This window comes from Megalopta genalis, unplaced genomic scaffold (genome assembly GCF_051020955.1).
Source record: "Megalopta genalis isolate 19385.01 unplaced genomic scaffold, iyMegGena1_principal scaffold0039, whole genome shotgun sequence".
NCBI classification, from domain to species: Eukaryota; Metazoa; Arthropoda; class Insecta; order Hymenoptera; family Halictidae; genus Megalopta; species Megalopta genalis.
The window spans coordinates 1,478,517-1,549,791 of NW_027476108.1; the positions used below are offsets into that span (position 1 = coordinate 1,478,517).

Consider the following 71,275-nt stretch of genomic DNA (forward strand, 5'->3'; position numbering starts at 1 on the left):
TAAAACATTTGTTTCGCATGGATTCGACAAACAGCCTTCTATTTCACATTGATTTGAAGCTAAATCACGAGTTTCGCATGGATTTGAAGCTAACTCGTTTGTTTCGCATGGATTTGAAGCTAACTCGTTTGTTTCGCATGCATTTGAAGCTAAATCATTTATATCGCAAGTATTTGAAGGTAAATCATTTGTTTCGCGCAGATTTGAAGCTGAGCCTTCTACTTCGCTTTGATTTGAAGCTAAATCATGTGTTTCGCATGGATTTGAAACTAACTTGTTTGTTTCGCCTGCACTTGAAGCTATATCACTTATATCGCAAGTATATGAAGCTAAATAGTTGGTGTTGCATGGATTTGATGCTAAGCCTACTACTTCGCATTGATTTGGAGCTAAATCATGTGTTTCGCATTGATTTGAAGCTAAATCATGTGTTTCGCATGGTTTTTAAGCTAACTCGTTTGATTCGCATGCAGTTGAAGCTAAATTATCTTTATCACAAGTATCTGAATCTAAACCATCTGTTTCGCATGGTTTCGAAGATAAGCCTTCTACTTCGCTCTGATTTGAAGCTAAATCATGTGATTCGCATGGATTTGAAGGGTACTCATTTGTTTCGCATGCAGCTGAAGCTAAATCATGTATACCACAAGTATTTGAAGCTAAAACATTTGTTTCTCATGCATGCGAAGCTAAGCCTACCACCTCGCATTGTTTTGAAACTAAATCATGTATTTCGCATGGATTTGAATCTAACTCGATTGTTTCGCGTGCATTTGAAGCTATATCACATATATCGCAATTATCTGAAGATAAATCATTTGTTTCTCATGTATTTGAAGCTAAGCCTTCTACTTCGCATTTATTTGAAGCTAAATCATGTGTTTCGCATGGATTTGAACCTCACTCGTTTTTTTGGCATGCAGTTGAAGCTAAATCATATACATCACAAGTATTAGAAGCTAAACCATTTGTTACGCATGGATTTGAAGATAAGCCTTTTACTTCACATTGATTTGAAGCTAAACCATTCGTTTCTCATGGATTTAATGCTAAACCTTCTACTTGGCATTGATTTGAATCTAAATCATGTGTTTCGCTTGGATTTGAAGCTAACTCGTTTGTTTCGCATGCGTTTGAAGCCACATTACTTATATTCGCAAATATTTGAAACTAAATAATTCGTTTCGCATGGATTTGAAGCTAACACGTTTGTTTCGCATGGATTCGAAGATCAGTCTTCTACTTCGCATTGATTTGAAGCTAAATTATGTGTTTCTCATGGAATTGAAGCTAACTCGTTTCTATCGCATGGATTTAAAGCTAATTCGTTTGTTTCGCATGCTATTCAAGCTAAATCTAGTATATCACAAGTATTTGAAGCTAAACTATTTGTTTCGCATGGATTCGAAAATCAGCCTTCTATTTCGCATTGATTTGAAGCTAAATCATGAGTTTCGCATGGATTTGAAGCTAACTCGTTTGTTTCGCATGGATTTGAATCTAAGCCTTATACTTCGTATTGATTTGAAGCTAAATCATGTGTTACGCATGGATTTGATGCTAATTCGTTTGTTTAGCATGCAGTTGAAGCTAAATCATGTATATCAGAAGTAATTGGAGCTAAACCATTTGTTTCGCATTGGTTTGAAACTAAGCCTTCTACTTCGTATTGATTTGAACCTAAATCATTTGTTACGCATGGATTTGATGCTAACTCGTTTGTTTCGCATGCAGTTAAAGATATATCGCTTATACTCGAAAGTATTTGTAACTAAATCATTTGTTTCGCATGGATTTGAAGCAAAGCCTTCTACATCGGATTGATTTGAAGCTAAATCATGAGGTACGCTTGGATTTGAAGCTCACGCTTTTGTTTCTCCTGCATTTGAAGCTATATCACTTATATCGCAAGTATTTGAAGCTAAATCATATGTGTCGCATGGATATGATGCTACGTCTTCTACTTCGCAATGATTTGAAGGAAAGTCATGTGTTACGCTTGGATTTGATGCTCTCTCGATTGTTTCGCATGCAGTTGAATTTAAATCACTTTTATCACAGCTATCTGAATCTAAACCATCTGTTTCGCATGGTTTCGAAGATAAGCCTACTACTTCGCATTGATTTGAAGCTAAATCATGTGATTCGCATGGATTTGAAGCTAAGCCTTCTACTTCGCATTCATTTGAAACTAAATCATGTGTTTCGCTTGGATTTGAAGTTAAGGCGTTTGTTTCGCATGCAGTTGAAGCTAAATCATGTATACGACAAGTATTTGAAGCTAAACCAATCGTTTCGCATGGATTTGAAGCTAAGCCATCTACTTCGCATTGATTTGAAGCTAAATCATGTGTTTCGCTGGGATTTGAAGCTAAATCATGTGTTTCGCATGGATTTGAAGCTAACTCGTTTGTTTAGCCTGCATTTGACGATATATCATGTATATCACAAGTATCTGAATCTAAACCATCTGTTTCGCAAGAATGTGAAGCTATGAACCTAAACCATTTGTTTTGCATGAATATTAAGCTAAACCATGTGTTTCGAACGTATTTGAAGCTGAATTATGTGTTTCGCTTGGATTTAAAGCTAATTCGTTTGTTTCGCATGCAATTGAAGCTAAATCATGTAAATCATAAGTATTTGAAGCTAAACCATGTGTTTCGCATGGATTTGAAGCTAACTCGTTTCTTCGTCTGCATTTGAAGGTAAATCATGTATATCACAAGTATCTGAAGTTAAACCATTTGTTTCGCATGGACTTGAAGCTAAGCCTTCTACTTCGCATTGATTTGAAGCTAAATCATGTGTTACGCTTGGATTTGAAGCTAACTCGCTTGTTTCGCCTGCATTTGAATCTATATCAGTTATATCGCTAGTATATGAAGCTAAATCATTTGTATCGCATGGATTTGATGCTAAGCCTTCTACTTCGCATTGATTTGAAGCTAAATCTTGTGTTTCTCTTGGATTTGAAGCTAACTCGTTTGTTTCGCATACAGCTGGAGCCAAGTCATGTATATCACAAGTATTTGAAGCTAAACCATTTGATTCGCATGGATTTGAATCTAAGCCTTCCACTTCGCCTTAATTTGGAGAAAAATCATGTGTTTCGCATGGATTTGATGCTAACTCGTTTGTTTCGCATGCAGTTGAAGCTAAATCATGTATAAACAAGTATTTGAAGCTAAACCATTTGTATCGCAAGGATTTGAATCTAAGCCTCCTACTTCGCATGAATTTGAATCTAAAACATGTGTTTCGCTTGGATTTGAAGCAAACTTGTTTGTTTCGCATGCAATTTAAGCTAAATCATGTATATCACAAGTATTTGAAGCTATATCATTCGTTTCGCATGGATTTGAAGCTAAGCCTTCTACTTCGCATGAATTTGAATCTAAATCATGTGATTCGCTTGGATTTGAAGCTAACTCGATTGTTTCGCAATGCAGTTGATGCTAAATCATGTATAAAACAAGTATTTTAAGCTAAACCATTTGATTCGCATGGATTTGAAACTAAGCCTTCTACTTCGTACTGATTTGAAGCTAAATCACGTGTTTCGCTTGGTTTTGAAGCCTACTCGTTTGTTTCGCCTGCATTTGAAGCAAATTCATGTATATCACAAGTATTTGAAGCTGAACCATTTGTTTTGCATGAATATTAAGCAAAACCATGTGTTTCGAACGTATTTGAAGCTGAATTATGTGTTTCGCTTGGATTTGAAGCTAATTCGTTTGTTTCGCATGCATTTGAAGGTATATCACTTATATCGCAATTATCTGAAGATAAATCATTTGTTTCTCATGTATTTGAAGTTAAGGCTTCCACTGCGCATTTATTTGAAACTAAATCATGTGTTTCGCTTGAATTTGAAGTTAAACCATGTGTTTCGCATTGATTTGAAGCTAACTCGTTTCCTTGCCTGCATTTGAAGATAAATCATGTGTATCACAAGTATTTGAAGCTAAACCATTTGTTTCGCATGGATTCGAAGATAAGACTTCTACTTCGCATTGATTTGAAGCCACATCGTGTGCTTCGAATGGAGTTGAAGCTAACTCGTTTGTTTCCCCTGCTTTTGAAGCTAAATCATGTATATCACAAGTATTTGAAGCTGAACCATTTGTTTCGCATGGATTCGAAGATAAGCCTTCTACTTCGCATTGATTTGAAGATAAATCATGTGATTCGCATGGATTTGAAGCTAACTCGATAGTTTCGCCTGCATTTGAAGCTACGACTTCTACTCTGCATGAAATTGAAGCTAAATCATGTGTTTCGCTTGGATTTGAAGCTAACTCGTTTGTTTCGCATGCACTTGAAGCTAAATCATGTGTGTTGGGGCGTCACAGCGTCGTCAATAATAGCGATGAATTATGACGCTATAGATTTGTGGACTGTATAAAATAAAGAACCGGATTCTGCCTGCTATTTTGTATTTAGCCCCTGACTACAGTACACCCTTGGTCAGGATGTCTTGTTGCTACGACTTCTATCCGAACTCTAGTCTCTATCAGAGAATACCCTCGCTCGCAGCAGACCACCATCCCTCCAACGCACCCACATCACTCGCCGATTGGTCCTGCCCGATTTTGGCAATAGCCAATCAGCTGGTCCGTCTCAAAGCAGACGGCCGCAGGGCCCCGGCAAGGACAGGAAAGCTCCTCCAGGCATGACCGTCATAAAACAATGTCAGGCTGACCCTTCGGAACCTTTCCTGCTTTATGACTAGTCCCGGCCATCAGGACCGAAACGATTTCTCAAAAAACCTGGGCTCGAAAAACAGCCGGTTATGCACGTCCGTCTCATAAAGACATTAGTGCTGTGCACTAACATACCGACCACCTTGAACGGTTACGTTCGAAATTACTAAATTGATAGTGCACCGCTCAATTTACATTTGAAGAGGGCTGGTCTAGTTTGTCGTTGTAACGATTTATTGACAATACTACTGTCCTAACTTAACTCTAGTTACACTAATACGCATGTATACATAATGGGAATAAGTATTCACAAATTTCTGAGTGATTACAAGTTCTAACGGTGTTTGGGTGTATTATCTTATTCCGGGTCATCAATGGGAAGTGGGGACAATTTTTTAATGGCCCGCTGGTAGGTCCCCTGGGCCGTCTTGACAGTCGCGACTCTCACTATTTTGTCCCGGCCTGGACAAATGTCAATGATCCGTCCTAGTTTCCAGGTTAACGGAGGTGTGTTGTCTTCCCGGATGATCACCAATGTACCCTTCTTGTGCTGGGTGTCATTCGGGATATGCCATTTGTTTCTGGTGTGCAGCGTCTGTAAATATTCATTACTCCACCGATTCCAGAAGTGTTGTTTCACTCGCTGGATGTGTTGCCATGACGAAAGTTTGTTAACGGGTGTGTCTCGCAAATCGTACTCAGGGAGTTGCATTAACGAATCACCTATTAGGAAGTGACTGGGTGATAAAGCAGTAATATCGTTCGGATCTGAGGAGAGGGGAGTTAGGGGACAGGAATTCAATATGGCTTCTACTTCGATAATATAGGTGTTCAGTTGCTCGAATGTGAACAGCTCGTTTCCTATAGTTTTGTACAGATGTCCTTTAAAAGACTTTACGGCGGCCTCCCATAATCCACCAAAGTGTGGAGTCCGAGGCGGAGAGAAGTGCCAATTAATTCCCTGGTCCGATAAAAAACGATTAATTTTACTATTGTGCTCGTTGGAGCTGAGAAATCTTTGAACTTCTGTAATTTCGTTTTTGGCGCCGACGAAATTAGTGCCGTTGTCGGAGTAAATGTTCGTGGCCTTTCCTCTTCTGGCATAGAATCGCTTGAATGCTCCTAAGCAAGATTCAGTGGTAAGGTCCGATGTAAGTTCTAGATGAACGGCCTTGGTCACGAAGCATACAAAAATCGCTACATACGTCTTGATTTTGCAACGATTACTAACCTTTTTTTCCTTTATAAAAAATGGACCACAATGATCCACGCCTACGTTTTGAAACGGTCGTGCCCTGGTGACTCTGTTCTTGGGTAAGTCGCCCATTATATATACTGGGACCTTTGGTTTTACTCTAAAACACCTTATACATTTGTGTATGACGATCTTTATGGCTCTCATTCCATCTATTGGCCAATAAATTTGTCGGACCGCATTAAGAGTTGCCTGTGTGCCTGCGTGCCAGTGACGTAGGTGCTCGCTTTCAATTATCAAATTTGTAATATGGTGCCTATGGGGTAATATCAATGGGTGTTTTTGACAGTAACTTAATGGGGCATGTCTTAGCCGACCTCCTACTCGTAGAAGCTTATCCTGATCGAGGAATGGATTTAAATTTAATATTCTGCTCCCTTTGGGCATAGCTGTTTTTCGTTCCAAACAGTTTATTTCTATCGGAAATGCCTCTAACTGGGCTTGTTTAATGATAACTAAATGCGCCTTGCGAATTTCTGTAGTTGATAAATTTCCCGTAAGTCTGTTTTTCGATCTACAATTGTGAATGAATCGTAGTGTGTAAGCTACAATTCTATTAAGTCGCGCAATGGAAGAGTATCGCGTTAACAGGTCATTCGTCCCTTCTCGTGCAAGGAACGTTATTGTGGTTTTTCGCTCGAGAATTTCTCTTTGCGGAATGTCCAATTGTGGCCAAAAGCATTCGTCTAGGGAGAGCCACGCAGGATCGTTTAGCCATACCTTATTATTCATAAATGTGGATGCCAATTGTCCGCGAGAAATATAATCTGCTGGATTATCACGTCCTGATACGTGCATCCAGTTACGTGGGTCCGAGTCTGTTTGAATTTCGCTGACTCTATTGGCTACAAAGGTTTTCAGCAAATGTGGAGCTGTCCTAATCCACTGCAACACAATAATTGAATCTGACCAAAACCTAATCGCGTCAAAAGTTATATTGGTCAACGCCTTCGCTACCTCCTTATTCAATCGCGTTAATAACCTAGCCGCGCAAAGCTCTAACCGCGGTAATGATAGGATTTTAAGAGGGGCTACTTTGGATTTTGCGCATAATAGAGAGACCCGTACCCTACCTGAGTGGTCTAGGGTACGAATGTATATGCAAGCGCCGTAGGCCCTTTCACTAGCATCGCAGTAGCCGTGGAGTTGTATTTCTCGTGAGGTTTCTAACATTACCCTCCGAGGGCACGAAAAATTGTCTAATTGAGCCAGTTCATTTCTGGTTTCTAACCACACCTTGGCTATATCCTGCGGAATTGGTTGATCCCAAGTGACTTTCGACTTCCAAATGTCTTGCATAATTATTTTTGCCCGTATAATCACGGGACCGAGAAGTCCAAGGGGGTCGAATAATTGCGCTATTTGAGATAAAACTATTCGCTTAGTGAGTCTAGTTTCGCTAAAGGAGTTTACCGCGTAAGTTACGGAATCACTGGATGGATTCCAGAAAACTCCCAGAGTTTTCTTTGTCTGACTGAGATCTAAGCATATCGCTTGTCGATCGTCATGGTCCTTTAAATCGCTAATCAACTTATGGTTATTTGAGGCCCATTGACGTAGATGGAAGCCCCCATTTCTAGCTAAATCAATCAACTCATTGCGTAAGTTGATTGCTTCATTGAAGGTAGATGCGCCGGTGAGCAAATCATCGACATAGAAATCTTCTTTAAAGGTTCGCGACGCATTCGGAAATCTGATCTGTTCATCTTCGGCTAGTTGCTGTAGACATCGTACCGCTAAAAAAGGAGCCGAAGCGGTTCCATACGTGACCTGTATTTAATTGGAACGTTTTGATTGACTCTTCCTTCGAATCGCGCCATAATATTTTTTGAAATTTCGCATCATCGGGATGCATTTTAATCTGCCTAAACATTTTTTCTATGTCTGCTGTCAGGACGAACATGTGAAAGCGAAATCGTAGTAAAATTGCCCATAAGTTATCTTGAATGGTGGGACCGACCAAAAGTGCGTCATTTAAGGATACGCCCGATGAGGATTTAGCCGAGGCATCGAAAACTACCCTGACCTTAGTAGTGAAGCTGCACTCCTTTATTACCGCGTGGTGCGGTAAGTAAAACTCCTTGCCATCTCGTGCATCACTGACTTCTGTCATGTGGCCTAATGCTAGATATTCTGACAGGAATTGTTTGTAATGTATAAGAAGATCAGGGTCTTTGCAGAATTTGCGTTCGAGTGAATAAAATCTCTTGAATATCGTTAAATGGCAAGCGCACGATATAGCGTCCATGTACATCGCGAACTGTATTTTCAACGAAGTGATTTTCACATGCCTGTTCTTCGCTAGATAAATTTTTGCGCTCTGCTATTTCTTCTATCTCCCAAAACTTTGTTAGCGCATTGTCTAAGGAGGATGCGTGCAGTGATCTTGAGGGTTTTCCCTTTGCTACTTGTTCTTGTTTGGTTGTAGCTCCCGTGACTATCCAACCTACTAATGTTTCTTGAATGATAATATTTTGTGCACAAAGTTTGATTCGTCCCAAACATAAAAGTGTGAAAAACAGTTGATTCCCGAGAATTGCATCTATTGGGCCCGGAATATTGAACTCAGGATCAGCTAACGTTATTTCGGTCGGAATATCAATTTCGGTACGTTTTACCTGGCGCGAAGGTAGCATTCCAGTGATGGAAGGAAGCGTCACTAAAGTTACCGTATCATTAAATTGGGTGGTGCGTGATTTAATTACGGCATTGACCAGATATTTGACGCGGGTCTCGACATTGGCAATTCCACCTACCGAAGAATCTATTTCCCGTTTTCTCAATTGTAACTTATCGGCCATTCTTTCGGTTATGAAATTTGTTTGTGAACCGCTGTCTAACAGCACACGACAATCGTGTTCACTCTTATCGCGAGTTACAAAGGTAACGATCGCTGTCCCTAATAATACTTCGTTGCGACTATTAACGGCAAAGGATCTCAAAGTTTGTGGCATGGATGATGGGGAGGTGGGTCTCTCAATCTCTGATTGACTATTAGTTTCCCTTTCCGCAATATGTAGAAGAGTATGATGTTTTTTACCACACTTTTTGCAGTTAGTGTATCTACAATAGGCGACTGTGTGGCCGCTCCGCAAGCAATTGATGCATAATTTTCCCCTTTTGATGATGTCTAAGCGATCTCCAGGGGTTACTTCTAAAAGTTTCGGACAGCTTGAAACAAAATGTTCTCCTTTGCAAATTTTGCACGCAATTCGCGAATTGGTGGTTACGAAAGTTTGCCCTAAATGGCGTTGTTTTTCGCGTGAACGCGTTACTATTTGGGTTTGCTGATTCGGGCGAGCAAAGCTATTGTCCCGTTCGTCTCCGCGCGCATGTTTATTTATAAATTCGACTAGCTGTCCAAATTGCGGCAACTCGTGATTTTCTAACGTGCGATCCCAAGCTCTGCGAGTATTCCTATCTAACTTGTTACTGATTAGATAAACTAAAAATGTGCTCCAATGTTGCGCAGTCTGTCCGGGGAATCTACCTTAACGTCTTGTAATTCCAACAAAGACTTTAAATGTGCATACACAATTTGCCGACGTTTGTTGCAACGCTTTTGTAATAATTCCCAAGCAACTATATAATTCTCCTCTGATGCAGTCAACGAGGTGATCACCGACGCTATTTCTCCACGTAAGGCGTTTTTAAGTAAGTGGAATTTCTGTACGGCCGGTAGATCTTCGTTCTGGTGGACCAGCGAATCAAATGTATCGCGAAAGCTGTTCCATTCTAATGGGTTGCCGTCGAATGGCCTAATTTGAATTTGTGGCAGTAAAGAGCTAGCTTGTGTCACCTTTATAGTATTTGGAGATTCTGTTGAATTCCTAATTGCGAGATTGGGTCTATGCGTGTTTCTCAATGAATTTTTGCGTAAATTTATTGAATTCATGATGGTAGCGTGATGCTTCTCAAAGGCGTCTCTCTCCGCGTCATGATTTGAGGAAACATCTTCGCCTTCTATCTCAAATTGTGTGTCCTCATACGCACTAAGAAGCTGATCTAATCTAGTGGTGAGGGTTTCGAGCGAGTTGAGCGTTGAACCTTCCGCAGTTTCAACGCGCGCTCCTAAACGCGTTACTTGCGACTTAATGGTAGCACGCTTCCTTTTCAAGTTTTTCAAAACTTGTGATTCACTACTTTCAGATGCCATTTTAATGGAAGTAGAATACGACAGGAAGGAAATTGGGAGTGGAAGATGATTCGTTTACTCACTCAATGATGATTTCAGGTTTCGTAGAAAGGAGCCTTGGTGTTGCTGTTCCGTCAACGAGGATGTCCGTGTCTGAACGGCAGCTTCGTGGTCTCCAAAATATCCAAAAGGCGTAGGTTGTGACGTTCTTGATGAAATCTCAACGATGATTTGAGATTTCCTAGAAACGAGCCTTGTTAGCGTAGTTGACTAATCGTAGACTTCTTGACCATGCGAGAGTTGTATCCTTCGGAGAGTCCCACTGTTCCGTCAACGAGGATGTCCGTGTCTGAACGGCAGCTTCGTGGTCTCCAAAATATCCAAGAGGCGTAGCTTGTAACGTGCTTGATGAAATCTTCCTCAAAGATCACCAGTTGAAAACAGAGGCCGAATACCAGCTTGAGAAAACCCAAGGACTAAAGTTTCGATCCGCAACTATCCGGCTCGAAGGACCAAATGTTGGGGCGTCATAGCGTCGTCAATAATAGCGACGAATTATGACGCTATAGATTTGTGGACTGTATAAAATAAAGAACCGGATTCTGCCTGCTATTTTGTATTTAGCCCCTGACTACAGTACACCCTTGGTCAGGATGTCTTGTTGCTACGACTTCTATCCGAACTCTAGTCTCTATCAGAGAATACCCTCGCTCGCAGCAGACCATCCCTCCAACGCACCCACATCACTCGCCGATTGGTCCTGCCCGATTTTGGCAATAGCCAATCAGCTGGTCCGTCTCAAAGCAGACGGCCGCAGGGCCCCGGCAAGGACAGGAAAGCTCCTCCAGGCATGACCGTCATAAAACAATGTCAGGCTGACCCTTCGGAACCTTTCCTGCTTTATGACTAGTCCCGGCCATCGGGACCGAAACGATTTCTCAAAAAACCTGGGCTCAAAAAACAGCCGGTTATGCACGTCCGTCTCATAAAGACATTAGAGCTGTGCACTAACAATTTGTATCAGAAGTATTTGAAGATAACCATTCGTTTCGCATTGATGTGAAGCTAAGCCTTCTACTTCGCATTGATTTGAAACTAAATCATGTATTTAGCATGGATTTGAATCTAACTCGATTGTTTCGCGTGCATTTGAAGCTATATCACATATATCGCAATTATCTGAAGATAAATGATTTGTTTCTCTTGTATTTGTAGCTAAGCCTACTACTTCGCATTGATTTGAAGATACATCATGAGTTTCGCATGGATTTGAACCTCTCTCGTTTTTTTGGTATGCAGTTGAAGCTAAATCATGTATATCACAAGTATTTGAAGCAAAACCATTTGTTACGCATGGATTTGAAGATAAGCCTTTTACTTCGCATTGATTTGAAGCTAAACCATGTGTTTCGCATGGATTTGAAGCTAACTCGTTTGCTTCACATGCAGTCGAAGCTAAATCATATAAATCACAAGTATTTGAAGCTAAACCATTTGTATCGCAAGGATTTGAATCTAAACCATGTGATTCGCAAGAATTTGAAGCTAAATCATGTGTTCCGCTTGGATTTGAAGCTAACTCATATGTTACGCATGCAGTTGAAGCTAAATCATGTATATCACAAGTATTTGAAGCTAAACTATTTGTTTCGCATCGATTAGAAACCTAAGCCTTCTACTTCGTATTGATTTGAAGCTAAATCATGTGTTACGCATGGATTTGATGCTAACTCGTTTGTTTCGCATGCAGTTGAAGCTAAATCATGTATAAAAAAGTATTTGAAGCTAAACCATTAGTTTCGCATGGGTTTGAAGCTTATCTTTCTACATCGCATGAATTTGAACTAAATCAGGTGTTTCGCTTGGATTTCAAGCTAACTCGTTTGTTTCGCCTGCATTTGAAGGTATATCACTTATATCGCAATTATCTGAAGATAAATCATTTGTTTCGCATGTATTTGAAGTTAAGGATTCCACTGCACATTTATTTGAAGCTAAATCATGTGTTTCGCTTGAATTTGAAGTTAACTCGTTTGTTTCTCATGCAGTTGAAGTTAAATCACGTATATCACAAGTAGTTGAAGCTAAACCATGTGTTTCGCATGAATTTGAAGTTAAACCATGTGTTTCGCATTGATTTGAAGCTAACTCGTTTTTTTCGCCTGCAGTTGAAGATAAATCATGTGTATCACAAGTATTTGAAGCTAAACCATTTGTTTCGCATGGATTTGAAGCTAAACCATGTGATTCGCAAGAATTTGAAGCTAAATCATGTGTTCCGCTTGGATTTGAAGCTAACTCATTTGTTACGCATGCAGTTGAAGCTAAATCATGTATATCACAAGTATTTGAAGCTAAACCATTTGTTTCGCATCGATTTGAACCTAAGCCTTCTACTTCGTATTGATTTGAAGATAAATCATGTGTTACGCATGGATTTGATGCTAACTCGTTTGTTTCGCATGCAGTTGAAGCTAAATCATGTATAAACAAGTATTTGAAGCTAAACCATTCGCTTCGCAAGGATTTGAAGCAAAGCCTTCAACTTCGCATTGATTTGAAGATAAATCATGTGTTTCGCATGGATTTGAAGCTAACACGTTTGTGTCGCATGCAGTTGAAGCTAAAACATGTACATCACAAGTATCTGAATCTAATCCAACTGTTTCGCAAGAATATGAAGGTATGAAGCTAATCCATGTGTTTCGCATGAATTTGAAACTAAATCATGCGTTTCGCATGGATTTGAAGCTGTATCACTTATATCGCAATTATCTGAAGATGAATCATTTGTTTTTCGTGTGTTTGAAGCTAAGCCTTCTACTTCGCATTGATTCGAAGCTAAATCATGTGAATCGCATGGATTTGAAGCTAACTCGTTTGTTTCGCATGCAGTTGAAGCTAAATCATGTATATCGCAAGTATGTGAAGCTAAACCATTTGTTTCGGATGGATATGAAGATAAGTTTTCTACTTCGCATTCATTTAAATCTAAATCGTGTGTATGGCATGGATTTGAAGCTAACACGTTTGTTTCGCATGCATTTGAAGCTAAATCATGTATATCACAAGTATTTGAAGCTAAGCCATTTGTTTCGGATTGATTTGAAGCTAAGCCTTCTACTTCGCATTGATTTGATGCTAAATCATATGTTTCGCATGGATTTGAAGATAAGTCTTCTACTTCGCATTCATTTAAATCTAAATCGTGTGTATGGCATGGATTTGAAGCTAACTCGTTTGTTTCGCATGCATTTGAAGCTAAATCATGTATATCACAAGTATTTGAAGCTAAGCCATTTGTTTCGGATTGATTTGAAGCTAAGCCTTCTACTTCGCATTGATTTGATGCTAAATCATATGTTTCGCATGGATTTGAAACTAACTCGTTTGTTTCGTCTTCATTTGAAGCTGATTCATTTATATCGCAAGTATTTGAAGCTAAACAATTTGTTTCGCATGGATTTGAAGATAAGCCTCCTAATTCGCATTAATTTGAAGCTAACTCGATTGATTCGACTGCATTTGAAGCTACATCACTTATATCGCAATTATCTGAAGATAAATCATTTGTTTCTCATGTATTTGAAGCTAAGCCGTCTATTTCGCATTTATTTGAAGCTAAATCATATGTCTAGCATGGATTTGAAGCTAACTCGTTTTTTTCGCCTGTATTTGAAGATAAATCATGTATATCACAAGTATTTGAAGCTAAACCATTCGCTTCGCATGGATTTGAAGCAAAGCCTTCAACTCCGCATTGATTTGAAGATAAATCCTGTGTTTCGCTTGGATTTGAAGCTAACTCTTTTGTTTCGCCTGCATTCGAAGATAAGTCATGTATAGCACAAGTATTTGAAGCTAAACCATTTATTTCGCATGGATTTGAAGATAAGCCTCCTACTTCGCATTGATTTGAAGCTAACTCGATTGTTTCACCTGCATTTGAAGCTACATCACTTATATCGCAATTATCTGAAGATAAATCATTTGTTTCTCATGTATTTGAAGCTAAGCCTTCTACTTCGCATTGATTTGCAGCTAAATCATGTGTTTCGCTTGGTTTTGAAGCTAACTCGTTTGTTTCGCCTGCATTTGAAGCTATATCACATATATCGCAAGAATTTGAATCTAAATCATTTGTGTCGCATGGATTTGAAGCTATGCCATCTACTTCGCATTGGTTTGATTCTAAATCATGTGTTTCGCATGGATTTGAAGCTATCTCTATTGTTTCGCCTGCATTTGAAGATAAATCATGTATATCACAAGTATTTGAAGCTAAACCGTTTGATTCGCACGGATTTAAAGCTATGCCTTCAAGTTCGCATTCACTTGAAGCTAAATCATGTGTTTCGCATGGATTTCAAGATAACTCTTTCGTTTCGCATGAAGTTGAACCTAAATCATGTATATCACAAGTATTTGATGCTAAACCATTTGTTTCGCATTGATATGAAGCTAAGGCTTATACTTCGCATTGATTTGAAGCTAAATCATATGTCTAGCATGGATTTGAAGCTAACTCGTTTTTTTCGCCTGTATTTGAAGATAAATCATGTATATCACAAGTATTTGAACTTAAACCATTCGCTTCGCATGAATTTGAAGCAAAGCCTTCAACTCCGCATTGATTTGAAGTTAAATCATGTGTTTCTCTTGGATTTGAAGCTAACTTGTTTGTTTCGCAAGCAGTTGAAGCTAAATCATGTATATCACAAGTATTTGAAGATAAACCATTTGTTTCACATTTATTTGATGATAAGCCTTCTACGTCGCATTGATCTGAAGCTAAGCCTTCTATTTCGCATTGATTCGAAGCTAAATCATGTGAATCGCATGGATTTGGACCTCACTCGTTTTTTTGGCATGCACTTGAAGCTAAATCATGTATATCATAAGTATTTGAAGCTAAACCATTTGTTTCGCATGGATTTGAAGATAAGGCTTTTACTTCGCATCGATTTGAAGCTAAACTATTTGTTTCGCATGGATTTGATGCTAAACCTTCTACTTGGCATTGATTTGAATCTAAATCATGTGTTTCGTATGGATTTGAAGCTAACTCGTTTGCTTCACATGCAGTCGAAGGTAAATTATATATATCACAAGTATTTGAAGCTACACCATTTGTATCTCAAGGATTTGAAGCTAAACCATGTGATTCGCAAGAATTTGAAGCTAAATCATGTGTTTCGCTTGGATTTGAAGCTAAATCGTTTGTTTCGCATGCAGTTGAAGCTAAATCATGTATATCACAAGTATTTGAAGATAAACCATTTGTTTCGCATGGATTTGAAGCTAAGCCGTCAACTTCGCATTGATTTGAATCTAAATCAAGTGATTCGCTTGGATTTGATGCTAAATCGTTTGTTTCGCATGCAGTTGAAGCTAAATCATGTATATCACAAGTATTTCAAGCTAAACCATTTGATTCGCATGGATTAGAAACTATGCCTTCTATTTCACATTGATTTGAAACTGAATCATGTGTTTCGCTTGAATTTGAAGTTAACACGTCTGTTTCGCATGCAGTTGAAGTTAAATCATGTATATCGTAGGTATTTGAAGCTAAACCATTTGATTGGCATGGATTAGAAACTATGCCTTCTACTTCGCACTGACTTAAAGCTAGATCATGTGTTTCGCTTGGATTTGAAGCTAACTCATTTGTATCCCATGCAGTTGAAGCTAAATCATGTATATCACAAGTATTCGAAGCTAAACCAATAGATTCGCATGGATTGGAAACTAATCCTTCTACTTCGCATTCATTTGAAGCTAAACCATTTGTTTCGCGTTGATTTGAATCTAAGCCTTCTACTTTGAAGCTTATTTTGAAGATAACTCGTTTATTGGCATGCAGTTGTATCTAAATCATGTATATCGTAGGTATTTGAAGCTGAACCATTTGTTTCGCATGGATTCGAAGATAAGCCTTCTACTTCGCATTGATTTGAAGATAAATCATGTGATTCGCATGGATTTGAAGCTAACTCGATAGTTTCGCCTGCATTTGAAGCTACGACTTCTACTCTGCATGAAATTGAAGCTAAATCATGTGTTTCGCTTGGATTTGAAGCTAACTCGTTTGTTTCGCATGCACTTGAAGCTAAATCATGTGTGTTGGGGCGTCACAGCGTCGTCAATAATAGCGATGAATTATGACGCTATAGATTTGTGGACTGTATAAAATAAAGAACCGGATTCTGCCTGCTATTTTGTATTTAGCCCCTGACTACAGTACACCCTTGGTCAGGATGTCTTGTTGCTACGACTTCTATCCGAACTCTAGTCTCTATCAGAGAATACCCTCGCTCGCAGCAGACCACCATCCCTCCAACGCACCCACATCACTCGCCGATTGGTCCTGCCCGATTTTGGCAATAGCCAATCAGCTGGTCCGTCTCAAAGCAGACGGCCGCAGGGCCCCGGCAAGGACAGGAAAGCTCCTCCAGGCATGACCGTCATAAAACAATGTCAGGCTGACCCTTCGGAACCTTTCCTGCTTTATGACTAGTCCCGGCCATCAGGACCGAAACGATTTCTCAAAAAACCTGGGCTCGAAAAACAGCCGGTTATGCACGTCCGTCTCATAAAGACATTAGTGCTGTGCACTAACATACCGACCACCTTGAACGGTTACGTTCGAAATTACTAAATTGATAGTGCACCGCTCAATTTACATTTGAAGAGGGCTGGTCTAGTTTGTCGTTGTAACGATTTATTGACAATACTACTGTCCTAACTTAACTCTAGTTACACTAATACGCATGTATACATAATGGGAATAAGTATTCACAAATTTCTGAGTGATTACAAGTTCTAACGGTGTTTGGGTGTATTATCTTATTCCGGGTCATCAATGGGAAGTGGGGACAATTTTTTAATGGCCCGCTGGTAGGTCCCCTGGGCCGTCTTGACAGTCGCGACTCTCACTATTTTGTCCCGGCCTGGACAAATGTCAATGATCCGTCCTAGTTTCCAGGTTAACGGAGGTGTGTTGTCTTCCCGGATGATCACCAATGTACCCTTCTTGTGCTGGGTGTCATTCGGGATATGCCATTTGTTTCTGGTGTGCAGCGTCTGTAAATATTCATTACTCCACCGATTCCAGAAGTGTTGTTTCACTCGCTGGATGTGTTGCCATGACGAAAGTTTGTTAACGGGTGTGTCTCGCAAATCGTACTCAGGGAGTTGCATTAACGAATCACCTATTAGGAAGTGACTGGGTGATAAAGCAGTAATATCGTTCGGATCTGAGGAGAGGGGAGTTAGGGGACAGGAATTCAATATGGCTTCTACTTCGATAATATAGGTGTTCAGTTGCTCGAATGTGAACAGCTCGTTTCCTATAGTTTTGTACAGATGTCCTTTAAAAGACTTTACGGCGGCCTCCCATAATCCACCAAAGTGTGGAGTCCGAGGCGGAGAGAAGTGCCAATTAATTCCCTGGTCCGATAAAAAACGATTAATTTTACTATTGTGCTCGTTGGAGCTGAGAAATCTTTGAACTTCTGTAATTTCGTTTTTGGCGCCGACGAAATTAGTGCCGTTGTCGGAGTAAATGTTCGTGGCCTTTCCTCTTCTGGCATAGAATCGCTTGAATGCTCCTAAGCAAGATTCAGTGGTAAGGTCCGATGTAAGTTCTAGATGAACGGCCTTGGTCACGAAGCATACAAAAATCGCTACATACGTCTTGATTTTGCAACGATTACTAACCTTTTTTTCCTTTATAAAAAATGGACCACAATGATCCACGCCTACGTTTTGAAACGGTCGTGCCCTGGTGACTCTGTTCTTGGGTAAGTCGCCCATTATATATACTGGGACCTTTGGTTTTACTCTAAAACACCTTATACATTTGTGTATGACGATCTTTATGGCTCTCATTCCATCTATTGGCCAATAAATTTGTCGGACCGCATTAAGAGTTGCCTGTGTGCCTGCGTGCCAGTGACGTAGGTGCTCGCTTTCAATTATCAAATTTGTAATATGGTGCCTATGGGGTAATATCAATGGGTGTTTTTGACAGTAACTTAATGGGGCATGTCTTAGCCGACCTCCTACTCGTAGAAGCTTATCCTGATCGAGGAATGGATTTAAATTTAATATTCTGCTCCCTTTGGGCATAGCTGTTTTTCGTTCCAAACAGTTTATTTCTATCGGAAATGCCTCTAACTGGGCTTGTTTAATGATAACTAAATGCGCCTTGCGAATTTCTGTAGTTGATAAATTTCCCGTAAGTCTGTTTTTCGATCTACAATTGTGAATGAATCGTAGTGTGTAAGCTACAATTCTATTAAGTCGCGCAATGGAAGAGTATCGCGTTAACAGGTCATTCGTCCCTTCTCGTGCAAGGAACGTTATTGTGGTTTTTCGCTCGAGAATTTCTCTTTGCGGAATGTCCAATTGTGGCCAAAAGCATTCGTCTAGGGAGAGCCACGCAGGATCGTTTAGCCATACCTTATTATTCATAAATGTGGATGCCAATTGTCCGCGAGAAATATAATCTGCTGGATTATCACGTCCTGATACGTGCATCCAGTTACGTGGGTCCGAGTCTGTTTGAATTTCGCTGACTCTATTGGCTACAAAGGTTTTCAGCAAATGTGGAGCTGTCCTAATCCACTGCAACACAATAATTGAATCTGACCAAAACCTAATCGCGTCAAAAGTTATATTGGTCAACGCCTTCGCTACCTCCTTATTCAATCGCGTTAATAACCTAGCCGCGCAAAGCTCTAACCGCGGTAATGATAGGATTTTAAGAGGGGCTACTTTGGATTTTGCGCATAATAGAGAGACCCGTACCCTACCTGAGTGGTCTAGGGTACGAATGTATATGCAAGCGCCGTAGGCCCTTTCACTAGCATCGCAGTAGCCGTGGAGTTGTATTTCTCGTGAGGTTTCTAACATTACCCTCCGAGGGCACGAAAAATTGTCTAATTGAGCCAGTTCATTTCTGGTTTCTAACCACACCTTGGCTATATCCTGCGGAATTGGTTGATCCCAAGTGACTTTCGACTTCCAAATGTCTTGCATAATTATTTTTGCCCGTATAATCACGGGACCGAGAAGTCCAAGGGGGTCGAATAATTGCGCTATTTGAGATAAAACTATTCGCTTAGTGAGTCTAGTTTCGCTAAAGGAGTTTACCGCGTAAGTTACGGAATCACTGGATGGATTCCAGAAAACTCCCAGAGTTTTCTTTGTCTGACTGAGATCTAAGCATATCGCTTGTCGATCGTCATGGTCCTTTAAATCGCTAATCAACTTATGGTTATTTGAGGCCCATTGACGTAGATGGAAGCCCCCATTTCTAGCTAAATCAATCAACTCATTGCGTAAGTTGATTGCTTCATTGAAGGTAGATGCGCCGGTGAGCAAATCATCGACATAGAAATCTTCTTTAAAGGTTCGCGACGCATTCGGAAATCTGATCTGTTCATCTTCGGCTAGTTGCTGTAGACATCGTACCGCTAAAAAAGGAGCCGAAGCGGTTCCATACGTGACCTGTATTTAATTGGAACGTTTTGATTGACTCTTCCTTCGAATCGCGCCATAATATTTTTTGAAATTTCGCATCATCGGGATGCATTTTAATCTGCCTAAACATTTTTTCTATGTCTGCTGTCAGGACGAACATGTGAAAGCGAAATCGTAGTAAAATTGCCCATAAGTTATCTTGAATGGTGGGACCGACCAAAAGTGCGTCATTTAAGGATACGCCCGATGAGGATTTAGCCGAGGCATCGAAAACTACCCTGACCTTAGTAGTGAAGCTGCACTCCTTTATTACCGCGTGGTGCGGTAAGTAAAACTCCTTGCCATCTCGTGCATCACTGACTTCTGTCATGTGGCCTAATGCTAGATATTCTGACAGGAATTGTTTGTAATGTATAAGAAGATCAGGGTCTTTGCAGAATTTGCGTTCGAGTGAATAAAATCTCTTGAATATCGTTAAATGGCAAGCGCACGATATAGCGTCCATGTACATCGCGAACTGTATTTTCAACGAAGTGATTTTCACATGCCTGTTCTTCGCTAGATAAATTTTTGCGCTCTGCTATTTCTTCTATCTCCCAAAACTTTGTTAGCGCATTGTCTAAGGAGGATGCGTGCAGTGATCTTGAGGGTTTTCCCTTTGCTACTTGTTCTTGTTTGGTTGTAGCTCCCGTGACTATCCAACCTACTAATGTTTCTTGAATGATAATATTTTGTGCACAAAGTTTGATTCGTCCCAAACATAAAAGTGTGAAAAACAGTTGATTCCCGAGAATTGCATCTATTGGGCCCGGAATATTGAACTCAGGATCAGCTAACGTTATTTCGGTCGGAATATCAATTTCGGTACGTTTTACCTGGCGCGAAGGTAGCATTCCAGTGATGGAAGGAAGCGTCACTAAAGTTACCGTATCATTAAATTGGGTGGTGCGTGATTTAATTACGGCATTGACCAGATATTTGACGCGGGTCTCGACATTGGCAATTCCACCTACCGAAGAATCTATTTCCCGTTTTCTCAATTGTAACTTATCGGCCATTCTTTCGGTTATGAAATTTGTTTGTGAACCGCTGTCTAACAGCACACGACAATCGTGTTCACTCTTATCGCGAGTTACAAAGGTAACGATCGCTGTCCCTAATAATACTTCGTTGCGACTATTAACGGCAAAGGATCTCAAAGTTTGTGGCATGGATGATGGGGAGGTGGGTCTCTCAATCTCTGATTGACTATTAGTTTCCCTTTCCGCAATATGTAGAAGAGTATGATGTTTTTTACCACACTTTTTGCAGTTAGTGTATCTACAATAGGCGACTGTGTGGCCGCTCCGCAAGCAATTGATGCATAATTTTCCCCTTTTGATGATGTCTAAGCGATCTTCTAAAAGTTTCGGACAGCTTGAAACAAAATGTTCTCCTTTGCAAATTTTGCACGCAATTCGCGAATTGGTGGTTACGAAAGTTTGCCCTAAATGGCGTTGTTTTTCGCGTGAACGCGTTACTATTTGGGTTTGCTGATTCGGGCGAGCAAAGCTATTGTCCCGTTCGTCTCCGCGCGCATGTTTATTTATAAATTCGACTAGCTGTCCAAATTGCGGCAACTCGTGATTTTCTAACGTGCGATCCCAAGCTCTGCGAGTATTCCTATCTAACTTGTTACTGATTAGATAAACTAAAAATGTGCTCCAATGTTGCGCAGTCTGTCCGGGGAATCTACCTTAACGTCTTGTAATTCCAACAAAGACTTTAAATGTGCATACACAATTTGCCGACGTTTGTTGCAACGCTTTTGTAATAATTCCCAAGCAACTATATAATTCTCCTCTGATGCAGTCAACGAGGTGATCACCGACGCTATTTCTCCACGTAAGGCGTTTTTAAGTAAGTGGAATTTCTGTACGGCCGGTAGATCTTCGTTCTGGTGGACCAGCGAATCAAATGTATCGCGAAAGCTGTTCCATTCTAATGGGTTGCCGTCGAATGGCCTAATTTGAATTTGTGGCAGTAAAGAGCTAGCTTGTGTCACCTTTATAGTATTTGGAGATTCTGTTGAATTCCTAATTGCGAGATTGGGTCTATGCGTGTTTCTCAATGAATTTTTGCGTAAATTTATTGAATTCATGATGGTAGCGTGATGCTTCTCAAAGGCGTCTCTCTCCGCGTCATGATCTGAGGAAACATCTTCGCCTTCTATCTCAAATTGTGTGTCCTCATACGCACTAAGAAGCTGATCTAATCTAGTGGTGAGGGTTTCGAGCGAGTTGAGCGTTGAACCTTCCGCAGTTTCAACGCGCGCTCCTAAACGCGTTACTTGCGACTTAATGGTAGCACGCTTCCTTTTCAAGTTTTTCAAAACTTGTGATTCACTACTTTCAGATGCCATTTTAATGGAAGTAGAATACGACAGGAAGGAAATTGGGAGTGGAAGATGATTCGTTTACTCACTCAATGATGATTTCAGGTTTCGTAGAAAGGAGCCTTGGTGTTGCTGTTCCGTCAACGAGGATGTCCGTGTCTGAACGGCAGCTTCGTGGTCTCCAAAATATCCAAAAGGCGTAGGTTGTGACGTTCTTGATGAAATCTCAACGATGATTTGAGATTTCCTAGAAACGAGCCTTGTTAGCGTAGTTGACTAATCGTAGACTTCTTGACCATGCGAGAGTTGTATCCTTCGGAGAGTCCCACTGTTCCGTCAACGAGGATGTCCGTGTCTGAACGGCAGCTTCGTGGTCTCCAAAATATCCAAGAGGCGTAGCTTGTAACGTGCTTGATGAAATCTTCCTCAAAGATCACCAGTTGAAAACAGAGGCCGAATACCAGCTTGAGAAAACCCAAGGACTAAAGTTTCGATCCGCAACTATCCGGCTCGAAGGACCAAATGTTGGGGCGTCATAGCGTCGTCAATAATAGCGACGAATTATGACGCTATAGATTTGTGGACTGTATAAAATAAAGAACCGGATTCTGCCTGCTATTTTGTATTTAGCCCCTGACTACAGTACACCCTTGGTCAGGATGTCTTGTTGCTACGACTTCTATCCGAACTCTAGTCTCTATCAGAGAATACCCTCGCTCGCAGCAGACCATCCCTCCAACGCACCCACATCACTCGCCGATTGGTCCTGCCCGATTTTGGCAATAGCCAATCAGCTGGTCCGTCTCAAAGCAGACGGCCGCAGGGCCCCGGCAAGGACAGGAAAGCTCCTCCAGGCATGACCGTCATAAAACAATGTCAGGCTGACCCTTCGGAACCTTTCCTGCTTTATGACTAGTCCCGGCCATCGGGACCGAAACGATTTCTCAAAAAACCTGGGCTCAAAAAACAGCCGGTTATGCACGTCCGTCTCATAAAGACATTAGAGCTGTGCACTAACAATTTGTATCAGAAGTATTTGAAGATAACCATTCGTTTCGCATTGATGTGAAGCTAAGCCTTCTACTTCGCATTGATTTGAAACTAAATCATGTATTTAGCATGGATTTGAATCTAACTCGATTGTTTCGCGTGCATTTGAAGCTATATCACATATATCGCAATTATCTGAAGATAAATGATTTGTTTCTCTTGTATTTGTAGCTAAGCCTACTACTTCGCATTGATTTGAAGATACATCATGAGTTTCGCATGGATTTGAACCTCTCTCGTTTTTTTGGTATGCAGTTGAAGCTAAATCATGTATATCACAAGTATTTGAAGCAAAACCATTTGTTACGCATGGATTTGAAGATAAGCCTTTTACTTCGCATTGATTTGAAGCTAAACCATGTGTTTCGCATGGATTTGAAGCTAACTCGTTTGCTTCACATGCAGTCGAAGCTAAATCATATAAATCACAAGTATTTGAAGCTAAACCATTTGTATCGCAAGGATTTGAATCTAAACCATGTGATTCGCAAGAATTTGAAGCTAAATCATGTGTTCCGCTTGGATTTGAAGCTAACTCATATGTTACGCATGCAGTTGAAGCTAAATCATGTATATCACAAGTATTTGAAGCTAAACTATTTGTTTCGCATCGATTAGAAACCTAAGCCTTCTACTTCGTATTGATTTGAAGCTAAATCATGTGTTACGCATGGATTTGATGCTAACTCGTTTGTTTCGCATGCAGTTGAAGCTAAATCATGTATAAAAAAGTATTTGAAGCTAAACCATTAGTTTCGCATGGGTTTGAAGCTTATCTTTCTACATCGCATGAATTTGAACTAAATCAGGTGTTTCGCTTGGATTTCAAGCTAACTCGTTTGTTTCGCCTGCATTTGAAGGTATATCACTTATATCGCAATTATCTGAAGATAAATCATTTGTTTCGCATGTATTTGAAGTTAAGGATTCCACTGCACATTTATTTGAAGCTAAATCATGTGTTTCGCTTGAATTTGAAGTTAACTCGTTTGTTTCTCATGCAGTTGAAGTTAAATCACGTATATCACAAGTAGTTGAAGCTAAACCATGTGTTTCGCATGAATTTGAAGTTAAACCATGTGTTTCGCATTGATTTGAAGCTAACTCGTTTTTTTCGCCTGCAGTTGAAGATAAATCATGTGTATCACAAGTATTTGAAGCTAAACCATTTGTTTCGCATGGATTTGAAGCTAAGCCTTCTACTTCGCATTGATTTGAAGCTAAATCATGTGTTACGCTTGGATTTAAAGCTAACTCGTTTGTTTCGCCTGCATTTGAATCTATATCAGTTATAGCGCAAGTACATGAAGCTAAATTATTTGTATCGCATGGATTTCATACTAAACCTTCTACTTCGCATTGATTTGAAGCTAAATCATGTGCTTCTCTTGGATTTGAAGCTAACTCGTTTGCTTCACATGCAGTCGAAGCTAAATCATATAAATCACAAGTATTTGAAGCTAAACCATTTGTATCGCAAGGATTTGAATCTAAACCATGTGATTCGCAAGAATTTGAAGCTAAATCATGTGTTCCGCTTGGATTTGAAGCTAACTCATTTGTTACGCATGCAGTTGAAGCTAAATCATGTATATCACAAGTATTTGAAGCTAAACCATTTGTTTCGCATCGATTTGAACCTAAGCCTTCTACTTCGTATTGATTTGAAGATAAATCATGTGTTACGCATGGATTTGATGCTAACTCGTTTGTTTCGCATGCAGTTGAAGCTAAATCATGTATAAACAAGTATTTGAAGCTAAACCATTCGCTTCGCAAGGATTTGAAGCAAAGCCTTCAACTTCGCATTGATTTGAAGATAAATCATGTGTTTCGCATGGATTTGAAGCTAACACGTTTGTGTCGCATGCAGTTGAAGCTAAAACATGTACATCACAAGTATCTGAATCTAATCCAACTGTTTCGCAAGAATATGAAGGTATGAAGCTAATCCATGTGTTTCGCATGAATTTGAAACTAAATCATGCGTTTCGCATGGATTTGAAGCTGTATCACTTATATCGCAATTATCTGAAGATGAATCATTTGTTTTTCGTGTGTTTGAAGCTAAGCCTTCTACTTCGCATTGATTCGAAGCTAAATCATGTGAATCGCATGGATTTGAAGCTAACTCGTTTGTTTCGCATGCAGTTGAAGCTAAATCATGTATATCGCAAGTATGTGAAGCTAAACCATTTGTTTCGGATGGATATGAAGATAAGTTTTCTACTTCGCATTCATTTAAATCTAAATCGTGTGTATGGCATGGATTTGAAGCTAACACGTTTGTTTCGCATGCATTTGAAGCTAAATCATGTATATCACAAGTATTTGAAGCTAAGCCATTTGTTTCGGATTGATTTGAAGCTAAGCCTTCTACTTCGCATTGATTTGATGCTAAATCATATGTTTCGCATGGATTTGAAGATAAGTCTTCTACTTCGCATTCATTTAAATCTAAATCGTGTGTATGGCATGGATTTGAAGCTAACTCGTTTGTTTCGCATGCATTTGAAGCTAAATCATGTATATCACAAGTATTTGAAGCTAAGCCATTTGTTTCGGATTGATTTGAAGCTAAGCCTTCTACTTCGCATTGATTTGATGCTAAATCATATGTTTCGCATGGATTTGAAACTAACTCGTTTGTTTCGTCTTCATTTGAAGCTGATTCATTTATATCGCAAGTATTTGAAGCTAAACAATTTGTTTCGCATGGATTTGAAGATAAGCCTCCTAATTCGCATTAATTTGAAGCTAACTCGATTGATTCGACTGCATTTGAAGCTACATCACTTATATCGCAATTATCTGAAGATAAATCATTTGTTTCTCATGTATTTGAAGCTAAGCCGTCTATTTCGCATTTATTTGAAGCTAAATCATATGTCTAGCATGGATTTGAAGCTAACTCGTTTTTTTCGCCTGTATTTGAAGATAAATCATGTATATCACAAGTATTTGAAGCTAAACCATTCGCTTCGCATGGATTTGAAGCAAAGCCTTCAACTCCGCATTGATTTGAAGATAAATCCTGTGTTTCGCTTGGATTTGAAGCTAACTCTTTTGTTTCGCCTGCATTCGAAGATAAGTCATGTATAGCACAAGTATTTGAAGCTAAACCATTTATTTCGCATGGATTTGAAGATAAGCCTCCTACTTCGCATTGATTTGAAGCTAACTCGATTGTTTCACCTGCATTTGAAGCTACATCACTTATATCGCAATTATCTGAAGATAAATCATTTGTTTCTCATGTATTTGAAGCTAAGCCATCTACTTCGCATTGATTTGCAGCTAAATCATGTGTTTCGCTTGGTTTTGAAGCTAACTCGTTTGTTTCGCCTGCATTTGAAGCTATATCACATATATCGCAAGAATTTGAATCTAAATCATTTGTGTCGCATGGATTTGAAGCTATGCCATCTACTTCGCATTGGTTTGATTCTAAATCATGTGTTTCGCATGGATTTGAAGCTATCTCTATTGTTTCGCCTGCATTTGAAGATAAATCATGTATATCACAAGTATTTGAAGCTAAACCGTTTGATTCGCACGGATTTAAAGCTATGCCTTCAAGTTCGCATTCACTTGAAGCTAAATCATGTGTTTCGCATGGATTTCAAGATAACTCTTTCGTTTCGCATGAAGTTGAACCTAAATCATGTATATCACAAGTATTTGATGCTAAACCATTTGTTTCGCATTGATATGAAGCTAAGGCTTATACTTCGCATTGATTTGAAGCTAAATCATATGTCTAGCATGGATTTGAAGCTAACTCGTTTTTTTCGCCTGTATTTGAAGATAAATCATGTATATCACAAGTATTTGAACTTAAACCATTCGCTTCGCATGAATTTGAAGCAAAGCCTTCAACTCCGCATTGATTTGAAGTTAAATCATGTGTTTCTCTTGGATTTGAAGCTAACTTGTTTGTTTCGCAAGCAGTTGAAGCTAAATCATGTATATCACAAGTATTTGAAGATAAACCATTTGTTTCACATTTATTTGATGATAAGCCTTCTACGTCGCATTGATCTGAAGCTAAGCCTTCTATTTCGCATTGATTCGAAGCTAAATCATGTGAATCGCATGGATTTGGACCTCACTCGTTTTTTTGGCATGCACTTGAAGCTAAATCATGTATATCATAAGTATTTGAAGCTAAACCATTTGTTTCGCATGGATTTGAAGATGAGGCTTTTACTTCGCATCGATTTGAAGCTAAACTATTCGTTTCGCATGGATTTGATGCTAAACCTTCTACTTGGCATTGATTTGAATCTAAATCATGTGTTTCGTATGGATTTGAAGCTAACTCGTTTGCTTCACATGCAGTCGAAGGTAAATTATATATATCACAAGTATTTGAAGCTACACCATTTGTATCTCAAGGATTTGAAGCTAAACCATGTGATTCGCAAGAATTTGAAGCTAAATCATGTGTTTCGCTTGGATTTGAAGCTAAATCGTTTGTTTCGCATGCAGTTGAAGCTAAATCATGTATATCACAAGTATTTGAAGATAAACCATTTGTTTCGCATGGATTTGAAGCTAAGCCGTCAACTTCGCATTGATTTGAATCTAAATCAAGTGATTCGCTTGGATTTGATGCTAAATCGTTTGTTTCGCATGCAGTTGAAGCTAAATCATGTATATCACAAGTATTTCAAGCTAAACCATTTGATTCGCATGGATTAGAAACTATGCCTTCTATTTCACATTGATTTGAAACTGAATCATGTGTTTCGCTTGAATTTGAAGTTAACACGTCTGTTTCGCATGCAGTTGAAGTTAAATCATGTATATCGTAGGTATTTGAAGCTAAACCATTTGATTGGCATGGATTAGAAACTATGCCTTCTACTTCGCACTGACTTAAAGCTAGATCATGTGTTTCGCTTGGATTTGAAGCTAACTCATTTGTATCCCATGCAGTTGAAGCTAAATCATGTATATCACAAGTATTCGAAGCTAAACCAATAGATTCGCATGGATTGGAAACTAATCCTTCTACTTCGCATTCATTTGAAGCTAAACCATTTGTTTCGCGTTGATTTGAATCTAAGCCTTCTACTTTGAAGCTTATTTTGAAGATAACTCGTTTATTGGCATGCAGTTGTATCTAAATCATGTATATCGTAGGTATTTGAAGCTGAACCATTTGTTTCGCATGGATTCGAAGATAAGCCTTCTACTTCGCATTGATTTGAAGATAAATCATGTGATTCGCATGGATTTGAAGCTAACTCGATAGTTTCGCCTGCATTTGAAGCTACGACTTCTACTCTGCATGAAATTGAAGCTAAATCATGTGTTTCGCTTGGATTTGAAGCTAACTCGTTTGTTTCGCATGCACTTGAAGCTAAATCATGTGTGTTGGGGCGTCACAGCGTCGTCAATAATAGCGATGAATTATGACGCTATAGATTTGTGGACTGTATAAAATAAAGAACCGGATTCTGCCTGCTATTTTGTATTTAGCCCCTGACTACAGTACACCCTTGGTCAGGATGTCTTGTTGCTACGACTTCTATCCGAACTCTAGTCTCTATCAGAGAATACCCTCGCTCGCAGCAGACCACCATCCCTCCAACGCACCCACATCACTCGCCGATTGGTCCTGCCCGATTTTGGCAATAGCCAATCAGCTGGTCCGTCTCAAAGCAGACGGCCGCAGGGCCCCGGCAAGGACAGGAAAGCTCCTCCAGGCATGACCGTCATAAAACAATGTCAGGCTGACCCTTCGGAACCTTTCCTGCTTTATGACTAGTCCCGGCCATCAGGACCGAAACGATTTCTCAAAAAACCTGGGCTCGAAAAACAGCCGGTTATGCACGTCCGTCTCATAAAGACATTAGTGCTGTGCACTAACATACCGACCACCTTGAACGGTTACGTTCGAAATTACTAAATTGATAGTGCACCGCTCAATTTACATTTGAAGAGGGCTGGTCTAGTTTGTCGTTGTAACGATTTATTGACAATACTACTGTCCTAACTTAACTCTAGTTACACTAATACGCATGTATACATAATGGGAATAAGTATTCACAAATTTCTGAGTGATTACAAGTTCTAACGGTGTTTGGGTGTATTATCTTATTCCGGGTCATCAATGGGAAGTGGGGACAATTTTTTAATGGCCCGCTGGTAGGTCCCCTGGGCCGTCTTGACAGTCGCGACTCTCACTATTTTGTCCCGGCCTGGACAAATGTCAATGATCCGTCCTAGTTTCCAGGTTAACGGAGGTGTGTTGTCTTCCCGGATGATCACCAATGTACCCTTCTTGTGCTGGGTGTCATTCGGGATATGCCATTTGTTTCTGGTGTGCAGCGTCTGTAAATATTCATTACTCCACCGATTCCAGAAGTGTTGTTTCACTCGCTGGATGTGTTGCCATGACGAAAGTTTGTTAACGGGTGTGTCTCGCAAATCGTACTCAGGGAGTTGCATTAACGAATCACCTATTAGGAAGTGACTGGGTGATAAAGCAGTAATATCGTTCGGATCTGAGGAGAGGGGAGTTAGGGGACAGGAATTCAATATGGCTTCTACTTCGATAATATAGGTGTTCAGTTGCTCGAATGTGAACAGCTCGTTTCCTATAGTTTTGTACAGATGTCCTTTAAAAGACTTTACGGCGGCCTCCCATAATCCACCAAAGTGTGGAGTCCGAGGCGGAGAGAAGTGCCAATTAATTCCCTGGTCCGATAAAAAACGATTAATTTTACTATTGTGCTCGTTGGAGCTGAGAAATCTTTGAACTTCTGTAATTTCGTTTTTGGCGCCGACGAAATTAGTGCCGTTGTCGGAGTAAATGTTCGTGGCCTTTCCTCTTCTGGCATAGAATCGCTTGAATGCTCCTAAGCAAGATTCAGTGGTAAGGTCCGATGTAAGTTCTAGATGAACGGCCTTGGTCACGAAGCATACAAAAATCGCTACATACGTCTTGATTTTGCAACGATTACTAACCTTTTTTTCCTTTATAAAAAATGGACCACAATGATCCACGCCTACGTTTTGAAACGGTCGTGCCCTGGTGACTCTGTTCTTGGGTAAGTCGCCCATTATATATACTGGGACCTTTGGTTTTACTCTAAAACACCTTATACATTTGTGTATGACGATCTTTATGGCTCTCATTCCATCTATTGGCCAATAAATTTGTCGGACCGCATTAAGAGTTGCCTGTGTGCCTGCGTGCCAGTGACGTAGGTGCTCGCTTTCAATTATCAAATTTGTAATATGGTGCCTATGGGGTAATATCAATGGGTGTTTTTGACAGTAACTTAATGGGGCATGTCTTAGCCGACCTCCTACTCGTAGAAGCTTATCCTGATCGAGGAATGGATTTAAATTTAATATTCTGCTCCCTTTGGGCATAGCTGTTTTTCGTTCCAAACAGTTTATTTCTATCGGAAATGCCTCTAACTGGGCTTGTTTAATGATAACTAAATGCGCCTTGCGAATTTCTGTAGTTGATAAATTTCCCGTAAGTCTGTTTTTCGATCTACAATTGTGAATGAATCGTAGTGTGTAAGCTACAATTCTATTAAGTCGCGCAATGGAAGAGTATCGCGTTAACAGGTCATTCGTCCCTTCTCGTGCAAGGAACGTTATTGTGGTTTTTCGCTCGAGAATTTCTCTTTGCGGAATGTCCAATTGTGGCCAAAAGCATTCGTCTAGGGAGAGCCACGCAGGATCGTTTAGCCATACCTTATTATTCATAAATGTGGATGCCAATTGTCCGCGAGAAATATAATCTGCTGGATTATCACGTCCTGATACGTGCATCCAGTTACGTGGGTCCGAGTCTGTTTGAATTTCGCTGACTCTATTGGCTACAAAGGTTTTCAGCAAATGTGGAGCTGTCCTAATCCACTGCAACACAATAATTGAATCTGACCAAAACCTAATCGCGTCAAAAGTTATATTGGTCAACGCCTTCGCTACCTCCTTATTCAATCGCGTTAATAACCTAGCCGCGCAAAGCTCTAACCGCGGTAATGATAGGATTTTAAGAGGGGCTACTTTGGATTTTGCGCATAATAGAGAGACCCGTACCCTACCTGAGTGGTCTAGGGTACGAATGTATATGCAAGCGCCGTAGGCCCTTTCACTAGCATCGCAGTAGCCGTGGAGTTGTATTTCTCGTGAGGTTTCTAACATTACCCTCCGAGGGCACGAAAAATTGTCTAATTGAGCCAGTTCATTTCTGGTTTCTAACCACACCTTGGCTATATCCTGCGGAATTGGTTGATCCCAAGTGACTTTCGACTTCCAAATGTCTTGCATAATTATTTTTGCCCGTATAATCACGGGACCGAGAAGTCCAAGGGGGTCGAATAATTGCGCTATTTGAGATAAAACTATTCGCTTAGTGAGTCTAGTTTCGCTAAAGGAGTTTACCGCGTAAGTTACGGAATCACTGGATGGATTCCAGAAAACTCCCAGAGTTTTCTTTGTCTGACTGAGATCTAAGCATATCGCTTGTCGATCGTCATGGTCCTTTAAATCGCTAATCAACTTATGGTTATTTGAGGCCCATTGACGTAGATGGAAGCCCCCATTTCTAGCTAAATCAATCAACTCATTGCGTAAGTTGATTGCTTCATTGAAGGTAGATGCGCCGGTGAGCAAATCATCGACATAGAAATCTTCTTTAAAGGTTCGCGACGCATTCGGAAATCTGATCTGTTCATCTTCGGCTAGTTGCTGTAGACATCGTACCGCTAAAAAAGGAGCCGAAGCGGTTCCATACGTGACCTGTATTTAATTGGAACGTTTTGATTGACTCTTCCTTCGAATCGCGCCATAATATTTTTTGAAATTTCGCATCATCGGGATGCATTTTAATCTGCCTAAACATTTTTTCTATGTCTGCTGTCAGGACGAACATGTGAAAGCGAAATCGTAGTAAAATTGCCCATAAGTTATCTTGAATGGTGGGACCGACCAAAAGTGCGTCATTTAAGGATACGCCCGATGAGGATTTAGCCGAGGCATCGAAAACTACCCTGACCTTAGTAGTGAAGCTGCACTCCTTTATTACCGCGTGGTGCGGTAAGTAAAACTCCTTGCCATCTCGTGCATCACTGACTTCTGTCATGTGGCCTAATGCTAGATATTCTGACAGGAATTGTTTGTAATGTATAAGAAGATCAGGGTCTTTGCAGAATTTGCGTTCGAGTGAATAAAATCTCTTGAATATCGTTAAATGGCAAGCGCACGATATAGCGTCCATGTACATCGCGAACTGTATTTTCAACGAAGTGATTTTCACATGCCTGTTCTTCGCTAGATAAATTTTTGCGCTCTGCTATTTCTTCTATCTCCCAAAACTTTGTTAGCGCATTGTCTAAGGAGGATGCGTGCAGTGATCTTGAGGGTTTTCCCTTTGCTACTTGTTCTTGTTTGGTTGTAGCTCCCGTGACTATCCAACCTACTAATGTTTCTTGAATGATAATATTTTGTGCACAAAGTTTGATTCGTCCCAAACATAAAAGTGTGAAAAACAGTTGATTCCCGAGAATTGCATCTATTGGGCCCGGAATATTGAACTCAGGATCAGCTAACGTTATTTCGGTCGGAATATCAATTTCGGTACGTTTTACCTGGCGCGAAGGTAGCATTCCAGTGATGGAAGGAAGCGTCACTAAAGTTACCGTATCATTAAATTGGGTGGTGCGTGATTTAATTACGGCATTGACCAGATATTTGACGCGGGTCTCGACATTGGCAATTCCACCTACCGAAGAATCTATTTCCCGTTTTCTCAATTGTAACTTATCGGCCATTCTTTCGGTTATGAAATTTGTTTGTGAACCGCTGTCTAACAGCACACGACAATCGTGTTCACTCTTATCGCGAGTTACAAAGGTAACGATCGCTGTCCCTAATAATACTTCGTTGCGACTATTAACGGCAAAGGATCTCAAAGTTTGTGGCATGGATGATGGGGAGGTGGGTCTCTCAATCTCTGATTGACTATTAGTTTCCCTTTCCGCAATATGTAGAAGAGTATGATGTTTTTTACCACACTTTTTGCAGTTAGTGTATCTACAATAGGCGACTGTGTGGCCGCTCCGCAAGCAATTGATGCATAATTTTCCCCTTTTGATGATGTCTAAGCGATCTTCTAAAAGTTTCGGACAGCTTGAAACAAAATGTTCTCCTTTGCAAATTTTGCACGCAATTCGCGAATTGGTGGTTACGAAAGTTTGCCCTAAATGGCGTTGTTTTTCGCGTGAACGCGTTACTATTTGGGTTTGCTGATTCGGGCGAGCAAAGCTATTGTCCCGTTCGTCTCCGCGCGCATGTTTATTTATAAATTCGACTAGCTGTCCAAATTGCGGCAACTCGTGATTTTCTAACGTGCGATCCCAAGCTCTGCGAGTATTCCTATCTAACTTGTTACTGATTAGATAAACTAAAAATGTGCTCCAATGTTGCGCAGTCTGTCCGGGGAATCTACCTTAACGTCTTGTAATTCCAACAAAGACTTTAAATGTGCATACACAATTTGCCGACGTTTGTTGCAACGCTTTTGTAATAATTCCCAAGCAACTATATAATTCTCCTCTGATGCAGTCAACGAGGTGATCACCGACGCTATTTCTCCACGTAAGGCGTTTTTAAGTAAGTGGAATTTCTGTACGGCCGGTAGATCTTCGTTCTGGTGGACCAGCGAATCAAATGTATCGCGAAAGCTGTTCCATTCTAATGGGTTGCCGTCGAATGGCCTAATTTGAATTTGTGGCAGTAAAGAGCTAGCTTGTGTCACCTTTATAGTATTTGGAGATTCTGTTGAATTCCTAATTGCGAGATTGGGTCTATGCGTGTTTCTCAATGAATTTTTGCGTAAATTTATTGAATTCATGATGGTAGCGTGATGCTTCTCAAAGGCGTCTCTCTCCGCGTCATGATCTGAGGAAACATCTTCGCCTTCTATCTCAAATTGTGTGTCCTCATACGCACTAAGAAGCTGATCTAATCTAGTGGTGAGGGTTTCGAGCGAGTTGAGCGTTGAACCTTCCGCAGTTTCAACGCGCGCTCCTAAACGCGTTACTTGCGACTTAATGGTAGCACGCTTCCTTTTCAAGTTTTTCAAAACTTGTGATTCACTACTTTCAGATGCCATTTTAATGGAAGTAGAATACGACAGGAAGGAAATTGGGAGTGGAAGATGATTCGTTTACTCACTCAATGATGATTTCAGGTTTCGTAGAAAGGAGCCTTGGTGTTGCTGTTCCGTCAACGAGGATGTCCGTGTCTGAACGGCAGCTTCGTGGTCTCCAAAATATCCAAAAGGCGTAGGTTGTGACGTTCTTGATGAAATCTCAACGATGATTTGAGATTTCCTAGAAACGAGCCTTGTTAGCGTAGTTGACTAATCGTAGACTTCTTGACCATGCGAGAGTTGTATCCTTCGGAGAGTCCCACTGTTCCGTCAACGAGGATGTCCGTGTCTGAACGGCAGCTTCGTGGTCTCCAAAATATCCAAGAGGCGTAGCTTGTAACGTGCTTGATGAAATCTTCCTCAAAGATCACCAGTTGAAAACAGAGGCCGAATACCAGCTTGAGAAAACCCAAGGACTAAAGTTTCGATCCGCAACTATCCGGCTCGAAGGACCAAATGTTGGGGCGTCATAGCGTCGTCAATAATAGCGACGAATTATGACGCTATAGATTTGTGGACTGTATAAAATAAAGAACCGGATTCTGCCTGCTATTTTGTATTTAGCCCCTGACTACAGTACACCCTTGGTCAGGATGTCTTGTTGCTACGACTTCTATCCGAACTCTAGTCTCTATCAGAGAATACCCTCGCTCGCAGCAGACCATCCCTCCAACGCACCCACATCACTCGCCGATTGGTCCTGCCCGATTTTGGCAATAGCCAATCAGCTGGTCCGTCTCAAAGCAGACGGCCGCAGGGCCCCGGCAAGGACAGGAAAGCTCCTCCAGGCATGACCGTCATAAAACAATGTCAGGCTGACCCTTCGGAACCTTTCCTGCTTTATGACTAGTCCCGGCCATCGGGACCGAAACGATTTCTCAAAAAACCTGGGCTCAAAAAACAGCCGGTTATGCACGTCCGTCTCATAAAGACATTAGAGCTGTGCACTAACAATTTGTATCAGAAGTATTTGAAGATAACCATTCGTTTCGCATTGATGTGAAGCTAAGCCTTCTACTTCGCATTGATTTGAAACTAAATCATGTATTTAGCATGGATTTGAATCTAACTCGATTGTTTCGCGTGCATTTGAAGCTATATCACATATATCGCAATTATCTGAAGATAAATGATTTGTTTCTCTTGTATTTGTAGCTAAGCCTACTACTTCGCATTGATTTGAAGATACATCATGAGTTTCGCATGGATTTGAACCTCTCTCGTTTTTTTGGTATGCAGTTGAAGCTAAATCATGTATATCACAAGTATTTGAAGCAAAACCATTTGTTACGCATGGATTTGAAGATAAGCCTTTTACTTCGCATTGATTTGAAGCTAAACCATGTGTTTCGCATGGATTTGAAGCTAACTCGTTTGCTTCACATGCAGTCGAAGCTAAATCATATAAATCACAAGTATTTGAAGCTAAACCATTTGTATCGCAAGGATTTGAATCTAAACCATGTGATTCGCAAGAATTTGAAGCTAAATCATGTGTTCCGCTTGGATTTGAAGCTAACTCATATGTTACGCATGCAGTTGAAGCTAAATCATGTATATCACAAGTATTTGAAGCTAAACTATTTGTTTCGCATCGATTAGAAACCTAAGCCTTCTACTTCGTATTGATTTGAAGCTAAATCATGTGTTACGCATGGATTTGATGCTAACTCGTTTGTTTCGCATGCAGTTGAAGCTAAATCATGTATAAAAAAGTATTTGAAGCTAAACCATTAGTTTCGCATGGGTTTGAAGCTTATCTTTCTACATCGCATGAATTTGAACTAAATCAGGTGTTTCGCTTGGATTTCAAGCTAACTCGTTTGTTTCGCCTGCATTTGAAGGTATATCACTTATATCGCAATTATCTGAAGATAAATCATTTGTTTCGCATGTATTTGAAGTTAAGGATTCCACTGCACATTTATTTGAAGCTAAATCATGTGTTTCGCTTGAATTTGAAGTTAACTCGTTTGTTTCTCATGCAGTTGAAGTTAAATCACGTATATCACAAGTAGTTGAAGCTAAACCATGTGTTTCGCATGAATTTGAAGTTAAACCATGTGTTTCGCATTGATTTGAAGCTAACTCGTTTTTTTCGCCTGCAGTTGAAGATAAATCATGTGTATCACAAGTATTTGAAGCTAAACCATTTGTTTCGCATGGATTTGAAGCTAAGCCTTCTACTTCGCATTGATTTGAAGCTAAATCATGTGTTACGCTTGGATTTAAAGCTAACTCGTTTGTTTCGCCTGCATTTGAATCTATATCAGTTATAGCGCAAGTACATGAAGCTAAATTATTTGTATCGCATGGATTTCATACTAAACCTTCTACTTCGCATTGATTTGAAGCTAAATCATGTGTTTCTCTTGGATTTGAAGCTAACTCGTTTGCTTCACATGCAGTCGAAGCTAAATCATATAAATCACAAGTATTTGAAGCTAAACCATTTGTTTCGCATGGATTCCAAAATCAGACTTCTATTTCGCATTGATTTGAAGCTAAATCGTGAGTTTCGCATGGATTTGAATCTAACTCTTTTGTTTCGTATGGATTTGAAGCATACTCATTTGTTTCGCATGCAGTTGAAGCTCAATCATGTATATCACAAGTATTTGAAGCTAAACCATTTGTTTCGCTTTGGTTTTGAAGCTAAGCCTTCTATTTCGCATTGATTTGAAGATAAATCATGAGTTTCGCATGGATTTGAAGCTAACTCGTTTGTTTCGCATGCTGTTGAAGCTCAATCATGTATATCACAAGTATTTGAAGCTAAACCATTTGTTTCGCATGGATTCGAATATCAGCCTTCTATTTCGCAAGTATTTGAAGCTAAATCATTCGTTTCGCATGGATTTGAAGTTAAGCCTTCTACTTCGCATTGATTTGAATTATAAATCATGTGTTTCTCTTGGATTTGAAGTTAACTCGTTTGTTTCGCATGCAGTTGAAGCTCAATCATGTATATCACAAGTATTAGAATCTAAACCATTTGTTTCGCATGGATTCTAATATCAGCCTTCCATTTCGCAATGATTTGAAGCTATATCATGTGTTTCTTATGGATTTGAAGCTAACTCGTTTCTATCGCATGGATTTAAAGCTAACTCGTTTGTTTCACATGCTGTTGAATCTAAATCTAGTATATCACAAGTATTTGAAGCTAAACCATTTGTTTCGCATGGATTCCAAAATCAGACTTCTATTTCGCATTGATTTGATGCTAAATCGTGAGTTTCGCATGGATTTGAATCTAACTCTTTTGTTTCGCATGGATTTGAAGCTTACTCATTTGTTTCGCATGCAGTTGAAGCTCAATCATGTATATCACAAGTATTTGAAGCTAAACCATTTGTTTCGCATTGGTGTTGAAGCTAAGCCTTCTATTTCGCATGGAGTTGAAGCTAAATCATGTATTTCGCATGGATTTGAAGCTAACATGTTTATTTCGCATGCTGTTGAAGCTCAATCATGTATATCACAAGTATTTGAAGCTAAACCATTTGTTTCGCATGGTTTCGAATATCAGCCTTCTATTTCGCAAGTATTTGAAGCTAAATCATTCGTTTCGCATGGATTTGAAGTTAAGCCTTCTACTTCGCATTGATTTGAATTATAAATCATGTGTTTCTCTTGGATTTGAAGCTAACTCGTTTGTGTCGCATGCAGTTGAAGCTCAATCATGTATATCACAAGTATTTGAAGCTAAACCATTTGTTTCGCATTGGTTTTGAAGCTAAGCCTTCTATTTCGCATTGGTTTGAAGATAAATCATGAGTTTCGCATGGATTTGAAGCTAACTCGTTTCTATCGCATGGATTTAAAGCTAACTCGTTTGTTTCACATGCTGTTGAAGCTAAATCTAGTATATCACAAGTATTAGAAGCTAAACCATTTGTTTCGCATGGATTCGAAAATCAGACTTCTATTTCGCATTGATTTGAAGCTAAATCGTTAGTTTCGCATGGATTTGAATCTAACTCTTTTGTTTCGCATGGATTTGAAGCTAATACGATTGTTTCGCATGCAGTTGAATCAAAATCATGTATATCACAAGTATTTGAAGCTAAACCATTTGATTCCGATTGATTTGGAGCTAAGCCTTCTCCTTCGGATTGATTTGGAGCAAAATCATGTGTTTCGCATGGATTTATAGCTAACACGTTTGTTTCGCAAGCAGTTGAAGCTAAATCATGTATATCACAAGTATTTGAAGCTAAACCATTTGTTTCGTATGGATTTGAAAAACGGCCTTCTATTTCGCAATGATTTGAAGCTAAATCATGTGTTTCTCATGGATTTGAAGCTAACTCGTTTGTTTCGCATGCAGTTGAAGCTAAATCATGTATTTCACAAGTATTTGAAGATAATCCATTTGTTTTGAATGGATTCGAAAATCAGGCATCTATTTCGCATTGATTTGAAGCTAAATCATGTGTTTCTCATGGATTTAAAGCTAACACGTTTGTTTCCAATGCAGTTGAAGCTAAATCATGTATATCACAAGTATTTGAAGCTAAACCATTTGTTTCGCATGATGTTGAAGCTAAGCCTTCCACATCTCATTGATTTGAAAAAAAATCATGTGTTTCGCTTGGATTTCAAGCTAACTCGTTTATTTCGCATGCAGTTGAAGCTCAATCGTGTATATCACAAGTATTTGAAGCTAAACCATTTGTTTCGCATGGATTCGAAGATCAGTCTTCTACTTCGCATTGATTTGAAGTTAAATCACGTGTTTCTCATGGAATTGAAGCTAACTCGTTTCTATCGCATGGATTTAAAGCTAACTCGTTTGTTTCGCATGCTATTGAAGCTAAATCTAGTATATCACAAGTATTTGAAGCTAAACTATTTCTTTCGCATGGATTCGAAAATCAGCCTTCTATTTCGCATTGATTTGAAGCTACATCATGAGTTTCTCATGGATTTGAAGCTAACTCGTTTGTTTCGCACGGATTTGAAGCTAACTCATTTGTTTCGCATGCAGTTGAAGCTAAATCATGTATTTCACAAGTATTTGAAGCTAAACCATTTGATTCCCATTGATTTGGAGCTAAGCCTTCTCCTTCGCATTGATTTGGAGCAAAATCATGTGTTTCGCATGGATTTATACCTAACACGATTGTTTCGCATGCAGTTGAAGCTAAATCATGTATATCACAAGTATTTGAAGCTAAACCATTTGTTTCGCATGGATTCAAAGATCAGCCTTCTATTTCGCATTGATTTGAAGCTAAATCACGAGTTTCGCATGGATTTATAGCTAACACGTTTGTTTCGCAAGCAGTTGAAGCTAAATCATGTATATCACAAGTATTTGAAGCTAAACCATTTGTTTCGTATGGATTTGAAAAACGGCCTTCTATTTCGCAATGATTTGAAGCTAAATCATGTGTTTCTCATGGATTTGAAGCTAACTCGTTTGTTTCGCATGCAGTTGAAGCTAAATCATGTGTTTCTCATGGATTTAAAGCTAACACGTTTGTTTCCAATGCAGTTGAAGCTAAATCATGTATATCACAAGTATTTTAAGCTAAACCATTTGTTTCGCATGATGTTGAAGCTAAGCCTTCTACTTCGCATTGATTTGAAGCTAAATCATGTTTTTCGCTTGGATTTGAAACTAAGTCTTCTACTTCGCATTGATTTGAAGCGAAATCATGTGTTTCGCATGAATCTGAATCTATATCGTTTGTTTTGCTTCAATTCGAAGCTATATCTCTTATATTCGCAAGTATTTGAAGTTCAATCATTCGTTTCGCATGGATTTGAAGCTAAGGCTTCTAGTTCGCATTGATTTGAAGCTAATGCATGTGTTTCGCTTGGATTTGAAGCTAATTCGTTTGTTTCGGATGCTGTTGAAGCCAAATCATTTATATCACAAGTATTTGTAGCAAAACCATTTGTTTCGCATGGATTTGAAGCTAAGCATTCTACGACCCATTGATTTGAAGCTAAATCACGAGTTTCGCATGGATTTGAAGCTAACTCGTTTGTTTCGCATGGATTTGAAGCTAATACGATTGTTTCGCATGCAGTTGAATCAAAATCATGTATATCACAAGTATTTGAAGCTAAACCATTTGATTCCCATTGATTTGGAGCTAAGCCTTCTCCTTCGGATTGATTTGGAGCAAAATCATGTGTTTCGCATGGATTTATAGCTAACACGTTTGTTTCGCAAGCAGTTGAAGCTAAATCATGTATATCACAAGTATTTGAAGCTAAACCATTTGTTTCGTATGGATTTGAAAAACGGCCTTCTATTTCGCAATGATTTGAAGCTAAATCATGTGTTTCTCATGGATTTGAAGCTAACTCGTTTGTTTCGCATGCAGTTGAAGCTAAATCATGTATTTCACAAGTATTTGAAGATAATCCATTTGTTTTGAATGGATTCGAAAATCAGGCATCTATTTCGCATTGATTTGAAGCTAAATCATGTGTTTCTCATGGATTTAAAGCTAACACGTTTGTTTCCAATGCAGTTGAAGCTAAATCATGTATATCACAAGTATTTGAAGCTAAACCATTTGTTTCGCATGATGTTGAAGCTAAGCCTTCCACATCTCATTGGTTTGAAAAAAAATCATGTGTTTCGCTTGGATTTCAAGCTAACTCGTTTATTTCGCATGCAGTTGAAGCTCAATCGTGTATATCACAAGTATTTGAAGCTAAACCATTTGTTTCGCATGGATTCGAAGATCAGTCTTCTACTTCGCATTGATTTGAAGTTAAATCATGTGTTTCTCATGGAATTGAAGCTAACTCGTTTCTATCGCATGGATTTAAAGCTAACTCGTTTGTTTCGCATGCTATTGAAGCTAAATCTAGTATATCACAAGTATTTGAAGCTAAACTATTTCTTTCGCATGGATTCGAAAATCAGCCTTCTATTTCGCATTGATTTGAAGCTACATCATGAGTTTCTCATGGATTTGAAGCTAACTCGTTTGTTTCGCACGGATTTGAAGCTAACTCATTTGTTTCGCATGCAGTTGAAGCTAAATCATGTATTTCACAAGTATTTGAAGCTAAACCATTTGATTCCCATTGATTTGGAGCTAAGCCTTCTCCTTCGCATTGATTTGGAGCAAAATCATGTGTTTCGCATGGATTTATACCTAACACGATTGTTTCGCATGCAGTTGAAGCTAAATCATGTATATCACAAGTATTTGAAGCTAAACCATTTGTTTCGCATGGATTCAAAGATCAGCCTTCTATTTCGCATTGATTTGAAGCTAAATCACGAGTTTCGCATGGATTTGAAGCTAACTCGTTTGATTCGCATGGATTTGAAGCTAACACGATTGTTTCGCATGCAGTTGAATCAAAATCATGTATATCACAAGTATTTGAAGCTAAACCATTTGATTCCCATGGATTTGGAGCTAAGCATTCTACTTCGCATTGATTTGGAGCTGAGTCATGTGTTTCGCATGGATTTAAAGCTAACACGTTTGTTTCGCATGCAAGTGAAGCTAAATCATGTATATCACAAGTTGATTTGAAGCTAAACCATTTGTTTCGCATGGATTCGAAAAGCAGCCTTCTATTTCGCAATGATTTGAAGCTACATCATGAGTTTCTCATGGATTTGAAGCTAACTCGTTTGTTTCGCATGGAATTGAAGCTAACTCATTTGTTTCGCATGCAGTTGAAGCTAAATCATGTATATCACAAGTATTTGAAGCTAAAACATTTGTTTCGCATGGATTCGACAAACAGCCTTCTATTTCACATTGATTTGAAGCTAAATCACGAGTTTCGCATGGATTTGAAGCTAACTCGTTTGTTTCGCATGGATTTGAAGCTAACTCGTTTGTTTCGCATGCATTTGAAGCTAAATCATTTATATCGCAAGTATTTGAAGGTAAATCATTTGTTTCGCGCAGATTTGAAGCTGAGCCTTCTACTTCGCTTTGATTTGAAGCTAAATCATGTGTTTCGCATGGATTTGAAACTAACTTGTTTGTTTCGCCTGCACTTGAAGCTATATCACTTATATCGCAAGTATATGAAGCTAAATAGTTGGTGTTGCATGGATTTGATGCTAAGCCTACTACTTCGCATTGATTTGGAGCTAAATCATGTGTTTCGCATTGATTTGAAGCTAAATCATGTGTTTCGCATGGTTTTTAAGCTAACTCGTTTGATTCGCATGCAGTTGAAGCTAAATTATCTTTATCACAAGTATCTGAATCTAAACCATCTGTTTCGCATGGTTTCGAAGATAAGCCTTCTACTTCGCTCTGATTTGAAGCTAAATCATGTGATTCGCATGGATTTGAAGGGTACTCATTTGTTTCGCATGCAGCTGAAGCTAAATCATGTATACCACAAGTATTTGAAGCTAAAACATTTGTTTCTCATGCATGCGAAGCTAAGCCTACCACCTCGCATTGTTTTGAAACTAAATCATGTATTTCGCATGGATTTGAATCTAACTCGATTGTTTCGCGTGCATTTGAAGCTATATCACATATATCGCAATTATCTGAAGATAAATCATTTGTTTCTCATGTATTTGAAGCTAAGCCTTCTACTTCGCATTTATTTGAAGCTAAATCATGTGTTTCGCATGGATTTGAAGCTAACTCGTTTGTTTAGCCTGCATTTGACGATATATCATGTATATCACAAGTATCTGAATCTAAACCATCTGTTTCGCAAGAATGTGAAGCTATGAACCTAAACCATTTGTTTTGCATGAATATTAAGCTAAACCATGTGTTTCGAACGTATTTGAAGCTGAATTATGTGTTTCGCTTGGATTTAAAGCTAATTCGTTTGTTTCGCATGCAATTGAAGCTAAATCATGTAAATCATAAGTATTTGAAGCTAAACCATGTGTTTCGCATGGATTTGAAGCTAACTCGTTTCTTCGTCTGCATTTGAAGGTAAATCATGTATATCACAAGTATCTGAAGTTAAACCATTTGTTTCGCATGGACTTGAAGCTAAGCCTTCTACTTCGCATTGATTTGAAGCTAAATCATGTGTTACGCTTGGATTTGAAGCTAACTCGCTTGTTTCGCCTGCATTTGAATCTATATCAGTTATATCGCTAGTATATGAAGCTAAATCATTTGTATCGCATGGATTTGATGCTAAGCCTTCTACTTCGCATTGATTTGAAGCTAAATCTTGTGTTTCTCTTGGATTTGAAGCTAACTCGTTTGTTTCGCATACAGCTGGAGCCAAGTCATGTATATCACAAGTATTTGAAGCTAAACCATTTGATTCGCATGGATTTGAATCTAAGCCTTCCACTTCGCCTTAATTTGGAGAAAAATCATGTGTTTCGCATGGATTTGATGCTAACTCGTTTGTTTCGCATGCAGTTGAAGCTAAATCATGTATAAACAAGTATTTGAAGCTAAACCATTTGTATCGCAAGGATTTGAATCTAAGCCTCCTACTTCGCATGAATTTGAATCTAAAACATGTGTTTCGCTTGGATTTGAAGCAAACTTGTTTGTTTCGCATGCAATTTAAGCTAAATCATGTATATCACAAGTATTTGAAGCTATATCATTCGTTTCGCATGGATTTGAAGCTAAGCCTTCTACTTCGCATGAATTTGAATCTAAATCATGTGATTCGCTTGGATTTGAAGCTAACTCGATTGTTTCGCAATGCAGTTGATGCTAAATCATGTATAAAACAAGTATTTTAAGCTAAACCATTTGATTCGCATGGATTTGAAACTAAGCCTTCTACTTCGTACTGATTTGAAGCTAAATCACGTGTTTCGCTTGGTTTTGAAGCCTACTCGTTTGTTTCGCCTGCATTTGAAGCAAATTCATGTATATCACAAGTATTTGAAGCTGAACCATTTGTTTTGCATGAATATTAAGCAAAACCATGTGTTTCGAACGTATTTGAAGCTGAATTATGTGTTTCGCTTGGATTTGAAGCTAATTCGTTTGTTTCGCATGCATTTGAAGGTATATCACTTATATCGCAATTATCTGAAGATAAATCATTTGTTTCTCATGTATTTGAAGTTAAGGCTTCCACTGCGCATTTATTTGAAACTAAATCATGTGTTTCGCTTGAATTTGAAGTTAACTTGTTTGTTTCTCATGCAGTTGAATTTAAATCATGTATATCACAAGTGGTTGAAGCTAAACCATGTGTTTCGCATGAATTTGAAGTTAAACCATGTGTTTCGCATTGATTTGAAGCTAACTCGTTTCCTTGCCTGCATTTGAAGATAAATCATGTGTATCACAAGTATTTGAAGCTAAACCATTTGTTTCGCATGGATTCGAAGATAAGACTTCTACTTCGCATTGATTTGAAGCCACATCGTGTGCTTCGAATGGAGTTGAAGCTAACTCGTTTGTTTCCCCTGCTTTTGAAGCTAAATCATGTATATCACAAGTATTTGAAGCTGAACCATTTGTTTCGCATGGATTCGAAGATAAGCCTTCTACTTCGCATTGATTTGAAGATAAATCATGTGATTCGCATGGATTTGAAGCTAACTCGATAGTTTCGCCTGCATTTGAAGCTACGACTTCTACTCTGCATGAAATTGAAGCTAAATCATGTGTTTCGCTTGGATTTGAAGCTAACTCGTTTGTTTCGCATGCACTTGAAGCTAAATCATGTGTGTTGGGGCGTCACAGCGTCGTCAATAATAGCGATGAATTATGACGCTATAGATTTGTGGACTGTATAAAATAAAGAACCGGATTCTGCCTGCTATTTTGTATTTAGCCCCTGACTACAGTACACCCTTGGTCAGGATGTCTTGTTGCTACGACTTCTATCCGAACTCTAGTCTCTATCAGAGAATACCCTCGCTCGCAGCAGACCACCATCCCTCCAACGCACCCACATCACTCGCCGATTGGTCCTGCCCGATTTTGGCAATAGCCAATCAGCTGGTCCGTCTCAAAGCAGACGGCCGCAGGGCCCCGGCAAGGACAGGAAAGCTCCTCCAGGCATGACCGTCATAAAACAATGTCAGGCTGACCCTTCGGAACCTTTCCTGCTTTATGACTAGTCCCGGCCATCAGGACCGAAACGATTTCTCAAAAAACCTGGGCTCGAAAAACAGCCGGTTATGCACGTCCGTCTCATAAAGACATTAGTGCTGTGCACTAACATACCGACCACCTTGAACGGTTACGTTCGAAATTACTAAATTGATAGTGCACCGCTCAATTTACATTTGAAGAGGGCTGGTCTAGTTTGTCGTTGTAACGATTTATTGACAATACTACTGTCCTAACTTAACTATAGTTACACTAATACGCATGTATACATAATGGGAATAAGTATTCACAAATTTCTGAGTGATTACAAGTTCTAACGGTGTTTGGGTGTATTATCTTATTCCGGGTCATCAATGGGAAGTGGGGACAATTTTTTAATGGCCCGCTGGTAGGTCCCCTGGGCCGTCTTGACAGTCGCGACTCTCACTATTTTGTCCCGGCCTGGACAAATGTCAATGATCCGTCCTAGTTTCCAGGTTAACGGAGGTGTGTTGTCTTCCCGGATGATCACCAATGTACCCTTCTTGTGCTGGGTGTCATTCGGGATATGCCATTTGTTTCTGGTGTGCAGCGTCTGTAAATATTCATTACTCCACCGATTCCAGAAGTGTTGTTTCACTCGCTGGATGTGTTGCCATGACGAAAGTTTGTTAACGGGTGTGTCTCGCAAATCGTACTCAGGGAGTTGCATTAACGAATCACCTATTAGGAAGTGACTGGGTGATAAAGCAGTAATATCGTTCGGATCTGAGGAGAGGGGAGTTAGGGGACAGGAATTCAATATGGCTTCTACTTCGATAATATAGGTGTTCAGTTGCTCGAATGTGAACAGCTCGTTTCCTATAGTTTTGTACAGATGTCCTTTAAAAGACTTTACGGCGGCCTCCCATAATCCACCAAAGTGTGGAGTCCGAGGCGGAGAGAAGTGCCAATTAATTCCCTGGTCCGATAAAAAACGATTAATTTTACTATTGTGCTCGTTGGAGCTGAGAAATCTTTGAACTTCTGTAATTTCGTTTTTGGCGCCGACGAAATTAGTGCCGTTGTCGGAGTAAATGTTCGTGGCCTTTCCTCTTCTGGCATAGAATCGCTTGAATGCTCCTAAGCAAGATTCAGTGGTAAGGTCCGATGTAAGTTCTAGATGAACGGCCTTGGTCACGAAGCATACAAAAATCGCTACATACGTCTTGATTTTGCAACGATTACTAACCTTTTTTTCCTTTATAAAAAATGGACCACAATGATCCACGCCTACGTTTTGAAACGGTCGTGCCCTGGTGACTCTGTTCTTGGGTAAGTCGCCCATTATATATACTGGGACCTTTGGTTTTACTCTAAAACACCTTATACATTTGTGTATGACGATCTTTATGGCTCTCATTCCATCTATTGGCCAATAAATTTGTCGGACCGCATTAAGAGTTGCCTGTGTGCCTGCGTGCCAGTGACGTAGGTGCTCGCTTTCAATTATCAAATTTGTAATATGGTGCCTATGGGGTAATATCAATGGGTGTTTTTGACAGTAACTTAATGGGGCATGTCTTAGCCGACCTCCTACTCGTAGAAGCTTATCCTGATCGAGGAATGGATTTAAATTTAATATTCTGCTCCCTTTGGGCATAGCTGTTTTTCGTTCCAAACAGTTTATTTCTATCGGAAATGCCTCTAACTGGGCTTGTTTAATGATAACTAAATGCGCCTTGCGAATTTCTGTAGTTGATAAATTTCCCGTAAGTCTGTTTTTCGATCTACAATTGTGAATGAATCGTAGTGTGTAAGCTACAATTCTATTAAGTCGCGCAATGGAAGAGTATCGCGTTAACAGGTCATTCGTCCCTTCTCGTGCAAGGAACGTTATTGTGGTTTTTCGCTCGAGAATTTCTCTTTGCGGAATGTCCAATTGTGGCCAAAAGCATTCGTCTAGGGAGAGCCACGCAGGATCGTTTAGCCATACCTTATTATTCATAAATGTGGATGCCAATTGTCCGCGAGAAATATAATCTGCTGGATTATCACGTCCTGATACGTGCATCCAGTTACGTGGGTCCGAGTCTGTTTGAATTTCGCTGACTCTATTGGCTACAAAGGTTTTCAGCAAATGTGGAGCTGTCCTAATCCACTGCAACACAATAATTGAATCTGACCAAAACCTAATCGCGTCAAAAGTTATATTGGTCAACGCCTTCGCTACCTCCTTATTCAATCGCGTTAATAACCTAGCCGCGCAAAGCTCTAACCGCGGTAATGATAGGATTTTAAGAGGGGCTACTTTGGATTTTGCGCATAATAGAGAGACCCGTACCCTACCTGAGTGGTCTAGGGTACGAATGTATATGCAAGCGCCGTAGGCCCTTTCACTAGCATCGCAGTAGCCGTGGAGTTGTATTTCTCGTGAGGTTTCTAACATTACCCTCCGAGGGCACGAAAAATTGTCTAATTGAGCCAGTTCATTTCTGGTTTCTAACCACACCTTGGCTATATCCTGCGGAATTGGTTGATCCCAAGTGACTTTCGACTTCCAAATGTCTTGCATAATTATTTTTGCCCGTATAATCACGGGACCGAGAAGTCCAAGGGGGTCGAATAATTGCGCTATTTGAGATAAAACTATTCGCTTAGTGAGTCTAGTTTCGCTAAAGGAGTTTACCGCGTAAGTTACGGAATCACTGGATGGATTCCAGAAAACTCCCAGAGTTTTCTTTGTCTGACTGAGATCTAAGCATATCGCTTGTCGATCGTCATGGTCCTTTAAATCGCTAATCAACTTATGGTTATTTGAGGCCCATTGACGTAGATGGAAGCCCCCATTTCTAGCTAAATCAATCAACTCATTGCGTAAGTTGATTGCTTCATTGAAGGTAGATGCGCCGGTGAGCAAATCATCGACATAGAAATCTTCTTTAAAGGTTCGCGACGCATTCGGAAATCTGATCTGTTCATCTTCGGCTAGTTGCTGTAGACATCGTACCGCTAAAAAAGGAGCCGAAGCGGTTCCATACGTGACCTGTATTTAATTGGAACGTTTTGATTGACTCTTCCTTCGAATCGCGCCATAATATTTTTTGAAATTTCGCATCATCGGGATGCATTTTAATCTGCCTAAACATTTTTTCTATGTCTGCTGTCAGGACGAACATGTGAAAGCGAAATCGTAGTAAAATTGCCCATAAGTTATCTTGAATGGTGGGACCGACCAAAAGTGCGTCATTTAAGGATACGCCCGATGAGGATTTAGCCGAGGCATCGAAAACTACCCTGACCTTAGTAGTGAAGCTGCACTCCTTTATTACCGCGTGGTGCGGTAAGTAAAACTCCTTGCCATCTCGTGCATCACTGACTTCTGTCATGTGGCCTAATGCTAGATATTCTGACAGGAATTGTTTGTAATGTATAAGAAGATCAGGGTCTTTGCAGAATTTGCGTTCGAGTGAATAAAATCTCTTGAATATCGTTAAATGGCAAGCGCACGATATAGCGTCCATGTACATCGCGAACTGTATTTTCAACGAAGTGATTTTCACATGCCTGTTCTTCGCTAGATAAATTTTTGCGCTCTGCTATTTCTTCTATCTCCCAAAACTTTGTTAGCGCATTGTCTAAGGAGGATGCGTGCAGTGATCTTGAGGGTTTTCCCTTTGCTACTTGTTCTTGTTTGGTTGTAGCTCCCGTGACTATCCAACCTACTAATGTTTCTTGAATGATAATATTTTGTGCACAAAGTTTGATTCGTCCCAAACATAAAAGTGTGAAAAACAGTTGATTCCCGAGAATTGCATCTATTGGGCCCGGAATATTGAACTCAGGATCAGCTAACGTTATTTCGGTCGGAATATCAATTTCGGTACGTTTTACCTGGCGCGAAGGTAGCATTCCAGTGATGGAAGGAAGCGTCACTAAAGTTACCGTATCATTAGATTGGGTGGTGCGTGATTTAATTACGGCATTGACCAGATATTTGACGCGGGTCTCGACATTGGCAATTCCACCTACCGAAGAATCTATTTCCCGTTTTCTCAATTGTAACTTATCGGCCATTCTTTCGGTTATGAAATTTGTTTGTGAACCGCTGTCTAACAGCACACGACAATCGTGTTCACTCTTATCGCGAGTTACAAAGGTAACGATCGCTGTCCCTAATAATACTTCGTTGCGACTATTAACGGCAAAGGATCTCAAAGTTTGTGGCATGGATGATGGGGAGGTGGGTCTCTCAATCTCTGATTGACTATTAGTTTCCCTTTCCGCAATATGTAGAAGAGTATGATGTTTTTTACCACACTTTTTGCAGTTAGTGTATCTACAATAGGCGACTGTGTGGCCGCTCCGCAAGCAATTGATGCATAATTTTCCCCTTTTGATGATGTCTAAGCGATCTCCAGGGGTTACTTCTAAAAGTTTCGGACAGCTTGAAACAAAATGTTCTCCTTTGCAAATTTTTCGCGAATTGGTGGTTACGAAAGTTTGCCCTAAATGGCGTTGTTTTTCGCGTGAACGCGTTACTATTTGGGTTTGCTGATTCGGGCGAGCAAAGCTATTGTCCCGTTCGTCTCCGCGCGCATGTTTATTTATAAATTCGACTAGCTGTCCAAATTGCGGCAACTCGTGATTTTCTAACGTGCGATCCCAAGCTCTGCGAGTATTCCTATCTAACTTGTTACTGATTAGATAAACTAAAAATGTGCTCCAATGTTGCGCAGTCTGTCCGGGGAATCTACCTTAACGTCTTGTAATTCCAACAAAGACTTTAAATGTGCATACACAATTTGCCGACGTTTGTTGCAACGCTTTTGTAATAATTCCCAAGCAACTATATAATTCTCCTCTGATGCAGTCAACGAGGTGATCACCGACGCTATTTCTCCACGTAAGGCGTTTTTAAGTAAGTGGAATTTCTGTACGGCCGGTAGATCTTCGTTCTGGTGGACCAGCGAATCAAATGTATCGCGAAAGCTGTTCCATTCTAATGGGTTGCCGTCGAATGGCCTAATTTGAATTTGTGGCAGTAAAGAGCTAGCTTGTGTCACCTTTATAGTATTTGGAGATTCTGTTGAATTCCTAATTGCGAGATTGGGTCTATGCGTGTTTCTCAATGAATTTTTGCGTAAATTTATTGAATTCATGATGGTAGCGTGATGCTTCTCAAAGGCGTCTCTCTCCGCGTCATGATCTGAGGAAACATCTTCGCCTTCTATCTCAAATTGTGTGTCCTCATACGCACTAAGAAGCTGATCTAATCTAGTGGTGAGGGTTTCGAGCGAGTTGAGCGTTGAACCTTCCGCAGTTTCAACGCGCGCTCCTAAACGCGTTACTTGCGACTTAATGGTAGCACGCTTCCTTTTCAAGTTTTTCAAAACTTGTGATTCACTACTTTCAGATGCCATTTTAATGGAAGTAGAATACGACAGGAAGGAAATTGGGAGTGGAAGATGATTCGTTTACTCACTCAATGATGATTTCAGGTTTCGTAGAAAGGAGCCTTGGTGTTGCTGTTCCGTCAACGAGGATGTCCGTGTCTGAACGGCAGCTTCGTGGTCTCCAAAATATCCAAAAGGCGTAGGTTGTGACGTTCTTGATGAAATCTCAACGATGATTTGAGATTTCCTAGAAACGAGCCTTGTTAGCGTAGTTGACTAATCGTAGACTTCTTGACCATGCGAGAGTTGTATCCTTCGGAGAGTCCCACTGTTCCGTCAACGAGGATGTCCGTGTCTGAACGGCAGCTTCGTGGTCTCCAAAATATCCAAGAGGCGTAGCTTGTAACGTGCTTGATGAAATCTTCCTCAAAGATCACCAGTTGAAAACAGAGGCCGAATACCAGCTTGAGAAAACCCAAGGACTAAAGTTTCGATCCGCAACTATCCGGCTCGAAGGACCAAATGTTGGGGCGTCATAGCGTCGTCAATAATAGCGACGAATTATGACGCTATAGATTTGTGGACTGTATAAAATAAAGAACCGGATTCTGCCTGCTATTTTGTATTTAGCCCCTGACTACAGTACACCCTTGGTCAGGATGTCTTGTTGCTACGACTTCTATCCGAACTCTAGTCTCTATCAGAGAATACCCTCGCTCGCAGCAGACCATCCCTCCAACGCACCCACATCACTCGCCGATTGGTCCTGCCCGATTTTGGCAATAGCCAATCAGCTGGTCCGTCTCAAAGCAGACGGCCGCAGGGCCCCGGCAAGGACAGGAAAGCTCCTCCAGGCATGACCGTCATAAAACAATGTCAGGCTGACCCTTCGGAACCTTTCCTGCTTTATGACTAGTCCCGGCCATCGGGACCGAAACGATTTCTCAAAAAACCTGGGCTCAAAAAACAGCCGGTTATGCACGTCCGTCTCATAAAGACATTAGAGCTGTGCACTAACAATTTGTATCAGAAGTATTTGAAGATAACCATTCGTTTCGCATTGATGTGAAGCTAAGCCTTCTACTTCGCATTGATTTGAAACTAAATCATGTATTTAGCATGGATTTGAATCTAACTCGATTGTTTCGCGTGCATTTGAAGCTATATCACATATATCGCAATTATCTGAAGATAAATGATTTGTTTCTCTTGTATTTGTAGCTAAGCCTACTACTTCGCATTGATTTGAAGATACATCATGAGTTTCGCATGGATTTGAACCTCTCTCGTTTTTTTGGTATGCAGTTGAAGCTAAATCATGTATATCACAAGTATTTGAAGCAAAACCATTTGTTACGCATGGATTTGAAGATAAGCCTTTTACTTCGCATTGATTTGAAGCTAAACCATGTGTTTCGCATGGATTTGAAGCTAACTCGTTTGCTTCACATGCAGTCGAAGCTAAATCATATAAATCACAAGTATTTGAAGCTAAACCATTTGTATCGCAAGGATTTGAATCTAAACCATGTGATTCGCAAGAATTTGAAGCTAAATCATGTGTTACGCATGGATTTGATGCTAACTCGTTTGTTTCGCATGCAGTTGAAGCTAAATCATGTATAAAAAAGTATTTGAAGCTAAACCATTAGTTTCGCATGGGTTTGAAGCTTATCTTTCTACATCGCATGAATTTGAACTAAATCAGGTGTTTCGCTTGGATTTCAAGCTAACTCGTTTGTTTCGCCTGCATTTGAAGGTATATCACTTATATCGCAATTATCTGAAGATAAATCATTTGTTTCGCATGTATTTGAAGTTAAGGATTCCACTGCACATTTATTTGAAGCTAAATCATGTGTTTCGCTTGAATTTGAAGTTAACTCGTTTGTTTCTCATGCAGTTGAAGTTAAATCACGTATATCACAAGTAGTTGAAGCTAAACCATGTGTTTCGCATGAATTTGAAGCTAAATCATGTGTTACGCTTGGATTTAAAGCTAACTCGTTTGTTTCGCCTGCATTTGAATCTATATCAGTTATAGCGCAAGTACATGAAGCTAAATTATTTGTATCGCATGGATTTCATACTAAACCTTCTACTTCGCATTGATTTGAAGCTAAATCATGTGTTTCTCTTGGATTTGAAGCTAACTCGTTTGCTTCACATGCAGTCGAAGCTAAATCATATAAATCACAAGTATTTGAAGCTAAACCATTTGTATCGCAAGGATTTGAATCTAAACCATGTGATTCGCAAGAATTTGAAGCTAAATCATGTGTTTCGCTTGGATTTGAAGCTAACTCGTTTGTTTCGCATGCAGTTGAAGCTAAATCATGTATATCACAAGTATTTGAAGCTATACCATTCGTTTCGCATGGATTTGAAGCTAAGCCTTCTGCTTCGCATGAATTTGAACTAAATCAGGTGTTTCGCTTGGATTTCAAGCTAACTCGTTTGTTTCGCCTGCATTTGAAGGTATATCACTTATATCGCAATTATCTGAAGATAAATCATTTGTTTCGCATGTATTTGAAGTTAAGGATTCCACTGCACATTTATTTGAAGCTAAATCATGTGTTTCGCTTGAATTTGAAGTTAACTCGTTTGTTTCTCATGCAGTTGAAGTTAAATCACGTATATCACAAGTAGTTGAAGCTAAACCATGTGTTTCGCATGAATTTGAAGCTAAATCATGTGTTACGCTTGGATTTAAAGCTAACTCGTTTGTTTCGCCTGCATTTGAATCTATATCAGTTATAGCGCAAGTACATGAAGCTAAATTATTTGTATCGCATGGATTTCATACTAAACCTTCTACTTCGCATTGATTTGAAGCTAAATCATGTGTTTCTCTTGGATTTGAAGCTAACTCGTTTGCTTCACATGCAGTCGAAGCTAAATCATATAAATCACAAGTATTTGAAGCTAAACCATTTGTATCGCAAGGATTTGAATCTAAACCATGTGATTCGCAAGAATTTGAAGCTAAATCATGTGTTCCGCTTGGATTTGAAGCTAACTCATTTGTTACGCATGCAGTTGAAGCTAAATCATGTATATCACAAGTATTTGAAGCTAAACCATTTGTTTCGCATCGATTTGAACCTAAGCCTTCTACTTCGTATTGATTTGAAGATAAATCATGTGTTACGCATGGATTTGATGCTAACTCGTTTGTTTCGCATGCAGTTGAAGCTAAATCATGTATAAACAAGTATTTGAAGCTAAACCATTCGTTTCGCATGGTTTTGAAGCTTATCTTTCTACATCGCATGAATTTGAACTAAATCAGGTGTTTCGCTTGGATTTGAAGCTAACTCGTTTGTTTCGCCTGCATTTGAAGCTAAATCATGTATATCACAAGTATTTGAAGCTAAACCATTTGATTCTTATGGATATGCATCTAAGCCTCGTCCTTCGCATTGATTTGAAGCTAAATCATGTGTTTCGCATGAATTTGAAGCCATCTCGTTGGTTTCGCAAGCAGTTGAAGCTAAATCATGTATATCACAAGTATGTGAAGCTAAACCATTTTATTCGCATGGATTTGAAGCTAAGCCTTCTACTTCGCATTGATTTGAAGCTAAAACATGTGTTTCGCTTGGATTTGAAGCTAACTCGTTTGTTTCGCACGCAGTTGAAGCTACACCATGTATATCACAAGTATTTGAAGCTGAACCATTTGATTCACATGAATATTAAGCTAAACCATGTGTTTCGCATGAATATTAAGCAAACCATGTGTTTCGCATGAATTTGAAGCTAAATGAAGTGTTTCACATGGATTTGAAGAAAACTCGTTTGTTTCGCCTGCATTTGAAGCTGTATTACTTATATCGCAAGTATTTGAAGCTAAATCATTTGTGTTGCACGGATTTGCAGCTAAGACTTCTATTTCGCATTGACTTGAATCTAAAGCATGCGTTTCGCATGTATTCGATGCTAACTAATTTGTTTCGCCTGCATGTGAAGCTATATCACTTATATTCGCAAGTATTTGACGGTCATTCATTCGTTTCGCATGAATTTCCAGCTAAGCCTTCTACTTCGTATTGATTTGAAGCTAAATCATGTATTCGCTGGGATTTGAAGCCAACTCGTTTGTTTCGCCTGCAGTTGAAGCTATATCACTTATATTCGTAAGTATTTGAAGCTAAACTATTCGTTTAGCATGGCTTTGAAGCTAAGCCTTCAACTTCGCATTGATTTGAAGCTAAATCATGTGTTTCGCATTGGTTTGAAGATAACTCGTTTGATTCGCATGCAGTTGAAGCTATATCACTTATATTCGCAAGTATTTGAAGATAAATCATTCGTTTCGCTTGGATTTGAAGCTAAGCCTCCTACTTCGTATTGATTTGAAGCTAAATCATGTATTCGCTTGGATTTGAAGCCAACTCGTTTGTTTCGCCTGCAGTTGAAGCTAAATCATGTATATCACAATTATTTGAAGCTGAACCATTTGATTCGCATGTATTTGAAGCTTTGCCTTCTACTGCGCATTGATTTGAAGCTAAATCATGTGTTTCGCTTCGATTTGAAACTAACTCGTTTGTTTCGCCTGCATTTGAACCAATATCACTTATATTCGCCAGTATTTGAAGATAAATCATTCGTTTCGCATGGATTTGAAGCTAAGCCTCCTACTCCGTATTGATTTGAAGCTAAATCATGTATTCGCTTGGATTTGAAGCCAACTCGTTTGTTTCGCCTGCAGTTGAAGCTAAATCATGTATATCACAATTATTTGAAGCTGAACCATTTGTTTCGCATGGATTTGAAGCTAAGCCTTCTACTGCGCATTGATTTGAAGCTAAATCATGTGTTTCGCTTGGATTTGAAGCTAACTCGTTTGTTTCGCATGCAGTTGAAGCTAAATCATGTATATCACAAGTATTTGAAGCTATACCATTCGTTTCGCATGGATTTGAAGCTAAGCCTTCTGCTTCGCATGAATTTGAACTAAATCAGGTGTTTCGCTTGGATTTGAAGCTAACTCGTTTGTTTCGCCTGCATTTGAAGGTATATCACTTATATCGCAATTATCTGAAGATAAATCATTTGTTTCGCATGTATTTGAAGTTAAGGATTCCACTGCACATTTATTTGAAGCTAAATCATGTGTTTCGCTTCGATTTGAAACTAACTCGTTTGTTTCGCCTGCATTTGAACCAATATCACTTATATTCGCCAGTATTTGAAGATAAATCATTCGTTTCGCATGGATTTGAAGCTAAGCCTCCTACTCCGTATTGATTTGAAGCTAAATCATGTATTCGCTTGGATTTGAAGCCAACTCGTTTGTTTCGCCTGCAGTTGAAGCTCAATCATGTATATCACAATTATTTGAAGCTGAACCATTTGTTTCGCATGGATTTGAAGCTAAGCCTTCTACTGCGCATTGATTTGAAGCTAAATCATGTGTTTCGCTTGGATTTGAAGCTAACTCGTTTGTTTCGCATGCAGTCGAAGCTAAATCATATAAATCACAAGTATTTGAAGCTAAACCATTTGTATCGCAAGGATTTGAATCTAAACCATGTGATTCGCAAGAATTTGAAGCTAAATCATGTGTTCCGCTTGGATTTGAAGCTAACTCATTTGTTACGCATGCAGTTGAAGCTAAATCATGTATATCACAAGTATTTGAAGCTAAACCATTTGTTTCGCATCGATTTGAACCTAAGCCTTCTACTTCGTATTGATTTGAAGATAAATCATGTGTTACGCATGGATTTGATGCTAACTCGTTTGTTTCGCATGCAGTTGAAGCTAAATCATGTATAAACAAGTATTTGAAGCTAAACCATTCGTTTCGCATGGTTTTGAAGCTTATCTTTCTACATCGCATGAATTTGAACTAAATCAGGTGTTTCGCTTGGATTTGAAGCTAACTCGTTTGTTTCGCCTGCATTTGAAGCTAAATCATGTATATCACAAGTATTTGAAGCTAAACCATTTGATTCTTATGGATATGCATCTAAGCCTCGTCCTTCGCATTGATTTGAAGCTAAATCATGTGTTTCGCATGAATTTGAAGCCATCTCGTTGGTTTCGCAAGCAGTTGAAGCTAAATCATGTATATCACAAGTATGTGAAGCTAAACCATTTTATTCGCATGGATTTGAAGCTAAGCCTTCTACTTCGCATTGATTTGAAGCTAAAACATGTGTTTCGCTTGGATTTGAAGCTAACTCGTTTGTTTCGCACGCAGTTGAAGCTAAACCATGTATATCACAAGTATTTGAAGCTGAACCATTTGATTCACATGAATATTAAGCTAAACCATGTGTTTCGCATGAATATTAAGCAAACCATGTGTTTCGCATGAATTTGAAGCTAAATGAAGTGTTTCACATGGATTTGAAGAAAACTCGTTTGTTTCGCCTGCATTTGAAGCTGTATTACTTATATCGCAAGTATTTGAAGCTAAATCATTTGTGTTGCACGGATTTGCAGCTAAGACTTCTATTTCGCATTGACTTGAATCTAAAGCATGGGTTTCGCATGTATTCGATGCTAACTAATTTGTTTCGCCTGCATGTGAAGCTATATCACTTATATTCGCAAGTATTTGACGGTCATTCATTCGTTTCGCATGAATATCCAGCTAAGCCTTCTACTTCGTATTGATTTGAAGCTAAATCATGTATTCGCTGGGATTTGAAGCCAACTCGTTTGATTCGCATGCAGTTGAAGCTATATCACTTATATTCGCAAGTATTTGAAGATAAATCATTCGTTTCACTTGGATTTGAAGCTAAGCCTCCTACTTCGTATTGATTTGAAGCTAAATCATGTATTCGCTTGGATTTGAAGCCAACTCGTTTGTTTCGCCTGCAGTTGAAGCTAAATCATGTATATCGCAATTATTTGAAGCTGAACCATTTGATTCGCATGTATTTGAAGCTTTGCCTTCTACTGCGCATTGATTTGAAGCTAAATCATGTGTTTCGCTTGGATTTGAAACTAACTCGTTTGTTTCGCCTGCATTTGAACCAATATCACTTATATTCGCCTGTATTTGAAGATAAATCATTCGTTTCGCATGGATTTGAAGCTAAGCCTCCTACTCCGTATTGATTTGAAGCTAAATCATGTATTCGCTTGGATTTGAAGCCAACTCGTTTGTTTCGCCTGCAGTTGAAGCTAAATCATGTATATCACAATTATTTGAAGCTGAACCATTTGTTTCGCATGGATTTGAAGCTAAGCCTTCTACTGCGCATTGATTTGAAGCTAAATCATGTGTTTCGCTTGGATTTGAAGGTAACTCGTTTGTTTCGCATGCAGTTGAAGCTAAATCATGTATATCACAAGTATTTGAAGCTATACCATTCGTTTCGCATGGATTTGAAGCTAAGCCTTCTGCTTCGCATGAATTTGAATCTAAATCATGTGTTTCGCTTGGTTTTGAAGCTAACTCGTTTGTTTCGCATGCAGTTGAAGCTAAATCACTTATATTCGCCAGTATTTGAAGATAAATCATTCGTTTCGCATGGATTTGAAGCTAAGCCTCCTACTCCGTATTGATTTGTAACTAAATCATGTATTCGCTTGGATTTGAAGCCAACTCGTTTGTTTCGCCTGCAGTTGAAGCTAAATCATGTATATCACAAGTATTTGAAGCTATACCATTCGTTTCGCATGGATTTGAAGCTAAGCCTTCTGCTTCGCATGAATTTGAATCTAAATCATGTGTTTCGCTTGGTTTTGAAGCTAACTCGTTTGTTTCGCATGCAGTTGAAGCTAAATCATGTATATCACAAGTATTTGATGCGAAACCATTCGCTTCGCATGGATTTGAAGCAAAGACTTCAACTTCGCATTGATTTGAAGATAAATCATGTGTTTCGCTTGGATTTGAAGCTAACACGTTCGTTTCGCATGCAGTTGAAGCTAAAACATGTACGTCACAAGTATCTGAATCTAATCCATCTGTTTCTCAAGAATATGAAGCCATGAAGCTAATCCATGTGATTCGCATGAATTTGAAGCTAAATCATGTGTTTCGCATGGATTTGAAGCTAACTCGTTTGTATCGCCTGCATTTGGTGCTAAATCATGTATATCACAAGTATTTGAAGCAAAACCATTTGATTCGTATGGTTTCGAATATATGCCTTCTACTTCGCATTGACTTGAAGCTAAATCATGTGTTTTGCATGGATTTGAAGCTAACTCGTTTCTTTCGCATGCACTTGAAGCTACATCATGTGTATCACAAGTATGTGAAGCAGAACCATTTTATTCGCATGGAATTGAAGCTAAGCCTTCTACTTCGCATTGATTTGAAGCTAAATCATGTGTTTCGCATGAATTTGAAGCCAGCTCGTTGGTTTCGCATGCAGTTGAAGCTAAATCATGTATATCACAAGTATGTGAATCTAAACCATTTTATTCGCCTGGATTTGAAGCTAAACCTTCTACTTCGCATTGGTTTGAAGCTAAATCATGTATTCGCATGGATTTGAAGCCAACTCGTTTGATTCGCATGCAGTTGACGCTATATTACTTATATTCGCAAGTATTTGAAGATAAATCGTTCGTTTCGCATGGATTTGAAGCTAAGCCTCCTACTTCGTATTGATTTGAAGCTAAATCATGTATTCGCTTGGATTTGAAGCCAACTCGTTTGTTTCGCCTGCAGTTGAAGCTAAATCATGTATATCACAATTATTTGAAGCTGAACCATTTGTTTCTCATGGATTTGAAGCTAAGCCTTCTACTTCGCATTTATTTGATGCTAAATCACGTGTTTCGCATTGATTTGAAGATAACTCGTTTGTTTTCCCTGCATTTGAACCAATATCACTTATATTCGCCCGTATTTGAAGATAAATCATTCGTTTCGCATGGATTTGAAGCTAAGCCTCCTACTTCGTATTGATTTGAAGCTAAATCATGTATTCGCTTGGATTTGAAGCCAACTCGTTTGTTTCGCCTGCAGTTGAAGCTATATCATGTATATCACAGTTATTTGAAGCTGAACCATTTGTTTCGCATGGATTTGAAGCTAAGCCTTCTACTGCGCATTGATTTGAAGCTAAATCATGTGTTTCGCTTGCATTTGAAGCTAACTCGTTTGTTTCTCCTGCATTTGTACCAATATCACTTATAATCGCCAGTATTTGAAGATAAATCATTCGTTTCGCATGGATTTGAAGCTAAGCCTCCTACTTCGTATTGATATGAAGCTAAATCATGTATTCGCTTGGATTTGAAGCCAACTCGTTTGTTTCGCCCTGCAGTTGAAGCTATATCACTTATATTCGCAAGTATTTGAAGCTAAACTATTCGTTTTGCATGGATATGAAGCTAAGCCTTCAACTTCGCATTGATTTGGAGCTAAATCATGTGTTTCGCTTTGGTTTGAAGATAACGCTTTTGATTCGCATGCAGTTGAATCAATATCACTTATATTCGCAAGTATTTGAAGATAAATCATTCGTTTCGCATGGATTTGAAGCTAAGCCTCCTACTTCGTATTGATTTGAAGCTAAATCATGTATTCGCTTGGATTTGAAGCCAACTCGTTTGTTTCGCCTGCAGTTGAAGCTAAATCATGTATATCACAATTATTTGAAGCTGAACCATTTGTTTCGCATGGATTTGAAGCTAAGCCTTCTACTTCGTATTTATTTGATGCTAAATCACGTGTTTCGCATTGATTTGAAGATAACTCGTTTGTTTAGCATGCAGTTGTATCTATATCACTTATATTCGCAAGTATTTGAAGCCAAATAATTCGTTTCGCCTGCATTTGAAGCTAAATCATGTATATCACAAGTAGTTGAAGCTATACCATTTGTTTCGCATGGATTTTAAGATAAGCCTTCTACTTCGCATTGATTTGAAACTAAATCATGTACTTCGCTTGGATTTGAAGCTAACTTGTTTGTTACGCATGCAGTTGATGCTAAATCATGTATATCACAAGTATTTGGAGCTGAACCATTTGATTCTCATGAATATTAAGCTAAACCATGTGTTTCGCATGAATATTAAGCTAAACCAAGTGTTTCGCATGAATTTGAAGATAAATCATGTGTTTCACATGGATTTGAAGCTGACTCGTTTGTTTCGACGGCATTTGAAGCTATATCACTTATATCGCAAGTATTTGAAGCTAAACCATTCGTTTCGTATGGATTTGAAGCAAAGCCATCTACTTCGCATTGATTTGAAGCAGAATCATGTGTTTCGCTTGGATTTGAAGATAACTCGTTTGTTTAGCATGCAGTTGAATCTATATCACTTATATTCGCAAGTATTTGAAGCCAAATAATTCGTTTCGCATGGATTTGAAGCTAAGCCTTCTACTTCGCATGTATTTGAAGCTAAATCATGTGTTTCGATTGGATTTGAAGCTAACTCATTGTTTCGCATTCAGTTGCAGCTATATCACTTATATTCGCAAGTATTTGCTGCCAAATCATTCGGTTCGCATGGATTTGAAGCTAAGCCTTCAACTTCGCATTGATGTGAAGCTAAATCATGTGTTTCGCATGAATTTGAAGCCAGCTCATTGGTTTCGCATGCAGTTGAAGCTAAATCATGTATATCACAAGTATGTGAAGCTAAACCATTTTATTCGCCTGGATTTGAAGCTAAACCTTCTACTTCACATTGGTTTGAAGCTAAATCATGTATTCGCATGGATTTGAAGCCAACTCGTTTGATTCGCATGCAGTTGACGCTATATTACTTATATTCGCACGTATTTGAAGATAAATCATTCGTTTCGCATGGATTTGAAGCTAAGCCTCCTACTTCGTATTGATTTGAAGCTAAATCATGTATTCGCTTGGATTTGAAGCCAATGATATCATGTATATCACAGTTATTTGAAGCTGAACCATTTGTTTCGCATGGATTTGAAGCTAAGCCTTCTACTGCGCATTGATTTGAAGCTAAATCATGTGTTTCGCTTGAATTTGAAGCTAACTCGTTTGTTTCTCCTGCATTTGAACCAATATCACATATATCGCAAGTATTTGAAGCTAAACCATTCGTTTCGCATGGATTTGAAGCTAAGCCATCTACTTCGCATTGATTTGAAGCAGAATCATGTGTTTCGCTTGGATTTGAAGCTAACTTGTTTGTTTCGCGTGCAGTTGAATCTATATCACTTATATTCGCAAGTATTTGAAGCCAAATAATCCGCTTCGCATGGATTTGAAGCTAAGCCTTCTACTTCGCATTGATTTAATGCTAAATCATGTGTTTCGCACGGATTTGAAGCTAAGCCTTCTACTTCACATTGATCTGAAGCTAAATCATGCGTTTCGAATGGATTTGAAACTAACTCGATTGTTTCGCATGCACTTGAAGCTATATCACTTATATTCTCAGGTATTTGAAACTCAATCATTCGTTTCGCATGGATTTGAAGTTAACTCGTTTGTTTCGCCTGCATTTGAAGCTATATCACTTAAATTCGCAAGTATTTGAAGCCAAATCATTCGTTTCGCACGGATTTGAAGATAAGCCTTCTACTTCGCATTGATTTGAAGTTAAATCATGTGTTTCCATTGGGTGTGAAGCTAAATCTATTGTTTCGCATGCAGCTGAAGCTAAATCATGTATATCACAAGTATATGAAGCTAAATAATTTGTGTCGAATGGATTTGATTCTAAGGCTTCTACTACGCATTGATTTGAAGCAAAATCATGTGTTTCGCTTGGGTTTGAAGATAACTCGTTTGTTTCGCATGCAGTTGAAGCTAAATCATGTATATCATAGGTAATTGAAGCTAAACCATTTGGTTCGCATGGATTTGAAGCTAAGCCTTCTACTTCGCTTTGATTTGAAGTAAATCAAGTGTTTCGTTTGGATTTGAAGCAAACTCGTTTGTTTCGCATACAGTTGAAGCTCTATCACTTATTTTGCAAGTATTTGAATCTAAATCATTCGTTTCGCATGGTTTTGAAGCTGACTCGTTTGTTTCGCCTGCATTTGAAGCTATATCACTTATATCGCAAGTATTTGAAGCTAAACCATTCGTTTCGCATGGATTTGAAGCAGAATCATGTGTTTCGCTTGGATTTGAAGTTCACTCGCTCGTTTCGCCTGCATTTGAAGCTATATCACTTATATCGCAAGTATATGAATCTAAATAATCTGTATCACATGGATTTGATGCTAATCCTTCTACTTCGCATTGATTTGAAGCTAAATCATGTGTTCCCTTTCTATTTGAAGTTAAGGCGTTTGTTTAGCATGAAGTTGAAGCTAAATCATGTATATCACAAGTAGTTGAAGCTAAACGATTTATTTCGCATGGATTCGAATATAAGCCTCCTACTTCGCATTGATTTGAAACTAAATCATGTGTTTCGCTTGAAATTGAAGCTACCTCGTTTGTTTCGCATGCTGTGGAAGATAAATCATGTATATCACAAGTATTTGAAGCTAAATCATTCTTATCGCATGGATCTGAAGCTAAGCATTGTACTTCGCATTGATTTGAAGTAAATCAAGTGTTTCGTTTGGATTTGAAGCAAACTCGTTTGTTTCGCAGACAGTTGAAGCTATATCACTTATGTTCGCAAGTATTTGAAGCTAAATCATTCGTTTCGCATGGATGTGAAGTTAAGCCTTCTACTTCGCATTGATTTGAATTATAAATCATGTGTTTCGCTTGGATATGAAGCTAACTCGTTAGTTTCGCATGCAGTTGAAGCTAAATCATGAATATCACAAGTATTTCAAGCTAAACCATTTGTTTCGCATGGATTCGAAGACAAGACTTCTACTTCGCATTGATTTCAAGGTAAGTCATGTGTTTCACATGGTTTTGAAGCTAACTCGTTTGTTTCGCCTGCATTTGAAGCTAAATCATGTAAATCACAAGTATTTGAAGCTATACCTTTTCTTTCGCATGTATTTGAAGATAAGCCTTCTAATTCGCATTGATTCGAAGCTAAATCATGTGTTTCGCTAGAAATTGAAGATAAATCGTTTGTTTCGATGCAGTTGAGCTAAATCATGTATATCACAAGTATTTGAAGCTATAGCATTTGTTTCGCATGGTTTTGAAGCTAAGCCTTCTACTTCGCATTGATTTGAAACTAAATCATGTGTTTCGCTTGGATTTGAAGCTAATTCGTTTGTTTCGCATGCAGGTGAAGATAAATCATGTAAATCACAAGTATTTGAAGCTAAACCATTTGATTCGCATGGATTTAAAGCTAACTCGTTTGTATCGCATGCACTTGAAGCTAAATCATGTGTATCACGAGTATTTGAAGCAAAACCATTTGATTCGCATGGATTTGAAACTGAGACTTCTACTTCGCATTGATTTGAAGCTACATCAAGTGCTTCGCTTGGATTTGAAGCTAACTCGTTTGTTTCGCATGCAGTTGAAGCTAAATCATTTATATCACAAGTATTTGAAGCTAAACCATTTGTTTCGTATGGATTTGAAAAACGGCCTTCTATTTCGCAATGATTTGAAGCTAAATCATGTGTTTCTCATGGATTTGAAGCTAACTCGTTTGTTTCGCATGCAGTTGAAGCTAAATCATGTATATCACATGTATTTGAAGCTAAATCATGTATATCGCAAGTATTTGAAGCTAAACCATTTGTTTCGCATGGATTAGAAAATCAGACTTCTATTTCGCATTGATTTGAAGCTAAATGATGAGTTTCCCTTGGATTTGAAGCTAACTCGTTTGTTTCGCATGGATTTGAAGCTAACTCATTTGTTTCGCATGCAGTTGAAGCAAAATCATTTATACCACAAGTATTTGAAGCTAAACCATTTGTTTCGCATGGATTCGAAGATCAGCATTCTACTTCGCATTGATTTGAAGCTAAATCAAGTGTTTCGCTTGGATTTGAAGTTAAATCGTTAGTTTCGCATGCAGTTAAATCTAAATCATGTATATCACAAGTATTTGAAGCTAATCCATTTGATTCTCATGGATTTGGAGCTAAGCATTCTACTTCGCATTGATTTGGAGCTAAATCATGTGTTTCGCATGGATTTAAAGCTAACACGTTTGTTTCGCATGGATTAGAAAATCAGCCTTCTATTTCGCATTGATTTGAAGCTAAGTCATGAGTTTCCCATGGATTTGAAGCTAACTCGTTTGTTTCGCGTGGATTTGAAGCTAACTCATTTGCTTCGCTTGCAGTTGAATCAAAATCATGTATATCACAAGTATTTGATGCTAAACCATTTGATTCGCATGGATTTGGAGCTAAGCCTTCTACTTCGCATCGATTTGAAGCTACATCAAGTGCTTCGCTTGGATTTGAAGCTAACTCGTTTGTTTCGCATGCAGTTGAAGCTAATTCATGTATATCACAAGTATTTGAAGCTAAACCATTTGATTCCCATTGATTTGGAGCTAAGCCTTCTCCTTCGCATTGATTTGGAGCAAAATCATGTGTTTCGCATGGATTTATACCTAACACGATTGTTTCGCATGCAGTTGAAGCTAAATCATGTATATCACAAGTATTTGAAGCTAAACCATTTGTTTCGCATGGATTCAAAAATCAGCCTTCTATTTCGCATTGATTTGAAGCTAAATCACGAGTTTCGCATGGATTTGAAGCTAACTCGTTTGTTTCGCATTGATTTGAAGATAACTCGTTTGTTTAGCATGCAGTTGTATCTATATCACTTATATTCGCAAGTATTTGAAGCCAAATAATTCGTTTCGCCTGCATTTGAAGCTAAATCATGTATATCACAAGTAGTTGAAGCTATACCATTTGATTCGCATGGATTTTAAGATAAGCCTTCTACTTCGCATTGATTTGAAACTAAATCATGTACTTCGCTTGGATTTGAAGCTAACTTGTTTGTTACGCATGCAGTTGATGCTAAATCATGTATATCACAAGTATTTGGAGCTGAACCATTTGATTCTCATGAATATTAAGCTAAACCATGTGTTTCGCATGAATATTAAGCTAAACCAAGTGTTTCGCATGAATTTGAAGATAAATCATGTGTTTCACATGGATTTGAAGCTGACTCGTTTGTTTCGATGGCATTTGAAGCTATATCACTTATATCGCAAGTATTTGAAGCTAAACCATTCGTTTCGTATGGATTTGAAGCAAAGCCTTCTACTTCGCATGTATTTGAAGCTAAATCATGTGTTTCGATTGGATTTGAAGCTAACTCATTGTTTCGCATTCAGTTGCAGCTATATCACTTATATTCGCAAGTATTTGCTGCCGAATCATTCGGTTCGCATGGATTTGAAGCTAAGCCTTCAACTTCGCATTGATTTGAAGCTAAATCATGTGTTTCGCATGAATTTGAAGCCAGCTCGTTGGTTTCGCATGCAGTTGAAGCTAAATCATGTATATCACAAGTATGTGAAGCTAAACCATTTTATTCGCCTGGATTTGAAGCTAAACCTTCTACTTCACATTGGTTTGAAGCTAAATCATGTATCCGCATGGATTTGAAGCCAACTCGTTTGATTCGCATGCAGTTGACGCTATATTACTTATATTCGCACGTATTTGAAGATAAATCATTCCTTTCGCATGGATTTGAAGCTAAGCCTCCTACTTCGTATTGATTTGAAGCTAAATCATGTATTCGCTTGGATTTGAAGCCAACTCGTTTGTTTCGCCTGCAGTTGAAGCTATATCATGTATATCACAGTTATTTGAAGCTGAACCATTTGTTTCGCATGGATTTGAAGCTAAGCCTTCTACTGCGCATTGATTTGAAGCTAAATCATGTGTTTCGCTTGAATTTGAAGCTAACTCGTTTGTTTCTCCTGCATTTGAACCAATATCACATATATCGCAAGTATTTGAAGCTAAACCATTCGTTTCGCATGGATTTGAAGCTAAGCCATCTACTTCGCATTGATTTGAAGCAGAATCATGTGTTTCGCTTGGATTTGAAGATAACTCGTTTGTTTAGCATGCAGTTGAATCTATATCACTTATATTCGCAAGTATTTGAAGCCAAATAATTCGTTTCGCATGGATTTGAAGCTAAGCCTCCTACTTCGCATGTATTTGAAGCTAAATCATGTGTTTCGATTGGATTTGAAGCTAACTCGTTTGTTTCGCATGCAGTTGCAGCTATATCACTTATATTCGCAAGTATTTGCTGCCAAATCATTCGGTTCGCATGGATTTGAAGCTAAGCCTTCCACTTCGCATTGATTTGAAGATAAATCACGTTTTTGGCATGGATTTGAAGCTGAATCATGTGTTTCGCTTGGATTTGAAGCTAACTCGTTTGTTTCGCATGCAGTTGAAGCTAACTCATGTATATCACAAGTATTTGAAGCTGAACCATTTGTTTTGCAAGAATTTGAAGATAAGCCTTCCGCTTCGCATTGATTTGATGCTAAATCATGTGTTTCGCATGGATTTGAAGCTAAATCATGTGTTTCGCTTCGATTTGAAGCTAACTCGTTTGTTTCGCGTGCAGTTGAATCTATATCAATTATATTCGCAAGTATTTGAAGCCAAATAATCCGCTTCGCATGGCTTTGAAGCTAAGCCTTCTACTTCGCATGAATTTGTAGCAGAATGATGTGTTTCGATTGGATTTGAAGCTAACTCGTTTGTTTCGCATGCAGTTGATGCTATATCGTGTATATCACAAGTATCTGAATCTAAACCATCTGTTTCGCAAGAATGTGAAGCTATGAACCTAAACCATTTGTTTTGCATGAATATTAAGCCAAACCATGTGTTTCGAACGTATTTCAAGCTGAATTATGTGTTTCGCTTGGATTTAAAGCTAATTCGTTTGTTTCGCATGCAGTTGAAGCTAAATCATGTATATCACAAGTATATGAAGCTAAACCATTTGTTTCGCATGGATTTGAAGCTAAGCCTTCTACTTTGCATTGATTTGATGCTAAATCATGTGTTTCGCATGGATTTGATGCTAAATCATGTGTTTCGCTTCGATTTGAAGCTAACTTGTTTGTTTCGCGTGCAGTTGAATCTATACCACTTATATTCGCAAGTATTTGAAGCCAAATAATCCGCTTCGCATGGATTTGAAGCTAAGCCTTCTACTTCGTATTGATTTAATGCTAAATCATGTGTTTCGCACGGATTTGAAGCTAAGCCTTCTACTTCACATTGATCTGAAGCTAAATCATGCGTTTCGAATGGATTTGAAACTAACTCGATTGTTTCGCATGCACTTGAAGCTATATCACTTATATTCTCAGGTATTTGAAACTCAATCATTCGTTTCGCATGGATTTGAAGTTAACTCGTTTGTTTCGCCTGCATTTGAAGCTATATCACTTAAATTCGCAAGTATTTGAAGCCAAATCATTCGTTTCGCACGGATTTGAAGATAAGCCTTCTACTTCGCATTGATTTGAAGTTAAATCATGTGTTTCCATTGGGTGTGAAGCTAAATCTATTGTTTCGCATGCAGCTGAAGCTAAATCATGTATATCACAAGTATATGAAGCTAAATAATTTGTGTCGAATGGATTTGATTCTAAGGCTTCTACTACGCATTGATTTGAAGCAAAATCATGTGTTTCGCTTGGGTTTGAAGATAACTCGTTTGTTTCGCATGCAGTTGAAGCTAAATTATGTATATCATAGGTAATTGAAGCTAAACCATTTGGTTCGCATGGATTTGAAGCTAAGCCTTCTACTTCGCTTTGATTTGAAGTAAATCAAGTGTTTCGTTTGGATTTGAAGCAAACTCGTTTGTTTCGCATACAGTTGAAGCTCTATCACTTATTTTGCAAGTATTTGAATCTAAATCATTCGTTTCGCATGGTTTTGAAGCTGACTCGTTTGTTTCGCCTGCATTTGAAGCTATATCACTTATATCGCAAGTATTTGAAGCTAAACCATTCGTTTCGCATGGATTTGAAGCAGAATCATGTGTTTCGCTTGGATTTGAAGTTCACTCGTTTGTTTCGCCTGCATTTGAAGCTATATCACTTATATCGCAAGTATATGAATCTAAATAATCTGTATCACATGGATTTGATGCTAATCCTTCTACTTCGCATTGATTTGAAGCTAAATCATGTGTTCCCTTTCTATTTGAAGTTAAGGCGTTTGTTTAGCATGAAGTTGAAGCTAAATCATGTATATCACAAGTAGTTGAAGCTAAACGATTTATTTCGCATGGTTTCGAATATAAGCCTCCTACTTCGCATTGATTTGAAACTAAATCATGTGTTTCGCTTGAAATTGAAGCTACCTCGTTTGTTTCGCATGCTGTGGAAGATAAATCATGTATATCACAAGTATTTGAAGCTAAATCATTCTTATCGCATGGATCTGAAGCTAAGCATTGTACTTCGCATTGATTTGAAGTAAATCAAGTGTTTCGTTTGGATTTGAAGCAAACTCGTTTGTTTCGCAGACAGTTGAAGCTATATCACTTATGTTCGCAAGTATTTGAAGCTAAATCATTCGTTTCGCATGGATGTGAAGTTAAGCCTTCTACTTCGCATTGATTTGAATTATAAATCATGTGTTTCGCTTGGATTTGAAGCTAACTCGTTAGTTTCGCATGCAGTTGAAGCTAAATCATGAATATCACAAGTATTTCAAGCTAAACCATTTGTTTCGCATGGATTCGAAGACAAGACTTCTACTTCGCATTGATTTCAAGGTAAGTCATGTGTTTCACATGGTTTTGAAGCTAACTCGTTTGTTTCGCCTGCATTTGAAGCTAAATCATGTAAATCACAAGTATTTGAAGCTATACCTTTTCTTTCGCATGTATTTGAAGATAAGCCTTCTAATTCGCATTGATTCGAAGCTAAATCATGTGTTTCGCTAGAAATTGAAGATAAATCGTTTGTTTCGATGCAGTTGAGCTAAATCATGTATATCACAAGTATTTGAAGCTATAGCATTTGTTTCGCATGGTTTTGAAGCTAAGCCTTCTACTTCGCATTGATTTGAAACTAAATCATGTGTTTCGCTTGGATTTGAAGCTAATTCGTTTGTTTCGCATGCAGGTGAAGATAAATCATGTAAATCACAAGTATTTGAAGCTAAACCATTTGATTCGCATGGATTTAAAGCTAACTCGTTTGTATCGCATGCACTTGAAGCTAAATCATGTGTATCACGTGTATCTGAAGCAAAACCATTTGATTCGCATGGATTTGAAACTGAGACTTCTACTTCGCATTGATTTGAAGCTACATCAAGTGCTTCGCTTGGATTTGAAGCTAACTCGTTTGTTTCGCATGCAGTTGAAGCTAAATCATGTATATCACAAGTATTTGAAGCTAAACCATTTGTTTCGTATGGATTTGAAAAACGGCCTTCTATTTCGCAATGATTTGAAGCTAAATCATGTGTTTCTCATGGATTTGAAGCTAACTCGTTTGTTTCGCATGCAGTTGAAGCTAAATCATGTATATCACATGTATTTGAAGCTAAATCATGTATATCACAAGTATTTGAAGCTAAACCATTTGTTTCGCATGGATTAGAAAATCAGACTTCTATTTCGCATTGATTTGAAGCTAAATGATGAGTTTCCCTTGGATTTGAAGCTAACTCGTTTGTTTCGCACGGATTTGAAGCTAACTCATTTGTTTCGCATGCAGTTGAAGCTAAATCATGTATTTCACAAGTATTTGAAGCTAAACCATTTGATTCCCATTGATTTGGAGCTAAGCCTTCTCCTTCGCATTGATTTGGAGCAAAATCATGTGTTTCGCATGGATTTATACCTAACACGATTGTTTCGCATGCAGTTGAAGCTAAATCATGTATATCACAAGTATTTGAAGCTAAACAATTTGTTTCGCATGGATTCAAAAATCAGCCTTCTATTTCGCATTGATTTGAAGCTAAATCACGAGTTTCGCATGGATTTGAAGCTAACTCGTTTGTTTCGCATGGATTTGAAGCTAACACGATTGTTTCGCATGCAGTTGAATCAAAATCATGTATATCACAAGTATTTGAAGCTAAACCATTTGATTCCCATGGATTTGGAGCTAAGCATTCTACTTCGCATTGATTTGGAGCTGAGTCATGTGTTTCGCATGGATTTAAAGCTAACACGTTTGTTTCGCATGCAGTTGAAGCTAAATCATGTATATCACAAGTTGATTTGAAGCTAAACCATTTGTTTCGCATGGATTCGAAAAGCAGCCTTCTATTTCGCAATGATTTGAAGCTACATCATGAGTTTCTCATGGATTTGAAGCTAACTCGTTTGTTTCGCATGGAATTGAAGCTAACTCATTTGTTTCGCATGCAGTTGAAGCTAAATCATGTATATCACAAGTATTTGAAGCTAAAACATTTGTTTCGCATCGATTCGACAAACAGCCTTCTATTTCACATTGATTTGAAGCTAAATCACGAGTTTCGCATGGATTTGAAGCTAACTCGTTTGTTTCGCATGGATTTGAAGCTAACTCGTTTGTTTCGCATGCATTTGAAGCTAAATCATTTATATCGCAAGTATTTGAAGGTAAATCATTTGTTTCGCGCGGATTTGAAGCTGAGCCTTCTACTTCGCTTTGATTTGATGCTAAATCATGTGTTTCGCATGGATTTGAAACTAACTTGTTTGTTTCGCCTGCATTTGAAGCTATATCACTTATATCGCAAGTATATGAAGCTAAATAGTTGGTGTTGCATGGATTTGATGCTAAGCCTACTACTTCGCATTGATTTGGAGCTAAATCATGTGTTTCGCATTGATTTGAAGCTAAATCATGTGTTTCGCATGGTTTTTA

At 38.9% G+C, this 71,275-nt stretch overlaps 5 protein-coding genes across 5 annotated transcripts; all 5 read right to left on the minus strand.

Moving 5' to 3' along the window:
• Nucleotides 1-5,064: 5,064 nt before the first annotated feature.
• On the minus strand, nt 5,065-8,762 carry LOC143261187 (uncharacterized). Its single transcript, XM_076527765.1, has 5 exons — nt 8,370-8,762; nt 7,982-8,221; nt 7,030-7,731; nt 6,551-6,846; nt 5,065-6,475 (listed from the first exon to the last, which is right to left on the minus strand). Exons 1-5 carry the CDS (start codon nt 8,760-8,762, stop codon nt 5,065-5,067), a joined length of 3,042 nt encoding a protein of 1,013 aa, XP_076383880.1.
• Nucleotides 8,763-16,945: 8,183 nt separating this feature from the next.
• Nucleotides 16,946-20,643, minus strand: LOC143261188 (uncharacterized). The gene is made up of 5 exons (XM_076527766.1): nt 20,251-20,643; nt 19,863-20,102; nt 18,911-19,612; nt 18,432-18,727; nt 16,946-18,356 (listed from the first exon to the last, which is right to left on the minus strand). Exons 1-5 carry the CDS (start codon nt 20,641-20,643, stop codon nt 16,946-16,948), a joined length of 3,042 nt encoding a protein of 1,013 aa, XP_076383881.1.
• Nucleotides 20,644-29,114: 8,471 nt separating this feature from the next.
• On the minus strand, nt 29,115-31,310 carry LOC143261189 (uncharacterized). Its single transcript, XM_076527767.1, has 3 exons — nt 31,080-31,310; nt 30,601-30,896; nt 29,115-30,525 (listed from the first exon to the last, which is right to left on the minus strand). The coding sequence occupies exons 1-3, from the start codon at nt 31,308-31,310 to the stop codon at nt 29,115-29,117; spliced, it is 1,938 nt and encodes a 645-aa protein (XP_076383882.1).
• Nucleotides 31,311-31,330: 20 nt separating this feature from the next.
• Nucleotides 31,331-32,812, minus strand: LOC143261190 (uncharacterized). Its single transcript, XM_076527768.1, has 4 exons — nt 32,420-32,812; nt 32,032-32,271; nt 31,425-31,781; nt 31,331-31,369 (listed from the first exon to the last, which is right to left on the minus strand). Exons 1-4 carry the CDS (start codon nt 32,810-32,812, stop codon nt 31,331-31,333), a joined length of 1,029 nt encoding a protein of 342 aa, XP_076383883.1.
• Nucleotides 32,813-45,549: 12,737 nt separating this feature from the next.
• Nucleotides 45,550-49,247, minus strand: LOC143261191 (uncharacterized). The gene is made up of 5 exons (XM_076527769.1): nt 48,855-49,247; nt 48,467-48,706; nt 47,515-48,216; nt 47,036-47,331; nt 45,550-46,960 (listed from the first exon to the last, which is right to left on the minus strand). Exons 1-5 carry the CDS (start codon nt 49,245-49,247, stop codon nt 45,550-45,552), a joined length of 3,042 nt encoding a protein of 1,013 aa, XP_076383884.1.
• Between the last annotated feature and the right edge of the window lie 22,028 nt (nt 49,248-71,275).

Coding starts and splice junctions, on each gene's coding strand:
- LOC143261187 (XM_076527765.1), bottom strand. CDS start 8,762: ATGGCCGATAAGTTACAATTGAGAAAACGGGAAATAGATTCTTCGGTA. Junction 7,732..7,981: donor GCTTCACTACTAAGGTCAGG/GTAGTTTTCGAT, acceptor AATTAAATACAG/GTCACGTATGGAACCGCTTC. Junction 6,847..7,029: donor CCCTAGACCACTCAGGTAGG/GTACGGGTCTCT, acceptor ATTGTGTTGCAG/TGGATTAGGACAGCTCCACA.
- LOC143261188 (XM_076527766.1), bottom strand. CDS start 20,643: ATGGCCGATAAGTTACAATTGAGAAAACGGGAAATAGATTCTTCGGTA. Junction 20,103..20,250: donor CTACAACCAAACAAGAACAA/GTAGCAAAGGGA, acceptor TTGAAAATACAG/TTCGCGATGTACATGGACGC. Junction 18,728..18,910: donor CCCTAGACCACTCAGGTAGG/GTACGGGTCTCT, acceptor ATTGTGTTGCAG/TGGATTAGGACAGCTCCACA.
- LOC143261189 (XM_076527767.1), bottom strand. CDS start 31,310: ATGCAAGACATTTGGAAGTCGAAAGTCACTTGGGATCAACCAATTCCG. Junction 30,897..31,079: donor CCCTAGACCACTCAGGTAGG/GTACGGGTCTCT, acceptor ATTGTGTTGCAG/TGGATTAGGACAGCTCCACA. Junction 30,526..30,600: donor CGAGAAGGGACGAATGACCT/GTTAACGCGATA, acceptor TCACAATTGTAG/ATCGAAAAACAGACTTACGG.
- LOC143261190 (XM_076527768.1), bottom strand. CDS start 32,812: ATGGCCGATAAGTTACAATTGAGAAAACGGGAAATAGATTCTTCGGTA. Junction 32,272..32,419: donor CTACAACCAAACAAGAACAA/GTAGCAAAGGGA, acceptor TTGAAAATACAG/TTCGCGATGTACATGGACGC. Junction 31,782..32,031: donor GCTTCACTACTAAGGTCAGG/GTAGTTTTCGAT, acceptor AATTAAATACAG/GTCACGTATGGAACCGCTTC.
- LOC143261191 (XM_076527769.1), bottom strand. CDS start 49,247: ATGGCCGATAAGTTACAATTGAGAAAACGGGAAATAGATTCTTCGGTA. Junction 48,217..48,466: donor GCTTCACTACTAAGGTCAGG/GTAGTTTTCGAT, acceptor AATTAAATACAG/GTCACGTATGGAACCGCTTC. Junction 46,961..47,035: donor CGAGAAGGGACGAATGACCT/GTTAACGCGATA, acceptor TCACAATTGTAG/ATCGAAAAACAGACTTACGG.